Source organism: Lepidochelys kempii, chromosome 2 (genome assembly GCF_965140285.1).
Source record: "Lepidochelys kempii isolate rLepKem1 chromosome 2, rLepKem1.hap1, whole genome shotgun sequence".
Taxonomy (NCBI): Eukaryota; Metazoa; Chordata; order Testudines; family Cheloniidae; genus Lepidochelys; species Lepidochelys kempii.
This window is the reverse complement of record NC_136381.1, coordinates 221498132-221570220: the sequence shown is the minus strand read 5'-3', so window position 1 is coordinate 221570220 and position 72089 is coordinate 221498132. Positions and strand designations below refer to the sequence as shown.

General features: G+C 44.1%; 2 protein-coding genes and 1 long non-coding RNA gene across 3 annotated transcripts; 1 reads left to right on the top strand and 2 right to left on the bottom strand.

The window, feature by feature from the left end:
* Window positions 1-18256: 18256 nt before the first annotated feature.
* Window positions 18257-49382, bottom strand: LOC140906060 (uncharacterized). Its single transcript, XR_012157031.1, has 2 exons — window positions 49178-49382; window positions 18257-18807 (listed from the first exon to the last, which is right to left on the bottom strand). It is a non-coding gene; the product is annotated as an uncharacterized LOC140906060 (long non-coding RNA).
* Window positions 43841-48466, top strand: DLX6 (distal-less homeobox 6). The gene is made up of 3 exons (XM_073329562.2): window positions 43841-44265; window positions 45438-45631; window positions 47393-48466. The coding sequence occupies exons 1-3, from the start codon at window positions 43899-43901 to the stop codon at window positions 47642-47644; spliced, it is 813 nt and encodes a 270-aa protein (XP_073185663.2). The 5' UTR covers window positions 43841-43898; the 3' UTR covers window positions 47645-48466.
* Window positions 49383-56989: 7607 nt separating the features above from the next.
* On the bottom strand, window positions 56990-61261 carry DLX5 (distal-less homeobox 5). The gene is made up of 3 exons (XM_073329561.1): window positions 60774-61261; window positions 58858-59042; window positions 56990-57762 (listed from the first exon to the last, which is right to left on the bottom strand). Exons 1-3 carry the CDS (start codon window positions 61126-61128, stop codon window positions 57436-57438), a joined length of 867 nt encoding a protein of 288 aa, XP_073185662.1. The 5' UTR covers window positions 61129-61261; the 3' UTR covers window positions 56990-57435.
* Window positions 61262-72089: the final 10828 nt, after the last annotated feature.

The window sequence follows — 72089 nt, the reverse complement described above, 5'->3', positions numbered from 1 at the left end:
CAAAACAGCATGGCACTCTCATAGTAACTCTCTCTCTCTCTCTAATTTATGCCTTGTTCACTGCAAGGTCAAGTATGGTTTCTAATCTCCCAGTGTATGATCTCTGGACCCAAATGGGAAAAGTACAAATCAGAACAACATGGATTCTGGAAGTTCTATAGTGCTATCCAGTCCTACTTTACTTTAACCAATGGCTTGAAGCTGGTTCTTGATGATGGTGGAAACTGCTTGTGCTGCATGATGAGGGTCATAACACATAATCCTGGTCCTTTCCTAGGTGATCCAGATTATGCCTTCATGGTATTGCAGCTACGAGCCCAGCATCTTGGTGGCCAGGAATTTCTAAGCTCAGAAAAAAATTCTATGGTCAGCAGTCCAAACACTCCAAGGGAACACCCTGTAGAATAAAATATAGTAGAACAATTAGAAAGGTAAATCTGTGATTTACTGTCACAAAGCCTTTGCCACATCCTGGCAAGGACAGACTCCACTGTCAAAAGAAGCAGTACATCACATTTCTGTGCTACCCACACTTCTGCCTGCCTGGTGAACTCCCTAGGCATGTTCATAGATTCATAGATATTTAGGTCAGAAGGGACCATTATGATCATCTAGTCTGACCTCCTGCACAACGCAGGCCACAGAATTTCACCCACCACTCCTGCAAAAAACCTCACACCTATATCTGTGCTATTGAATGAAGGCACTGCTTGCCTAACACCCACCACTCCTGCAAAAAACCTCACACCTATATCTGTGCTATTGAATGAAGGCACTGCTTGCCTAAGGTGGAGGAAGGAGGTCATAGAGACTCTGGAGCAGCTGCAGATGCTCTGGCATGGTATTCTGCCCCTCCATCCCTACTCTCCATGTACCTTGATGAAGGCAGACAAGTGAGCTGAAGCTTTGCAATAAGCAATAAGCACAAAGCCCTGTGGACCGAACGGCCGCTGAAGACTCTCCTAAGGAACTTGGAGTGCTGAGTTGCCTCCCAGGAGTCAGGGCCACTGTTAGTACCAACAGCTACATCCCACAAGTGTCTCTGAGCAGCACTCTTGCAGACCAAGAAACACTGAGGATTAGTAGCCCATGAAAGTGCTGGCAGCACCTATCAAATTGTGTGAGGGGCTCCAGGGGTGACCAAAGAAAGTATCGGACAAGCAGTGGAACCCAGGGCCAGGAGCAAAAGGCATGGTGCCTTAAGACTTCCATAAAGTTAGACCAGCCAATGGAAAGACCATCTTAGTCCTTTTCCATAATGAATGCCAGTCAGAGGCAAGCTGGCCACTTCTTCAGTCCACAATGGTCCTGAGACGCAGCAGGGGAAAACAGAGGCAGCCATTGCCATATGCAAGCTTGGCTCAGATGGTGGGCCAGTTGTATTCAGATTTCTGGCAGTGACCCATCATGTTACCATACTCAGTGATTAGCTTTATTTAGGGCCTTGAAGTTGCACGAGATGAAGCAGACTTTAATTCCTTAAGTCTTATGCATTTGTTTGTGTTGTTAATTATGTATTGTAAATAGTAGACTCAGTATTGTTTTCTGGAAGTACACAGAAGAAAAAAGCCAAATGCCTGATTTTGCTCCGCATGACACCATACAGTGAACACAACTTTTAATGTTTGTAACTCCCCTCTAGATAAAAGAAAATACACTGAGATTCCACATTGCATAATCTCTAAAACAGGTGATTTACAAAGTATTGCGGGCCAGATCCTTGGCAGGTGTTCGTCGGCAGAGCTCCAGTGACCTCAGTGGATCAATGCCAACTGAGAACAGCTGAAGAGCTGGCCCTGTGACTTTATTTTTAACACATCTGACTTTGTTAAAGTTGCTGACAGAATGAAAGAAGACGGCAGACTCATTAGAAGAAATGTAGCCCAAGCGAAGTTTACTTCTCACGTTATTTGGAAGTCATTCCACATGAACCATCTTAATGATTGGTTTTCCTGGACAGAGACACTTATTAGTAGCAGTTAATGTTAACAGATTGGAAGAATGCCTGAAAATGATGGATGTGCTTTCTGAGAATATAGTTTCTGGTCATTTTCCATGGCAGCTGTAAACATTAAAATAATGTCCAGTTAATCAACGAGTAAAGAACAGAATTTTCAAATCTGATACATCTGCTGACTTGTTCATTAATCATTTGCACTGAATATCCTTGTTTGCTGTGGTAAATTGAGTCACGGTGGATCTGACAGCAATCTCCCCACTTATTCTAAAATCTGCATCATGTCAACACCCTCTGGAAGAGGTGTGTTTTGGCACAGAATGAAGATGTTTATCAAATGCTAAAATTCCTCCCATGCTACAGTACCATATTTCCCAGCAGACTTTGACCTAAAGTAAAACATTGAGGAAATAATGTATTTATCTAAGCCTTTTCCTCAGAAGGATAGCCAATAAGTCACTGTTTGGCCATGAATTTAAAAACCAGCAAATTAAATCAGATTTAAATGACACAGTCTTGCACTCAGAAATATCCTGGGGATTTCTGATATTCTCTGGAGAATTTGGAATTCATGGGCCAGATCCTCTGCTTGTATAAATTGACATAGCTCCATTGAAGTCAATGGAACTATACTGATTTATCCCCTTGAAAGATCTGGCTAATACTGTGTGCTTCATAAGTTATTTCAGTCTTTGAGGTCTATGTAAATCTTGATTCTACTGTCCCCGTTTTCTGTAACCTAACTTGTCAGATCGCAGTATGTGTGAGAATGTCCCACAATGGAAACTACTTATAGAAAATGTTGCAATAAAGCCATGTCATGCGTACTGTGTGGCTGAAGTATACTTTAGGTTTTAAAAAAGACACAATTAGGATATTGCCAATTTTTAGAACAAAATTTTCATATCTTGGTTTTGCATTTCTTGGTTATATATTTTTGGCTCCTTCTTCTGATAAAATTTTTGGATAATTTCCCAATACAGATACATTAATTACATAGTAGTTACACAATGTAATTGCAACATAATTAATTTGTGCATGTTATTACCATTAATTTACATAACCAGATTAACTATGTGACTGAATTACTTATCATTTCTGTTTAGTCTGATATTTAATGTATTTTTAAAATCTAAGTAAAAAGTACCTTCAAAGTAATACTTATCGATACATGTATCTACTCCAAAATCAGCAGGTTTACTTCAGGGCTGAATGACTTGTGTGTATTCCCAGAGTTTGGCATGCAATACTTTTTTTTTTTTAATCTTGGTATTTTTTACATACCAAAGACACAATTTAATGGAAGTCAATTTCCCTGGAGTTATGTTAGATTTATTGTGGTAATATATGTTTCATTCAGTTATGTAACTTGAAGCATACCAACAACATAGATCTCTTGGTGTTCGGTCTATGTCATTTTAGCATGTACAATGCATCAGCTTTTAGCATGAGATATTCAGATCCCCCAGGCAGCTTTGAAAATCTAAGCCTTAATCTATAATGTAATAGGGGCTTTGTTTCTGAATATAATTAATGTTTTTTTCTTTTGTTTTGTTTTTTTACATTTTGCTGGTTATATTAACACATGTTTTTGCTTAAACATCTGTGACAGAATTTAATTCATAATTCATGTTATGCAATTATTTATTTAGATTTATAAGTACCTCTGTGGGTACCAGCCTTATGCTCTGGAAGCCCATATAAATTAATATGCACAACACAAAACACAGCTTAACAGGCTGCTCATTGTTTTGACCTGGAAAAGGGAGAAGTGCCAGAGACTGCATCAAGTCCACTGTGGACTTTGCTCTTGCTATTGATTTTATGCTTAGATAGTTCTAGTGATGGGCAACATCTACCCTAAGGTAGATAGATCCACTTGGCCACATAAAATTATAGAAAATATACCAGTTGAAAGTCAAACTCATACAGCTTCTCTCTGGCATTAAGGCTGCTTAGAATTACTTTGATTCAAAGCTTCCTAAATCCACTGTGCCTGGCTGCAGGAGAATCATACCAACATAGCAGGACTTCAAGGAAGGAGAAGAGCATATTTGAACACAAACTGTCTAACCTAGTGAGGAGGGCTTTAAACTAGGGTTGATGGGGGCAGGTGACAAAAGCCCACTACAACGGAGACCTGGAAGAAGAGTCAGAATCAGGGGGGAGCATGGTCTGTTATAGCAGGTATAAGGGAGGGAAGAGAGAACATAGGGAGGAAATCAAATCAGTATCTTTGATGTCTGTATACTAATGTGAGAAGTATGGGGAATAAGCAGGATGAATTTGAATTCCTAGTTAATAAACACCACTATGACATAGTTGGCATCACAGAGATTTGGTGGGATAATATGCATGACTAGAATATTGGAATAGAAGGGTACAGCTTGCTCGGGAAGGGCAGGCAGGGAAAAAAGGGAGGAGGTGTTGCCCTATATATTAAAAATGTATATACTTGGATGGAGGTTAAGATGGAAATAGGAGACATGCTTGTTGAAAGTCTCTGGATAAGGATAAAAGGTTTAAAAAAACCAAGGAGATGTCATGGAAGGGGGTTTCCTACAGACCACCTAACCAGGAAAAAGAGTGGATGAGGCTTTTTTTAAACAACTAACAAAATCACCCAAAGCACAGAACTTGGTGGTGATGGGGGACTTCTACTACCCAGACATCTGTTAGGAAAATAACACAGCAGGGCACAGATTATCCAACAAGTTCTTGGAATGTATTGGAGACAATGTTTTAGTTCAGAAGTGTTGCGGTTCAAATACAAGACAGAACAAGGCTTTAAGCAAGCAAGCAGGCTGGTCTGCCGACAGGCTGCTCTGCCTGTCAGCTTTCCACCCTCTCTTTTATTTCTCTCCCTCCTCCTGCGCATTACATACTCCAACAGATAAAAGGAATACACTGGCTTTGTTTAATATTCTTATTTACCAATTTCTATCTACCGCATTCCTTGCTCTCGGGCCTTGAGCCCAGTCCTGGGAGGCTTCCCACGGTTCATGTCATCTGGGCGAGTTCCAAGGTTCATGCCCTTGAGAGGAGCCATGTGTGCACTGCTCCTACACAACACTCCAGGTGTGCCCTGAATGTTGCCAAGTGCATGAACCCTGTATGAATCCTACACAGAAGGTGACAAAAGCTACTGGGGGAGGCTTTTCTAGATTTGATTTTGACAAATAGGGAGGAACTGGTTGAGAATTTGAAAGTGGAAGGCAGCTTGGGTGAAAGTGATCATGAAATGGTGGATTTCATGATTCTAAGGAATGGTAGGAGGAAAATGGTACAATAAAGATAATGGATTTCAAGAAGGCAGACTTTAGCAAACTCAGGGAGCTGGTAGGTAAGATCCCATGGGAAGCAAGTTTAAGAGGAAAAACAATTTAAGAGAGTTGGCAGTTTTTCAAAGAGACATTATTAAGAGCACAAGCGCAAACTAGGCCACTGTGTAGGAAAGATAGGAAGTATGGCAAGAGACAATCCTGGGTTAACCAGGAGATCTTTAATTATCTGAAACTCAAAAAAGAGTCCTACAAAAAGTAGAAACTAGGTCAAATTACAAAGGATGAATATAAACAAATAACACAAATGTGTGGGGACAAAATTAGAAAGACCAAGGCACAAAACAAGATTAGACTAGCTAAAGACATAAAAAAGTAACAAGAAAACATTCTACAACTGCATTAGAAGCAAGAGAAAGACCAAGGACAGAGTAGGCCCATTACTCAATGAGGGAAGAAAGACAATAACAGAAAATGTGGAAATGGCCGAAGTATTAAATGACTTTTTTGTTTCAGTTTTCACCAAAAAGGTTAGTAGTGATTGGACAGCTAACATAATGAATACCAGTGAAAATGAGATAGGATCAGAGGCTAAAATACGGAAAGAACAAGTTAAAAATTACTTAGACATGTTAGATGTTGTCAAGTCCCCAGGGTCTGAAGAAATGCATCCTAAAATACTCAAGGAGCTGACTGAGGATATCTGAGCCATTAGCGATTATCTTTGAAAAGTCATGGAAGAAGGGAGAGATTCCAGAGGACTGGAAAGGGGCAAATATAGTGCCAAATCTATGAAAAGGGAAATAAGGACAACCCAGGGAATTACAGACCAGTCAGCTTAACTTCAGTACCCAGAAAGATAATGGAGCAAATAATTAAACAATCAATTTGCAAACACCTAAAAGATAATAAGGTGATAAGTAAAAGTCAGCATGGATTTGTCGAGAACAAATCATGTCAAACTAACCTAATAGCTTTCTTTGACAGGGTAACAAGCCTTGTGGATAGGAAGGAAGTGTAGATGTGGTATATCTTGACTTTAGTAAGGCTTTTTGATACTGTCTCGCATGACCTTCTCAAAACAAACTAGGGAGATACAATCTAGGTGGCGCTACTATAAGGTGGGTGCATAACTGTCTGGAAACTGTTCCCAGAGAGTAGTTATCAGTGATTCACAGTCAAGCTGGAAGAGCATCTCAAGTGGGGTCCCCCAGGGATCAGTTCTTGGTCCAGTTCTGTTCAATATTTTCATCAAAGATTTAGATAATGGCATTGAGAGTACACTTATAAAATTTGCAGATGATACCAAGCTGGAAGGAGTTGCAAGTGCTTTGGAGGATAGGATTAAAATGCAAAATGATCTGGACCAACTGGAGAAATGGTCAGAAGTAAATAGGATGAAATTCAATAAGAATAAATGCAAAGTACTCCACTTAGAAAGGAACAATCAGTTGCACACCTACAAAATGGGAAATGACTGCCTAGGAAGGAGTACTGTGGAAAAGGATCCGGCAGTCATACTGGATCACAAGCTAAATATAGTGTAACACTGTTGCAAAAAAAGCAAACATCATTCTGGGATGTATTAGGAGGAGTGTTGTAAGAAAGACACAAGAAGTAAGTCTTCCGCTCTTCTATGCACTGATTAGGTTTCAGCTGGAATATTGTGTCCAGTTCTGGGTGCCACATTTCAGGAAAGATGTGGACAAATTGGAGAAAGTCCAAAGAAGAGCAACGAAAATTATTAAAGGTCTGGAAAATATGACCTATGAGGGAAGATTGAAAAAATTGGGTTTGGATTGATAGATCATTTTGATCATCTCAGAACAGAAGGTTAGATTAATACAACCTGCAAGCATTACCATGAAAATTTACCATGTTTGACAAAATCTACTAACCTCCTACTATACTGTGATTAATGATAATGAAAAAAAAGTCAATATTTTACTCATCTGTCAAAAAAATTACATGTGGGGCAAGTGAGCAAGTAGAATTTTGCAAGGCTGGATCAAATGTGGACTTCACTTTTTATTTTTTTCTACACTATTATTTGTTAAGAACTGTCTTCCAAGGACGTGGATTATTACTGTATGATCCCACCTGAAGGGTTGTTATAAAGCAAGAAGTTTATCAGAAGTTTAAATAGTGTAACAAAGCATAGGTGACAATTTGTCTTGCAACTCTGCAGACTGTAAGATAGATATCAGCTGCTGTGTCTTTGTTATATATAATCCTGAGGTGAGATTCAGTCAAGGAAGAGAACTAATCTTAATTTAGAAAAATCTATCATGAAAATATTGCCAGCATATATTTATTGAATTACACAGTGGTATAAAAAATATGCCTCAATACTAAATTTAGAAAACAGTTTGTACCACAGTAATACCTTCAGACATGTCCTGCTTCTGTCAGAAATGACAATTACATAATTAAGCACCAGCACCCTTCACAACTCCTACTTTGAAAAATATTATGTTTTGTCTGCTGCAAACTTGATGAGCCAGATTCTCATCTCAGTCATGCTGTCATAAATCTGGAGTAAATCTATTCGCTCCAGATTTATACCAGTGTAACTAAAAGCAGGATCTGGTTATTTGCTTTATATCGCTAGAATGAACAATCTGCCACCAGATTTAGAACTAAATAGCATCTTTCAGTTAGTTCTGAAACTTCTGAAACAATTCTGTCACTGGATTTAGAATTAAATAGCATCTTTCCGTGAGTTCTGAAACTTTTGGCAAAGTCATATTACAATGTCACTGTGACATCGGATGATCTGTTGCACCTATGTAGAATTACCGTGATGCCTGACCAGTGAACACTGTAGCTTTTGTGTAGGTACTAAGGAGGTCACTAATGTACGGCACAAGGAGCACTGGCCTGAAGATGGGGCTTTGAAGAGCAAACGCAGTTAAAGATTGCACCGAAGACATTAGACATTATGTGGTTGACAGCTACTTACAATAGCAATTAAAATGATGTGATTCCAACAATATGACAGTTTAATACAGTAGATCCTCAGTCAAACAATCTATCACTTTGATTAATGGTAGCAGCAGCCTTTTTTGAATTTTATAGATATACATCTTTACTATTGTCTAGGAAATCAACGAAGACTAAGGCCCTGCAACAAGATCTACTAGTATAGACCTGATTACAGAATCAGGGCCTACATATGGTCTCTGTGTTTTTTAATTGTGTTCAATATACTAATTACAAATATTTATTTTAGCATGCAATATGTTTTCGTAGATGTTTCTTCCACCTGAATATTTCTAGCTGCAAATATCTTAGCTGGTGCTTAAGCCAATGATTTTAGTGAAGACCCTAGAAGGTGTCTTCTGATGAATCAAAATGATTCACCCCAAAGTCTATATTTTGGAAATACTGGCCCAGGCCACACTAGGGCTCCTATAAAATGCCGAGCACCCTGAACTACTGCTGAAGTCAATGTGTCCATGGGAATAGAGGCCATAACCAGAGTATAAGGAAGAAGCCAAGGAACTCCCATTCCTAGTAGCATTATCCCACTTCATTGCAATGCTAACCAGTGTAAAAAAAAAGGACTGAGCTAATGATTTTTTAAATTAGCACTACCATCCTGCTACGGGAGGATTCCCAAAGAACAGTGTATATCCAGTGGTAGCTCAGCCAGTAGGCACTTATATTGCCAGTGCTGCCAGGAGAAACCTGCAAAGAGCATTGAACAAGAAACCATCCACATGTCTGGCCAGGGATTCAAGGGTTTCCCATGGGTTGCCAGCCTCCACTTATTTCTTGGCCCTGCTTCTTGTTACCTTGTCCCCTAGACCCACCTCAGGGTGCAGCCCTAAAAGCTGAACTGTAAAAGCTGTATAAGAGATTCCTTCTGTATATTTTGAAGAAAGAAGGCAGCAAAGCGGCCTGGTTTTCCACTATGTAAAGAAATAATGCTATGCATTTGCTGGAAGGATTATTTCTGCTACTGTAGTTATTAAAAGCAAATCAAAACAAAAACCACACTTTTCTGCTCAGGCATCTTCACCGAGATCACAACCTCTGAGCTGGAAGACTTCTGTGCATGACTGTAGTGAATATAGTTCTGCTCCCATTGTAGGCACAGCCATTTTGTAGGAATGCAATGAAAAGTGCAGTTAAAATTAAGCTAATGGAAAGGTTTTGTCAATGGTATCTGCCATCTGCAACAGTCCATTCTTCTGTATTTGTTATTTAGATTGCTTTCACTGTCCAAGAGACTATGCAGTGTTGTTGTAGCTGTGTTGGTCCCAGAGTATTGGAAAGACAGTGTGGGTGAGGTAATATCTTTCATTGGACCAACTTCTTTTGATGAGAGAGAGAAGTTTTCAAGCTTACACAGAGCTGTTCTTCAGGTCTGGGAAACTTACTCAGAGTGTCACAGCTAAATACAAGGTGGAAAGTAATACAAAGTAGTGAAAACATATCTCAAGGGACATTCATGGTGAAGTGGCCCATTAACAACCCTCCAGTCATAGGGAGGAAAGGAAGGGAAGGGGGGGAGCTGCTGGGGAGGGCAGCTATGCCATCTTTCTCAGGATGTTGGTGTATACGGAGGTGACATCCATGGTGACAAGGAAGGTGCTCTGAGAGAGGTTGTTAGTGCTGCGGAGTTTGTGGAAGAAGTTGGTTGTGTCCTGGAAGAAGCTGGCCCAGTGTGTGGTGAGTGGTTTGAGGATGGTTTTTTTGAGTCCCAATATATAGCTGTCTGCCTCAAATATTTACAAGACAATGGACAATCCTCAGATACCCACCCCAAACACATAGCCAAACTCATCCATGTCATCCTCACCCTTAATAATTTTATATTCAACAACAAAACTTTATCCAAAACATGGGAACAGCCATTGTTATTAGGATGGCTCTTCAATATGCCAACCTCTTCATGGACTATCTTGAAGAAGAATTTCTGGACAAATGCACTGTGAAACCAATGATATACCTGAGATACATCAATGATATTTTCATCCTCTGGACAGACAGCTTAAACTCCCTCATAGAGTTCCACCACAACTTCAACAACCACCACCCATCCATTAAACTGTCTCTGGAACACATCCACACCAGCATCAACTTTCTGGACACCACAATCAGCTTCAGCAATGGAACCCTACAGACAGCTACATACAAGAAACCCATGATCAGCACCCCTATATTCATAGATCCAGTAACCATCCCAAACACACCAAGAAATCTGTTATCTACACCCAAGCATTCAGATACCATGGAATATGCTCTTAGGAGAAAGTCTGGGATATATACCATAACACACTCAAAACCTCCTTCACCAAACAAGGACACTCCATCAGAGAAGTAGATCACACCCTGAAACAGACCACCCAAATACCCTGAGAGAACCTACTTCAATACAGAAATAAAACCCCCTCCCACCACACACCTCCAGTTGTCATCTATCACCCCCCCACTGGAACCTATATGGGGTATCATTAAACAGCTACAACCCATACTTGTTGGGGACTACATCCAGAAAAAAATCTTTCCTGAACCCCCTCTTTTGGCCCTCAACAACCCCCAACCTCTCCGAGCTCATCATCAGATGTAAGATTCCCAAAGACCAGGACACACCAACTCAAAGCAGCACCAGATCCTGCCAAAACAACAGCTGCAAAACCTGCAGACATATCTCTAATGCTACAGTGATCAACACCCCTCACAACATATCTTTCAAGATGTGTGGGTCCTGCACATGCCTATCACAACATGTGGTGTACCACATCCAGTGCACTAAATGCCCCAATAGCAACTATGGGTGAAACCAGACAATCGCTACGCTCTCGAATGAACTCCCACAGGAAAATGATAAAAGACAAAAACACCGCATTACCTATGGGTGAACACTTTTCACAAAGTGATCACTCAATATCTGACCCATCAGTCCTCATCCTCAAAGGAAATCTGTACAACACTTTCAAAAGAGGAGCCTGGGAGCTTAAATTCATAACTTTGCTAGACACTAAAAATCATTAACTGAATAGAGACACTGGTTTTATGTCTTATCAGAACATCTGATAATCCACTAACATAATCCACTAACAACTCACTCCCTTGCCCCAGCTGCTTTCCCCCCTTCTTTCCTCCCTGTGACTGGAGGGGTGTGAATGGGCCAGTTCACCAGCTAGCCATAGTATCCGCTAAGTTGCCCCTCCATCCCCCCAGGTTAACACTTCTACTATATAAACAACGATGTAAATAACCTTTACTGTAAGTTGTGGTCATTTGTTTGCACAATAGATGTTATGTTATAAATGAAATACATTCACATTTTAATTTTCTAAAAAGAAGTCTGCAGGCTTGCTGGCAAATTTTTTGGGGGGTGGGGGGGGGAACTTGCATATCATTAGACCTATACACGCCTCACTGCAGAAAAAATGTACGTCAGCTGTGTTGATTCACAGGAGCCTACCTGGCAATCAGACATCTCAAGTTGCACCACAACATACTGCATTTCCCAGAAGACCACCTGAGCATCCAGAACAGGGATTATAATCAGCAAGAGAGAGTGAAAGGTCCCCCAAATCCATACAACCAGCCCCCTATGTTTTCAGCACTGGTGGCTTAACCTCTTCTGTTGCTCTGGGCTAATTAAAATGGTTATTCTCTCAGCCTCTTAAGCACAGAAAATAAAAGCTTGCCAACAACAACCAACCTGTGTTGGTTTCCTAGACCTTAAATTGAGCAACAGACAGAACCACAATTGAGTGCAAGAATGTAGTGGACAAAGTGTCCAAGTGATAAGAGAGCCATCCAGTGGACCATAAAGAAATACTCAAACAAGTCAAATCTGAACAAAAATGGAAAATGTTTATGAAAATGCCATCTCTGTGTTTCTCTGTTGACTGCTGGGTATTGCCTCTCAGCTACTGTTGCCCGACTCCATGGCCCGCAAGTTAATAGAGCAGGTGTTGTAGAGTTGTCCTGAGGACAGATCCATAGCCCCAGTGTCTTTGGTAATATCACTATCCACACCACGAGTGCACATACTAAGTGACAGCACCCCGCTGTAGATTCAAGGAAACAAATCACACAGCTCCTCACAAGGCAAGAGATAACGACAGCCAATAGACTCTGAGAGCAGACAGAGCATTTGTGAGAGCTGCTGGAGTATAGGCAACAGATTGCAGATTAGTGCTGCCTGACGCATGTGCGGACATTGCATTCTCTGTTGATTCCAGGAACTACGTTATTACAGTAAAATAAACAAACTGGAGAGTCTGCAGATCTTAGCAACGAAAATTACCAATAGCCATGAAATACTGACATGATGAAATATTAAAACAACAAAATGTGTTTACTACCGCTTGGTGATGGCTAAAGGCAGCACATATTTTAAGAGGAGAAATTGTTTAGTGTGGCACATGGCAACATATCTTGGAGTAGTGGGATGAAATTAAGAAAGGGGAATTTAGGCTGAATAGAAGGAGAAGCTTCCTGACAGTGAGATGCATTAGGCTTTGACATAGTCTCCAAAGGGAAGTGGTGGAAGCCCAATTGCTTGGGCTTTTAAAATTAGAATGGACAAAGAACTAGAAAATGTGCTGTGGGGAACAATTTGGCAGGGAGATGGGCTGGCTGAGCTAACAGATCTTTTCCATTTCCAACTTACAGTGTGATGCAGTTGGATGGTATTTAGCAAGTAAAATGCAGGTTCTTACCATGGGCTTCATTGTGCCTTTGTGACAGAGCTCCATATTGGAAGTGGTGTGAAGTCTTATCACCCCAGCAGGAGCTCTGGGCACTACTCTGCCACTAGAAGGCAGGGCGTGGCCTGGAACAACTCTGCACCCAGGCAGAATGTGCCCACTATATATCCCTGTAGGGGCTGCAGCACACTCCCTCCTGCATGGCCAGTCAGCTGGACATTACACATGGGCTCAAGACCATTGACTTGCCTCCTCTCATCTCCTCCCCATTCATTTGGAGAGTGTCATGTCCCAGAGCAAGGAGTCCCTGCCCTCTGGGGAACACAAGGACTGTACTTGTATCCCACCGATACATAGCTATGCAACAGGGTGCTCCTTGTGCCTTCCTTACCCTGTGTACATATTGAGCAGCAGAAAATTAGCTGTCCCCATGTCAACTGAGCACACTTACAGCTTCTGATTAGCTTTGGGGCAGGGGCCATCTTTTGCTCTATACAGTCTCTAGCGCAAAGGCACCCTGATCCTGAGTGGGGTCTCCAGGTTCTCCCATAATACAAATGCTAAATAATAACAGGGACAGTTAGTTATGCCAATCCTTGCCCATGTATCCATTATAAACACATAAATATGCAGTTATCTAGTGTAAGTGCACAGGTCAGCACTCTTTAGCCATATTACCCTCCTCCACAGACAAAAGAAGGCAAGAAAATTATGGAACTATATTTACTGGTTGTTTAATAGTATCTTTTCAAATGAACATGACAGGGATTTTAGGAGTCTGGTTCCTAATATATATTTATGTATTTATCTAATTTCTGAGGATAACTTTAGCAACATTGTTTGAGATGTTTAGGTATCTGTCATTTATTTGGTGAGAATATACAAAATGCTTGAGATTTTCAAAGCAGTATAGAGGATTTCACCACACATCTCCCATGTCTGAGAGCTTGTCTACACAGTGGGGAAATGAGCACTACAGGAGTGGGATTTCTAAAGCCGCTAACGTGGTGTGAACTGATTGGTCCATTACGATCCTGCTACTGCACACCAATGGTTCCCTATTGTGCTTTAGCATAGTATTGTCTCAAACAGCCCAGAGTCCTTTGCATGGCTTCAGAAGTGTCAGCCAGTGTTCTCACAGCACCTGTATGTCACAAATCATTTGAGGGCCTCATTCCATGGTTAGATTCACATTGTGGATGCCTTGTTTTGGTATAAAGAAAGCAGGTGTGCAATTACTATTCATTTGTGATAGTTCCCACAGAGTGTTAGGTCCTTTCCAAACATACACGAAAGGATGGTCCCTGCCCCAAAAAGCTTACAGTCTAAGTAAGGATAGACAGGCAGACAAAGGCAGGGAAGTGAAACAATAGAGGGGTTTTTCTACACAAATCAGTGAGATTCATTATAGGCATCATGAGAAGGAAATTAGGCAGTAATTTAAAGTCTAGAAGATTGGCGTTAAACTCACACGTAGTGCTGCACTAGGAATTATTTTGGGGACATTCATTCTATGGCCTGTGTTATACAGGAGGTCAGACTAGAAGTTCACATTGGTCCCTTCTAGCCTTGAAATCTATGGATCTAAGACACAGAGAAATCATCCAGCTCTTGTTATCTTCAGATCAGAAGGAAGTATGCTGACCTCCACAATTCATGAAAAGCTGCGATCTAACTGGTGTACATATCTGTGGAGGTGGCATGCCAGAAAGCACTGGGTGATATTTTTTCAAAAACGATAAAAATTATCAAAATTCTGAAGCTCTTCAAGGGCTAACCTCTTTTTCCCACTGGATCCCTCCCCCCCTATTTTGGCTGTCTGAAGCACAAGTGACCTCTAATGGAACCACATGTGCATTTGGGCTTCTTCAAAGTTGTAACCAGTTGGGAGCTGCTTCCCTACATGCGGGATGAAAGTCTCCTTGCTTGGTAATGCACTTGGGCTGGCATCTGAAATGACATTTGAAATCTGCCCATGCCTCTTCAACCTTGGTTGGGGGTTGTTGTTTTTGCGGGGGGGTTCCCCCTCCTTGTTGTCAGACAGATCATGATGACTCATATCTCCAGCTTGATCATAATGGTTACTCTGAAATGTCAGCTGTTGCTCTTTTCACACTCACATGGTTTCAGATTTAGGTTGAGGTTTCCCTAATGCATAAACAATTACTAAAATTGTGGTTTTTGACAGTCTAGGTACTGCAAAGATGCTATTCCATTGTAAAAACTTATATTTTCAAAGTTGTGATGAAAGGCTGGATCAAACTGACCTATATGTTTCTTTGTAGTTCACCCAAAAGGAAGTCCGTATATGTCTGTCAAATGTGTTTTGGCCATCAGATGTTATCTGACAGGAGAAATAGCTAACAGTGTTATCATGTAGTCCCTTACTAACTGTAAAGAGCATTATTTGAAGAATATGACTTGAATATTCCTAAAGATTATTGCTTGATTAAGAAACGTGGTCATAATTTATATGATCTTCCATATGTGATATAGTTCCCTTGTGATTCTTGTACAGACCTCTCTGCTCCAGTGATGCCCTTTAAAGTCAGCTTTTGGAGCCTTGTGGTTTCAGCAGAATAAGGATTGGTTCTCTGCCAATGGTCTTACTAAACTGGTCCGTGTTATTGCAGGTAATGAAATGATTCTTCACTCATTTACATGAGTGTGTGAATCAGGAGCCAGTAGAATAACACAAGTGGAAGCCAGCGTGAATGAGAGGAGAATGAGGCCCTAGGAATCTCATTTGTTACCTTAAAGCCAAAATAAAGAACACTTGAGAAGCAAAATATATGTAAATAGAAAACCTTGCTGGGACCAATGAAGGGGGTGAACAGGATCATGTTATTATAGATAGATAGAAATGCACTAAAAGAGTAATGCCACTCAAAGCCTGATCTGCCAGTGCAGAAAACTAAGGACTGAATACCATATAATGTATAGAATGTGCCTATCCCATTTTCTAGCCACAATAAATCCTGCAACCACACACTAAACTAAAACACTGCAAAACTGACATAAGTCAATTGACCAGAACTCAACCAACCCTCCAGTAAAAGAAATTCAGCCCTACCTCTCCACAGGGATAAACCACCCCTCAGCATACTCCTGAGTGACTAGATAAGGCTTGCCGTGAAAAACAACATGCTCAGGCCCTGTGAGATCAATGAGAGAAGCAAATTCTGGATTTGTGTGTCCTCCAGTGAGAAGACCCTGCCTCCAGATCCAACATATGAAAATCTAGGGATTATCTGTGAGAGCATCTCCTGATCTCATCTGTTGGGATAAAATAACAAGGAGAGGTGAGTGCTAGGATAACCCTGATAATAACCTACATTCTGTATCCTTGTGGCATACAGTTATCAATACTGCTAGCTTGGTCATCATTAAGAAATGAACCTGGACCTCCACTGTTAAGAGCATATTAAGCCTCTACAGCTTGAGCTAAAGGGTTACATGGCTTTTGCTGGTAGCTATAACAAACCCAGATCCTCTCCGGATCAGTCACAAAGGGAAATATGTAACACACTGAACAGTGGGTTACACAATCACAGATGATTTTTTTATTTTTTAGAAAAGGATAAGCTTTTCACCAGGATCATCTTTCTTTGTCCCAAGGTACTTCCTTTGGATGACCTTTCTCTTCCCCATTTTCTGCTTTACATTTGCCCCCTTTTGTGTTACTGCTGAGTGAAGGGTTTGGCATCCCCTCCCCTGAACACTGCTTTTAGGTTCTCATACCACACTTAATACAGCTCTTGTCTGATCCTGTGTGTTTAACAAGACCCCACAAAAGGGTGCACCACCTGAGATATAACAGGCTTTGAGAAGGACACCCCAAACCAGGACTCAATAAACGTGCCACTTGGAAAGGAATCCGGTGAGCAGAGCTGAATCGGCTTGTTCCTATGAACAAGTGCTGCTTGTCGTTCTGTGTACTCAAAAGACGTGAAATGTCACAAAATGAAATTCTGCTTCTCACTGCTCTCTAATGTTGTGGTCACTGTTATGAACACATCGCGGATGGCCATGCAGTATATCATAAGCTCCCAATCTGTACAGGACTAAGAATTGTCTGACCTGCTGTGTGCCAGGGAAAGAAACAACACAGATTACTTTTGGCATTCACAGAGCAGCTAAACATGGTGCACCATTGCTTTTGGGCTCAGGAAACAAGCACAGAGTGGTGGGATTGCATCATTATGTAAGTCTGGGATGATGAGCAGTGGCTGCAGAATTTTCTGATGTGGAAAGCCACCTTCCTGGAACTGTGGGTGGAGCTCACTCCAGCCCTGTGGCACAAGGACACCAAAACAAGAGCTGCCCTCTCAGTGAACAAGTGTGCGGCAATCACTGTGTGGAAGCTGGCAAGACTACAATTCTACTGGTCGGTCGCAAATCAGTTTGGAGTTGGGAAGTTGGTACTGCATTAATGCAAGTGTGCAGGGCCATTAATTGCTTCCTGCTACAAAGGACAGTGATTCTGGGCAATGTGTGGGAAATAGTGGATGGCTTTGTGGCAATGTGATTCCCTAACTGTGGCGGGGCAATAGATAGTACACATATCTCAATTTTAGCCCAGACCATCTTGCATGGGAGTATATTAATAGAAAGTGGTACTTCTCTATAGTATGCAGGCACTTGTGGTTCACCATGGGCATTTCATTGATATCAACACAGGGTGATCAGGGAAGGTGCATGATGCATGCATCTTCAGGAACACTGGCCTGTACAAAAAGCTGCAAGCAGGGACTTTCTTTTCAGACCAGAAGATTCCAGTGGGGGATGTTGAAATGATCATAGTGATTCTGGGAGACCAAGCCATGGCTGATGAAGCCTTACACAGGAAACCTGGACAACAGCAAGGAGTACTTCAACAATAGGCTGCGCAAGTACAGAATGACTGTGGAATGCACCTTTGACAGATTAAAAGTGCACTGGCGCTGCCTTTATGGCAGGTTAGACCTAAATGAGGAAAATATTCCCATGGTCATAGCAGCCTGCTGTGCACTACATAATAGTTGTGATGCTAAAGGTGAAACGTTTTCCCGGAGGTAAAATGTGGACGCTGATCACCTGGCAGCTGATATTGAGCAGCCAGATACCAGGGCTATTAGAGGGGCATAATGGGGGGCTATTCGAATCAGGAAGGCTTTGAGGCACCATTTGGACAATGAGTTCCAGTAAGGTGTCTTTCTATACAGCACTCTGCCATGCTTTGTTAACTTGCAGGAAAATGTTGATGATTCCTGACCATGATTTGTACTCAGCAAATGATCAGATTGCTGCTGTGTATTAATTCCAGCAGCAACCACCATGTGTAGGACACAAATAAAGATTGATTATCTTTCAGAGAGTTTGTTTTTATTAAATACTAATTAACAACACACACAAAAGGCTTGGTGGGAAGGGAGATAACAATGAACATCAATGTAGGCTCTTATAGCTGTGTGTATGTCCAGCTATCATTTTGAAGCTGTCAGAAGGGATGGAATAAATGGGGTACCTAGACAGGCCAGGAAGTTGCAAGGAATATATGGGAGGAGTTTCAGGGGGGCATGGAAAGCAGTTCTGTATCGGCTGTGGTGGCGGGGAAGCATCATGAATGTCGCATGCAGCATGATTAGGGACTTCAACATCTCCATTTGCTCTTCCATCACTTTTATAATCTGCTCCTGAACCACTAAAATTCACTCTTGACTCTCCTTTCTGTCCTGCCTGTATATTTTATAATTTTCTTTTAAAGTCTCTCTCCATGCCCTGCATTCTTGTTTTTTGGCCTCTGAGGATTGGAGCATCTCTTGACTCATGTCCTCCTTACTCTTCCTTGGTTGCTTCCTTATCTGGTGGAGGCACTCTGCTGTTGTGTAGGAGGTTCTCCTGAAGGCCACATCTGTAGAAGAACGAGAATCAATAAAAAGAAGCATGATTTTTAGTTCGTGCACAACATCAAATCATTATAGTAAAATGCATTTCTTTTTAAATACAAATCAGTTTCTCATTGTCCCTTGACAATCTGGGTGAACAGGGTGAGTTTGGCCCCGGGGAGGGGGATGACCCTGCGTACTCCACATTGTCCTCCTGCTCAAACTCCTCATCCATGACTTTGTCCTTGGGGTTAATTCTGCTGTCTGCTGTGTCCAGCCCCACCAAAGTATCCATGGGTCTCTTGGTGATGGAGGTGAGGTCGCCACCAACGAGGGCATCTAGCTCCTTATAGAAGCAGCAGGTCTTCAGCACAGCACCAGAGTGATGGTTTGATTCCCTTGCTTTCTGGTATGTCTGCCTCAGCACCTTTGTCTTTGCACAGCAAAACATGTTCCATTTGTATCCCTTATCCAACATGCCATGAGAAATCTGCCCATAGGTATCGAAGATCCTACGGTTGGAGAGGATCTGGGACTGCACAGTCTCCTCTCCCCACAGTGCCAGCAGATCCAACAACTCATGTGTGCTCCAAGTGGGACAGCGTTTGCTGCATGGAGCCACCATGGTCAGATGGGAAGATGCAATGTGAGCTCTCCATGCCAAGCAAACAGGAAGTAGAATTTCAAAAATTCCCAGGCCTTTAAATGGGGAGGGGTGGATACCTGTATACCTAGGTACTGGGCAATGGAGTTCGAACTGCTGACCAGAGCAGTCAGGATGAGCATTGCAGGAGACCTCCTGGAGGCCATTTACAGTGACATAACCAAGCGCAGTGTCTACACTGACACTTTGCCGCAAAAAACTCTATGCCTCTCATCAAGGTGGTTTTATTTTGTCAGCAAAGCAGGAGATTTTTATCATTGGAAGGAGCACTGTAGTCTGTACGCTTCCACCATTTTGTCAATGAAAGCTGACTTTTGTTGACAAAACTCTGTGGTGTAGACAAGGCCTCTGTTTCTCCAAGCGGACAGCCAATCAGATACATTTCATAACCTCAGAAACAAGACAATTTAACTATTCTGCCTTTTAGAATGAAACAAGGACTAGAAAAGTATCATATCCACTATGATGTGACTATGTTGGACAACATATTTAAACTTGGAGAGTGGTCAGTTTGGATGAGCTATTACCAGCAGGAGAGTGAGTTTGTGTGTGTATGGGGGTGGGGGTGTGTGAGAAAACCTGGATTTGTGCTGGAAATGGCCCACCTTGATTATCATGCACATTGTAGGGAGAATGGTCACTTTGGATGAGCTATTACCAGCAGGATAGTGAGTTTGTGTGTGTGGTTTTTGGGAGGGGGGTGAGGGGGTGAGAGAACCTGGATTTGTGCAGGAAATGGCCCAACTTGATTATCATGCACATTGTGTAAAGAGTTGTCACTTTGGATGGGCTATCACCAGCAGGAGAGTGAATTTGTGTGGGGGGGTGGAGGGTGAGAAAACCTGGATTTGTGCTGGAAATGGCCCAACTTGATGATCACTTTAGATAAGCTATTACCAGCAGGACAGTGGGGTGGGAGGTGGTATTGTTTCATATTCTCTGTGTGTATATAAAGTCTGCTGCAGTTTCCACGGTATGCATCCGATGAAGTGAGCTGTAGCTCACGAAAGCTCATGCTCAAATAAATTGGTTAGTCTCTAAGGTGCCACAAGTACTCCTTTTCTTTTTGTGAACATATTTCATATGTAACAGACATCAGTTATGGAGGGCAAAAGCATTTTTCCCAAGAGAAGCATGTTAAATTCAATATGTTTCCTTACATTGAATGGCTGAAATTTTGGTGCGACGTGTACTGGTCTGGCAAGGAGGCAGGAACTAGGGTGGGACATGTAAAAATGAAATAGTGGAGCAAAGAGATCTAACTTTGGAGAAAAACTACTTTTCACAAGTTGGGTAACCTTAATTAAAAGCCAAAGGGCTCTGTTCTCCTCTTCCCATGCTTAACTCCATGAACCAAAGTCAATGGAAAGACTCCCAATGACTTTAATGGGCATTAGACCAGCCCTTATAGAGGGAGAGGAGAATAGCTGATTATTTTCCCTTTTTCAACAAACCCCTATATAGTAGTTAAAACTGCTTCCATTGGGCAGTTCAGCAGTATAATGGTTTGTCTCTTACATGCGGGAAATTGTTCTAAATATGCTGATCTGAAAAATATTTTTCAGACAGTGTAAGCATTTAGAGGCAGATCCTCAGCACAACTTCATTGACTTCAATGGACTGGTGCTGATTCGCACCAGCTGAGGATCTGGCCCAACCCATTAGTCATTCTCAGCCAAAATTACTATTTGATTTCAATGGACAATTTTATCTGAGAATTGCATGTAGGATCAGGCCTACAAAGCAATAAAAAAGAAGCCTTGTTAGGTATGATTATGATTAATCACTGACTTGGCTTTTCCTTTCTCTGAATCCAGGCTCACATAGACAGATTCCTGCCACATGTGCCCCATCCCTCCTGGGGATTTAACAGACAGAAGCTGAAAGAATTAGATGGAAATATCCTATCTGAGCACCTCATAATCTTTAGAGTGGTAGCCATGTTAGTCTGTATCAGCAAAAACAACAAGGAGTCCTTGTGGCACCTTAGAGACTAACAAATTTATTTGGGCATAAGCTTTCGTGGGCTAAAACCCATTTCATCAGATGCTGATGAAAGCTTATGCCCAAATACATCTGTTAATCTCTAAGGTGCCACAAGGACTCCTCATTGTTTTTTCATAATCTTTAGTGTGCTTACCTGCATAACAGCCCTGTAAGGTAAGGGAATGTTGTTAGTCACATTTTAAAGATGGGGAGCTGGTACAGAGAGACTAAGTGACCTACACAACATCACATAAGAAGGCTGTGGCAGAATGGAGAGTTAAACCCAGGTCTTCCAAATCCGAAATTAACACCCTACCCACTGGTCCATCCTTCTGCTCCTTTCTTATCACTTATTCATCCTTACAACCTCTGCTATATAAATAAATCCTGAATAAGATCTTTCTTTCTCTTTTTAAAAAAAGAAAAGGAGTACTTGTGGCACCTTAGAGACTAACCAATTTATTTGAGCATGCTCAAATAAATTGGTTAGTCTCTAAGGTGCCACAAGTACTCCTTTTCTTTTTGCAAATACAGACTAACACAGCTGTTACTCTGAAACCTTTCTCTTTTTGTCTCTCCTGATTAGATATTCCAGTTGGTGGGTCTACCATCATCTAGGCCATGGTATCTCAACCTAAAAGTCACAAACATGTTTCAGGGGATCATGACCACCCTGCCTTTCCATATGGTTGGCTAAATGGGAAGTGGGTCCTGAAATATTTTCTGTTGTAACTTGGGATCATGATATAGAAAAGTTTGAGAATCACTGATCTAGTAGAATTTCACATTTTGTATGTTGTTTTTTTTTTTTTTTTTTTTTTGTATGTTTACTCTGAAGGCTTAAGTACAATTTTTTGCAATGTTTGGATAAACTTTGTCAAACAGTGTTTTGAGTTTCAGATCATTACAAAATTGCTCTGCCTTGAAATGTTAACATGTGTGTAACATTTCTTTGTATCCCTCTAGCTAAAAAATGGTTTGTGACTACTCCAGATTTTCCACATGGTTAAATCTCCTTAAAAACATGTGCAGACTGTATTAGAAGAAGAAAATAGGTTGTAATTATTACAGTTATTAATAATTGTATCTAATTATAATGGTTGTAGTGCGTGTATAAGTAGTTTGCCTTCTGGTGGTTGGTAGATGAGTGGTGGTTTTGTGAATACCAGCGGGGGCCTAAATGTTGGACTTATGCACCTAAAGTGGCAACCCCCTTGTGAATGGATCCCCTTGTACTTTGTGGAGTTCATGACATCTGCAGGGCAGTGGAGTCTGGTGGTAACCAGGAGCCTTGCAGAGCTCATGGGATCTGTGTTATAGAGACCCTGTGGACCTCTTACACCCTATATTAGTCCTACATAGTTATTAAAAAAAACTTAACTCCGTTAAGGTTGCTGCTACAGGATGTAGTAGTCTAAGGAATGCTACTGTTAATAAAACCTAAGCATTTTGAGGTATCAGTAATGAAGAGCTAAGGAAAGATAGATAAATATTCACCTCCTAAACACTCAGATATGTGATCTCTTAAATAGTGGTAGCTGAGGAGGTGATGTTTTGATTCACATGTAGATCCAGTTTAGGCCAGGTTCCAAGCTGTGTTCAAATTCATAACAATGAGATTTCATGAGCTATTGCCATAAGACTTTGGCTACATTTGAACCAGAGTCACAAAACAGGATTTAGGCCAGACCCAGACACAAAACTGTAGGAACAGATCTGTTCTTGATACTCAAATCCAACGCATCAACAAACTCAGATTCAAAGGGATTTACAGACAAGGTTCCAGACATATTCATTTGGGTTCAATTTATATAGAGATTACACACACACAAATGACATTAAAATAATGCTAAAGTTGCAAAGTCAAGCATCCAAAAGTTAGGAAATTCCAGAATTAGGGCTGTTGATTAATTGCAGTTAACTCATGAGATTAACTCAAAAAAATTAATTGAGATTTAAAAAATGAATCACAATTAATCATAGTTTTAATCACACTGTTAAACAATAGAATACCAATTGAAATGTATTAAATATTTTGGATGCTTTTCTACATTTTCAAATATATTGATTTCAATTACAACACAGAATACACAGTGTACAGTGCTCGCTTTATATTATTATTATTATTGATTACAAATATTTGCACTGTAAAAATTATAAATAAAAAATAGTATTTTTCAATTCACCTCATACAAGTAGAGTAGTGCAATCTCTTTATGTGAACATGCAATTTACAAAAGTAGATTTTTTTGTTACATAACTGCACTCAAAAACAAAACAATGTAAAACTTTAGCACCTATAAGTCCACTCAGTCCTACTTCTTGTTCAGCCAATTGCTTACATTTATGGGAGATAATACTGCCTGCTTCTTATTTACAATGTCACCTGAAAGTGAGAACAAGCATTCACATGGCATTTTTATAACCAGCATTACAAGGTATTTATGTGCCAGATATGCTAAACATTCGTATACCCCTTCATGCTTTGGCCACTGTTTCAGAGGACATGCTTCCATGCTGATGACACTCATTAAAAAAATACTGTCTTAATTCAATTTGTGACTCAATTGCTTGGGGGTGAATCGTATTTCTCCTGCTCTGTTTTACCCACATTCTGCCATATATTTCATATTATAGCAGTCTCAGATGATGACCCAGCCCATGTTGTTCAATTTAAGAACACTTTCACTGCAGATTTGACAAAACAGAAAAAAGGTACAATATGAGATTTCTAAAGATAGTTGCAACACTTGACCCACAGTTTAAGAATCTGAAGTGCCTTTCAAAATCTGAGAGGGACAAGGTGTGGAGCATGCTTTCAGAAGTCTTCAAAGAGCAACACTCCAATGTGGAAAATACAGAACCCAAACCACCAAAGAAGAAAATCAATCTTTTGTTGGTGGTATCTGACTCAGGCCTTGTCTACACTACCCGCGTAAGTTGACCTAAGTTATGCTACTCCAACTGCATGAATAACGTAGCTGGAATCAACGTAGGTTAGGTCAATTTACAGCGGTGTCTACACCATGCTGTGTCGATGGGAGATGCTTTCCCATTGACTTACCTTACTCCTCTCATTCCTGTGGAGCATCAGAGTCAACCAGAGAGTGCTCTGCAGTCAATTTATCGGGTCTTCACTCGACCCACTAAATTGACCCCTGCTGTATTGATTGCAACAGCGTCGATCCCCAGTAAGTGTAGACATGGCCTCAGATGATGAAAATGAATATGCATCGGTCCACACTGCTTTGGATCGTTATTGAGCAGAACCCATCATCACCATGGACATGTCCTCTGGAATGGTGGTTGAAGCACGAATGGATATATAAATCTTTAATGCATCTAGCATGTAAATAGCTTGCAACACCAGCTACAATAGTGCCACATTAAGGCATGTTCTCACTTGCAGGTGATACTGTGAACAAGAAGTGGGCAGAATTATCTCCTGCAAATGTAAACTTGTTTGTCTGAGTGATTGGCAGAACAAGAAGTAGGACTGAGTGGACTTGTAGGCTCTAAAGTTTTACATTGTTTTCTTTTTGAATGCAGGTTTTTTGTACATAATTCTACATTTGTAAATTCAACTTTCATAGAAAAGAGATTGCACTACACTAGTTGTATGAGGTGAATTTGAAAAATACTATTTCTTTTGTGTTTTACAGTGAAAATATTTGTAATCGAAAATAAATATAAAGTGAGCACTGTACATTGTGTATTCTGTATTGTAATTGAAATAAATATATTTGAAAATGTAGCAAACATCCAAAAATATTTAAATAAATGGTATTCTATTATTGTTTAACAGTGTGATTAATCACTATTAATTTTTTTAACATCATGATTAATTGCAATTAATTTTTAAATGCTTGACAGCCCTAGCCAGAATTAAGGTTGCCTGTGTAACCTTAATTCATTTCCCTTGTGTGAATGGATTATGATATAGACTTTAATTATATGATCACATTCTATTTTTTTCCACTGGACACGAAAATATTCAGCGTGAATGGTTAAAGTTTGTCACTGTAAAAAACTGAAAACAGGATTTTACAATGGGAAGTGTCAGGCAACCTTAATTATAGGCAACACTACCAGCTCCGATAGATAGATAGATAGATAGATAGATAGATAGATAGATAGATAGATAGATAGATAGATAGATAGATAGATAGATAGATAGATAGATAGATAGATAGAGTGGACTGGGCATGGTAGTGTGCACGATATCAAATACCAAGGAAGAAATGTGCAAGACAACGAGTGCATGTCTGCATAAATGTTTCTCCTTCGTTTATAACACATTTCCTTTTTCATATGATAAATTCAGTATTGACAATGTTTTGACAATGGCAATGGCTATGTTTTGTTGTTGTTTGAAGACTCGGTACACCACTTCTGAAAGGTTGCCGGTCCCTGTTGTAGACTCTATTTGCAGGCAGTTTTCCTGACTTTTGTCACCTCTTCTTTCAATATTTCGTAGTCAAAAATTCAGTCTGGTCTTTTGAAACTTACCCAGGTCTTCTCATCTTTGTCTTGGTAGTTCTCTCAACAGATTGGGTGCTATTGCACACACACGGTGCTCTATGACCCTGTCTAGCCTAGCGGAAAAGGAGCTTTAAAAAAAGTTAGTTAATTTATTTTAATTAATTGATGTTAGCACCAAGGCTGTCCTCCTTTACAAATAAGTAAACTGTTCATAATCAACCCTAGACTCTCACCCCAGCCCCTCCTCCAAAACCAAAGTGAGGTTTAACCATTGATGCTGTTACTTTCCAGGCCATTAAGCTTGCATGCATCATCTTATATTTTCTAAAGTCCAACAAGTTAATACCTTTCGGATGGCTAGGGGTGGGAAGCACAGACACCGGGCTGTGAATCTACTGGATAATAGCAAGTGCTTGGATTGAAGTAGCTTCAATCTCTACCCGCAAATCGCAATTTGTTCCTTTATATTGACACGTCTGCGGTTTGCCACCTGGCAATGGAAGCCCTGAAGCCAAGGGAGATATCCTGCAAAAAGCTCATTTCCACAGCGGTGCCTGTCTCTGTGATGACCTGATTTCTGCTGTGATCATCCTTTAGACTAGAGATCAAAGCGGGATTAATGTAATTCTTTACACTTTGCATCGCACATCACCCAACTCTGGCGAGGGGGTGGCAAATAAGGACGAAGGCAGCCTAGAGATGCTGGGGGAAATGGAACTTGGCGAGTTTTGAATTAAAGGACACCAGTAAATGCTGACAGGCATTTCCCCATCGAGTAGTTTTTAAATCCGTGCCCATGTAGAGTCCTTTCCGTTTCTTATGCATCATGCTAATACCATCCTGACATGGGGCTGATCCAAACCTCACTGAACTCAGTGGGAGTCTTGCCATGACCTCAATGGACTTTGGATCTGGCCCTTCATGTGTAAATATCCCAGGGGGCTGAGAGTAGGTGGGGCTGGCGCAGTTCGGGCCAGGCGGTAGGTTCCAGGTTCCATCAGAACTAAGTGTGTGTGTGTTTGTGTGTGGGAGAGAAAACATTATTAACATGATCGTTCCGATAATGACTTTCTTCTGACACATACACACACAGCTGCTGTTGCTGCCGCTGTTCAGCGACGCAAGGGCAAGGGAACTCGCGGCGGGTTTTCACACTAAAGCGTTTTAGCGGAAATCTGACTCCCCACGCCCCCCAAATCCTGTTAAAGATTCACAGTGTTTCGCTTTTACATTCGCTCTGGGTGTCACATTCTGGGGCGCCGCGAACCCCGAATGGGCTTGTGCGACTCCAGCTTTTTTAAGCCAACCCCGAGAATCAACGCCACGCACGTTGTCTAGAAATTGCGGGACGGTGATCAAACCCGCCCCCGTTACTAGTGCATACTGCACACCCCACCGGGGACGGGAAAGCGGTCCCTCCTCCAAAGCTTTAGTATTTTAACTCCAGTACCTATCGGAGAGCCACCCCGGTGCAGCGGACCCGCAGCATCGGAGATGATACAGGCGAGTGTTGATGGTTCCGATACACAGAACTGGGTCCCCTACACTCACACACAGAGTCAAGTAGCTAAACTCTCGCTTTAAATGGGTAGGCAATTGTGTACAATTGTACCGGCTGATGGTTCTTTGCACACAAAAAAAAGTATCTAAAGAGCTCATTTATACTGAAAACTGAAGCGATTTCTCTTCCTCTAAGTGTTTCAGTCACTTTCCTGACTTTAGCAGCCCCGATGGGTCGCTGGCTGTGTTTACGATAAGGCTAATGTAATAACACTGCAAAAATGTGTGTCTAGGGAACAGTCAATTAATCCTGGTCTCTAAACTATTGCATACAGACCGGGAGACAGTTAATTTCAATGTCTCCAGAGAGAAACTTTTATGCAAGTGTAGATTCAGGGCTCCATCCTGCTAATCCTTATCAGGGGACTAGCCCGTTGACTTCCTTGTGATTCCTCTTGAGAGCAAGATCTAGTCGCTTGAGCAAGAGTTGTAAGATCAGCGACCCCTTAGCTTTATGGACGCAGTTCAACATTTGCAAAGAAAGCATTTTGCTTCCCACGGGGCAGACCGTCCATTCCCCCACAACAGCAAATCAAACTATCTACGCTCATTCTTTCATTGGAAGGCCAAACTGGCCAGGACGTATCCTGTCAGCGTAGGGAAACGACCACAGCCCATGAGAGGAAAAGAGTCTCGCAATGTGTAAACACAATTTAATGCTCCATAGTCTAAGATAGGCTGGGAAATGCATACACTGTTCATGTACTGCACTTTGGGGATACAAAGGTCATTCCACAGTGGCAACTTGTTAGTTGTGATTCTCCTCTGCAATTAAAGAAAATCTGAAGAAAAAGAACAAGGAGGGAGGGAGGAGATTTATTGGCCTTCCCCAATAGCTTTTCCATGAGTGTCCAATCCAGGAGAAAGTGTGTATATATGCATATACTTTTCATTAAAATATCCCCAGAGACCATATTAAATTAGAGTGCAAGCTTGAGCCAGCTAGGTGTATGCTGAGCCATATAGATGGCGGTTTGGTTTTTTTTTGTTTGTTTTGTTAGGATGTCCCATTTGCAAGCGCTAAAAGTCTTGGACCACAATAACAAACGCTTCGTAGAGTGCAAACAATTAATATGTAATTATTATATATGTACAATGTATATATTGTACATGAATATATCCAAAATTGCCTGTTGGGCAGATAGTTGATGTGTATGCTCAGGCACAAAGGCATATCCCCAACAGGTAAGTCTGCAAGAAACATCACCTTAATCATTTAGAAAAATGAACACTCTTGAGCCCTTGGATTTGTGTATTTAGTATAATCTAATAGCAGCAGTGATTATATTTCATTGTTATCTGCAGTGTGATACTTTCAGCTGAAGAGAGATTTAAAAATCAATAATGAAGTCTTGTGCTTGGCTGGATTGGACACGCAGGGAGAAGCTATTGGTGAAGGCCAATATATCAATGTCTCTCACTCATAGTTCTTTCTTCTTCTTCTTCAGGTTTTCTTCAATGCAGACGGGAACCACATCTAACAAGGTGCCACTTTGGAATACATTATACTTGAAGCCAACATGCTAATTATAGATTAATAGGAGGCAAAACTCGGTTGAAATGACATAGTGAAAAAATCCCAGCGGATCAAATTTAGTATGTCACCATATACATTATGGTCACTTAAAATTCTGTGTTTAAGAGGACGCTGCATAATCTGCAAAACCCCATGACTCACTGGCACCAGACTTTGCACAGACCAGTGCAGTTAGAATTCTTTAAAAGTTATTTCGTGGTAAAAGGGCACTTTGGGAGCTTTTACAGCTTCAGCCAAGGTATGGCCAACGTTTCTAGCCTGATACAGCAGCAGCCTGTAAAAGAAACAAGAGATTCAAATTGTTTAAAAAACCTCTCCTCCGGTTTCATGAATTTGTTTTTAAACTATTCAGCTGATCTGAAAGTTGGATAAACATCAAGGAAGAACAGAATTATTTATCATTTTAATAAAAGTGGTTTACAAATATGAGGCCCAACTTATTTTTGCCTTTTCTAGCTTTTAATGTAGGTAAACAAACCTCCCTGGGCTAAATATTGAACGTTAGTCATGTGCACTAGTACATAGCTGTTTGGCAATCAGAAAAGATCTAAAACATAACTAGTGTATTACATAAAGTGAAAATAGAGGATCAAAAATAAGCAAGTGGATAAGAAGTGTAAATACTCCGATTTAAATACTTCTGTTTTAATAGTCTTAGAATGGCATATGTTTCCATAATAGTCAACACTTAAAAGCCTTGGTAGATAATCATACTTATTGAAAGACTGTTGAAAGATCATTTTTGCAGTTCTCTCTCTCTCTCTCTCTCTCTCTCTGCGTGTGTAGCTATAGACATACAGATAAAAACTGTTGGGTGGGTGTGTATACACACACATATACATACGTTTCTTTAAAATGTTTACATGTTCAGTAGCGTTAGCAGCTCCAGAATAAATGTCCCTTGATTTACAACACTTCACAGGTATTCCAACTACTGATTAACAAAAAATGTGATGTAAGAAATGAAAAGCTTCCCCATCCCCTCAAAAAAAGAGGGAGGAAAAGAAAGAAAAGGGGAACTCCATTTATTCTCATTTGTTTATTTCTAGATTCCCCCCCCCCTTTCTACACATTCATTTGAATAGCTTTCAAGCTGCAAAATGGAAATGTGGCTCCTGCCCTCTATTTCAGCAGCAGCGTCCTGGCAACAGAGCAATTTTCTATCATCAAGGATAAATGGCATCGAACAGAACATTCTGATAAAAAAGAAAAAAAGCTTTAGCCCAAGAAGCCCATGATTGCTGCCCTTCCTGTCTGTCATCCCTTTACAAAATCCTCTCCTCCAAACCTGAGCTGCATGCTGTCAGAGCTAATAATGTCTTCTAAAGAAAAGAGGAAGAAACAGCATTCATGCACAATGTTCCCATTTATTACATAGAGGGCTTATCTAAAAAATTGCAAATATCTCTATTTGGTTCCCTGCAAATTAAAACCAAGATGTAGGAAGTTACATGATGCAACAATTATTAATGTCACATCAGAGCATCAAAACCCCATATCTTACTTTCTACTGGTTAATACTTTTTTTTAATGTAGGAAAAGTCCCTTGTTATGAAAATACAGCCACACTAACCTTTCAGGTTTGTTCGTGTTACTTAAATCCAAAATAAATGATTATTGAAATAAAGTAAGTGGTATATAAAGACTTTGCATATTACCACTTACATTTATGTAGAGGCGCATGGCCCCCAGCTGATCAAAAAAAACCCAACAACCCTTTAAGGAAAGTATAGCTTCAAGGAATTGTAATGCTGGAGCTCAGGTGGCATAGGGATTTTATAGTAAACCAGTAATATCGCGTGTCAGAAATCTAGGGGCCGATTCTGCGTCCTTAAGCAAAACTCCCCATAATGGGGTCCTTGGTTCCTGGTGCTGAATTATAAATAGATGGCGGCAGTTCGGGGCTGCTACTTCGTAGGCTGGGGTTACCACAAGTGGAGCTGCAGTAAGGCGAGTGAATCTTTCCCAATTAAGTGGCCGATGTGACTGCCATGCACGACAGCTGTTTGCAGAACAGGCTTTCAAAACGTTCACGGTGTTAAGTGAAAGGAGCATCTTCGTTTGACAATGGCCATGGAGATTAAGGCACGAGCCCAAGCCTCAGGCAACTCCCTTATGCCGAAACATTGCAGTAATCGGGGAAATTTCATCCCCTACAACAAGCCGTGGCCTTGAGCTTGGGGCGCCCGCTTCTTGAACCGGGGAAGGTTTAAAGCTAGTTTGCGGAATGGAGAGAAAGCGCGGCGCTCACGCCTGCTAGGTTGGAGAAGAGTGTGGGGGCATTTAGACAGCTCCTTAAACACGTGCTTTAATTCGTGAATGGCAATAACTGAAATGAGGGGGCCAACAACAAGAGCCTGACGGTCTCACATGATGGTCTACCTTCTCGCCTCTCTCTGTAGAGAACAAGATGTTATTTGTCAGCTGAGATGCTGCAGGCCATTAGCCCAACTGAAGGCGGGGAGCGGGGGTGGGGGGGAGGAGAGAAATGTCCTAGATTATACGAAAAATCGGTTACTGAGCATGCTCGGTCACTTTCTTTCGACAAACCCGGGGCAAGGCTGTTTCTCGCTGGGCCTCAGCGCGCATGCCCAGTAGCTGAGTTCACACGAGGGACTGCCGCGGCTCTGAGAGTTCAGGGGCGGCGGGGCTGTCGCAAGGCCTAGGCGAGGCCTATCCATAATCCCCGGTGGCGGCCGCACTCCCTGAGGGGCCGCGGTGGCCGGGCAGTGGGCAGGCGGCGGTTCTGAGGGGGCCGCTCAGGAAAGTGGGGCTTTGTCGCCTGTCGGTCGGTCAATAAACCACGTGTAGGTGGGCGGGGGGGGGGGGGGAGGGGAGAGAGATGGGAAATGCAGGGGCGCGCGGGCAATGCTCCCCGCCCGTGGAGGGGCAAGTGGCTGTTTGGCAAGTCCCCAGAAAGCAGGCTTCAGCAGGCTCCCTGTGCAGCGCCGGCTGCTGCGGGGCCTGGGGCTCACGCCCGCTCCTCGCTCGCCCTCCCCGGTCCGCCCGGGAGTTCTGCTGGCCCGTCTTCGGGCGCGCTGCTTTCACCGCGGCTGGCAGAAAAGGGAAGGGCCGCCACCGGGAGCGGGGAGCTAGGCGGCCTGCGCACTCCCGGCTCAGGCTAACTGAGCCGGTTTGACGGGAGGCCCGGGAGCTGGGCTCAGCCTGGGGGGCAGGCTGGGGGAAGCAGCCTGGTCCCCTGCACTGGCTGGGCAATGGAAGAGCCGCGATTTCAAGGACGGGTGGCCGGGTCGGCTCTGCCTTCTTCTTCAGGTTTCCGTCGGTGAATTAAAGGAGAGTCTAACTGCACCGCGCAGCAAGGCCCCTCCCTGTATCCGGTCAGACGTGACGTTTTCGCAGATCTCCCCTCTCCTGGGCTCTTATCTCCGACGCTTCGAGGGGCAGAGATCAGCGGATCTGCCCGAACGTGCTTTTGCGTTTGGCAAACTTGGTTCGGCCGTTGCAGAAGTTTCCTCGCCAGTCCACTCCGGGCCCGATACTGCGCTCTCTTAATGAGCCCCACGAAGCTCGCCAGTGGCTTCCCTGGGCATGTAAGAAGTGCAGAATCGGGTTCCATATTATGGGGCGGATTTTCCTCCTCTTCCACGCAGTCACCAGTGTAACTCCATTCATTGCAGCGGGTGACTCCAGGTAAGGGGAGAATCAGGCCCAGTGATCAATGCCTTGACAACTTGTGAAGAGCTGTTTGCGGGCTAGTTTAACAGGACCTTCCTGAAATCAGGGATGAGGAGGGGCAAGGCCCTTAGGACACACCAGTAAGAGCTGAAGTGACACGTCTCTGCCTCCCTTGCTGATAGCAACATTAATGAGGGCTTTCAGAGTAGCAGCCCTGTTAGTCTGTATTCCCAAAAAGGAAAGGAGGACTTGTGTCACCTTAGAGACTAACAAATTTATTTGAGCATAAGTTTTCCTGAGCTACAGCTCACTTCAGCGGATGCATTCAGTGGGCTGTAGCTCACCAAAGCTTATGCTCAAATAAATTTGTTAGTCTCTAAGGTGCCACAAGTCCTTTTCTTTTTATTAATGAGAGCTGTGGCTTTCGGGGGAGGAGGGGGTTAACTTTAGTCCTCTAAAACTGCACTTAGGTCATTTAAAACGCTTTCACCGACTTTTGCTTAGTGCCACATAAAAGTGATTTTTTTTTTTTAAGTAATGGAAACGATTTTTTTTTAAATCATTTCTTCGGTCTTGGGAAACACTTACTAAACAAATTGCCCCTTTGAGCGTCCTATCAGCCCAGCTTCCACTACTGCATGTTAATGACTGGAGGATTAATGATGCTTTTTTACCAACACTTGTCTTCTTCAGCAGTCGACACAGCCAATTAATATTTTTAATTACCGCTACATGGAGACTAACCAGAGCCTTTCTGATTTGATTTGACCGCTGAATTTTATCTCCTGTGAAATGAAACAGTCACATCCGTGAGGTAGGACTGCTGCTGTTTTCTTTTCACGCCTTTATAATGTCTTGATACCACCTTAAAGGGAAAAAAAACTAGCTAAAATATCTTAATTACACGTTATTGGGGCACAGACAGTCATTTTTAAGGCTATCAAACCGTACTAAGAGCACCAGTTACAAAAGCACACACAGAAAGGAGAAAGATCTAGCAGCCTGTGAGACAAAATTTGCTGGAGACAGAATTATTACCTGGGGCCCGATCCTATTCCCACACATTCCCTGGAGTTTTTCTATTCACTTGGACAGAAGAAAGATGGGGGAGGGGGAGAAGGGGCTTTATAATTAATTTATAATTAAATATCCTTGCCTGTGTAAGTATTATACACGATAACCAACAAGCAAACCTTGCAGTAAGGCTACTGTTTCCATTTGGAATTTAGGAGATGATCTTGTCCTTTTACTTTAAAAAAGACTAATGATGAATACTCCTTTCTGAGCAGAGCAGCCTTGGTGTTCTGCTGAGAGTTCTTTACCAAATGCATACGTTTTGGAATGTGGGTATTTCTCCCCTTTCTTTTGGGGCTAAACCAGTATTATGACACCGGATTAGTCAAAATCCTGAGAGGGGAGGAGGAAAAAACTTCCATAAGAAATTTATCAGCGGGGCAAAACTCTTCTGGGAATAAAAGCTTATAGATCCCATGAAGGTACTGGTGTTGCTGGCTCTTTTCATACACACACTGATCAGCCGTGTGTAATACAACCATTTCCAGAAGTCTGACGTTTAAATGAGCAGACAGGCTATTTGGAGTTTTGTGTCTGGTTTTCTAAGAACTCGGTCCCTAGCCGCTTGTGCACATGCACAGAAAGAACATTGGGCTAGGGGCAGGTACTAGATGTTGAAAAAAACTAGTGCATTCCTGCCCTTTTTTCGTATGAACTGCAGGAAGTTTCAGAAACGGCCCAAGAGCAACCCGCTTCCCCCTGAAATGTGCCATATATTCTAGACCCGATGGTGTATGTGTTCCAAAACAGTCTTAAGAAGACATCAGCGCCGCAGAGTGAAGTGATAACATCATACAACTGTCCCAGAGATTTAAACTGACCTCCATCCTATACCAACCGTTATCTTATTTGTATTCCTCTAAATTATTTTGCTCGGAAATTCTGAATCATGAACCAGAGAGCAGTGGTATTTAGGCAAAATAAAGGAACCCCATTTATTAGCGCTTCAAGTACTATCGTTTTTCCTGACGTCCTTTGCGTTATTTCTGGTGTTTCCAGGCCTCGGAGAAGGCGATATACTACAGTAAAACAATGTGAATTCTGTCCTGAATCCTGAATGTGAATGAGGTTATGTGGTGATATGACTTCGCTTTTAACTGTACTTCTCGGAGTATGGCTTTAATTAAATGTCTTCCGGCTCTGAGAGATTACATGTTATGCAAAATATATCCTAGCATGAAATTTACTTCCACGATATGAAATTAGGTTACTTATGTTTTCGTTAAAAAAAAAAAAAAACCAAAAAACCCCAAACGTTTCTACTTCTTCTGAGCTTTTTTGTTTTATTTCACAGAGAGTGGAAATATTCTAATGTGAGAGAAAGGAAGGGAGCGGATCTTTAAGGAGGGAGAGGGGGATCCAACATTTTTAAAGGCGCTTTGTAACAAAACCTGCCAGGGGCAGAGTGGAGGAGGCCTGGTTTCTCAAATGCAGACAATTCACAAAGCAGGCATGTTAACCCAGATCTGATACGTTTCAGATCCATCTGTCAGAATCCTTGGATACCTCCCTCCTTTCGTGCTACAGATACCTGGCCTATCCCTACCCCCTTCCCTCCGTCCCTTTCTTATTGCATTTGTTCAGTGCACGATGCTCTTTGTCGTGGGGTGATGATTCAGGGGGCCATCCAGGTTGGGAAAGGTGACGATCTCCACTCACAGAAAATTAAATCTCAGTGTTGTATGTGAGAGCAATTAATCAGGCAGGCGAACTCAATACTCCAGTGAAAGTGAATTAGTGACGTTGTCAGGATCTTTTTTGCTCCAGATGATCAGACCATGAGGAATTTGGGGGAGACGGTTGCTAAAGAGGGTTCTACCTTTTTTTAAGTCCCAGTCACAGGTTTCTGTTTAGGTTTCTCTCCAGAGAGTTTTTAGATAATGAATCCCTCTGGGATACCTATTCCAGTTTTATTTTAAGCTTTGTTTTTACTCTCTACCGAGATCCTGAAAAAGAAACAACAATATTGAAAGGAAAAATAGGAACAGCTCATTGCAATCTCTTCCAGATAATGAGGACGGCCTGAAGAAAAAGTAAAACCACGATGTTTACCTCCCTTAATATTAAATAAACCTCAATAACGGGATTGACTTTTTTCAGTGTTTACTACATTGCCAGTCAGTGGGTAAATGCATCCCTAAAGGTAGAGTAAATAATTGCACTGATCCCAACAAGGGAAATGTGTAGGCATTTGAAGCGCACTAAAAATAAACTGGGGCGAAACAGAATGAAAAGAGGACCTCGCGATAATTTGCTGCAATTAAAGCGTCTGCTTTCACTTGCCAAGGAGCTGGCGATTTTGCAAACGGTGCTGAAGTGACATACTAATCGTGAATGCTACTAGAAGCCCTATGTTTTTAAGAGACACGTTCCGCTGAGCGTCTAAAACATTGACGAAAGAGCTGCAACTCGATCAGAGGAAGGTATAAGAATTCTTGAAACCCTGAGCCCTGAGTTTGGTTTGGGGGTAGACTGGCTGGTACCGCAGAAGAAATTGTAGCCTGTGGCTGACTTAAAAGGGCCTAGAGTTTATATTAGGTTCTGAGCTTTTCCAAGTCGGGCATTTCGGAGTTTGAAAGTTTGAAGTGTGTTTTTCAGAAGGGTTTTTTCTTTCTTTCTATATAATAAAACATTTATTTCAGCACCACCAGAGCACTAGGGGGGCGTGCCAAATAAAAAAGCTTTGGAGACATCTTGACAGAGATCTTGAAATATTACTCTTAATTTTTGGAAGGTTTTCAAAAAAAAAAAGAAAGGAGGGGAGAGGAGCAGGGTAGGGAAAAAAAGAACCACAAGTTTCTCTTGTCTGTCACCCAGCTGCTAATAGAGAGAGGGCACCGATCATTTACACTCGGGGGAGCATTCAATCTGAAATTGTTTCGAGATAGACTGGGGAATTTTCCCTCATGAATCTGGGGACAGACGTACTTGTCTGTGTGTGTCTGAGAGAGAGAAAACTGAACACGATCAGTCGTGTTGGTGTGTTTTGCTCAATCCTCGTATCCTGGCTGTTTGCATGGCAGGTATATATTTACCCCTCACTGCCAAAGCCACCATGCTTAGCTCCCTGCCCAAAGCATTCTATGGGTCCCGCACCGATCATGTTCCCCAGCCAAGTCGACCCCTGGATCTGGTACCTTGGGAGAAGACAGAATGTGCTAGGCAATAACATTATCTCCCATCCCCTGACAAATGCGAAGAGCCTCGCAGAAATAGTCCTTAAACCTAATTCAATTGTAAAGCGGATTTTGACTATTAAAAGAAAACCCGCTGCAGAGCAACACATTGAATTAATCTGGCTGTAAGGTTTTAATTACAGCGCAGGCTTCGCTACAAATCTGTACAAGAGACAGTGGCTGGCTCTCTGCGGATCTTTCCCTTCTGAGTTCTATTATTTTGACCCACGTTACAATACAGAAAGCTGCGTGTGTGATCCATCTGCAGGCTCAGAGGGTTTTTTTCCCCCCTTGCCACTTCCTTCACACTAGCGGTATGGAAAGCCATCGACGCCTGCCTGTCTGTTATGATGCTAGTGGGTTGAAATCCAGAAAACCTCCACGCCGCTCTTACTCTTGGACTGGCAGCGTTTAACTCCCCAGCTTCTCCTTAAAATAGCTTGCTTTCATATTGAGGAGGTGACCTCTTTTTGTGGGATCCTTTGCTTCCCACTCAGTTGCTATTAAGGCGATGGCAATATGACATCCTGGCAGAAGAGACCAGTAATGTGTTTTGGGGTAAACAGGCGTATGAGCCTGAAAAGAGAAATGTGATCAGCAGATGTAGGGAGAGAGATTTTGTTTAGCCTTTCTCTGCTCTCTGGGAGCAGTAAATAATGAAGGCAGAGTGGTGCTGCCAAGGAAGGACGGTTTTAATCAGGCATATTTTTGCTTATTTGTTGTGGAATCGTCATTCCCGGGCAGTTAACGCTTGTGAACAATGTCAAAAGTAAAGTATGTAGGAAACATGCCTCCCATGTGAACCAGTCGCCTTCAGACCGGGCTGTAAATTTAGAATTTATGCACATGCATAGTCCGTGTATTTAGTTAGTCAAGAATTTTTTACTGTCAATAAAGGCAATACACAATTAACGATATATAGATAGATAGATAGATAGATAGATAGATAGATAGATAGATAGATAGAGCAGGGTGTATTTTAATATATCTTTACCAGGTTATCGCCAGGAGCAATATTTTCCTCCCTCTCTCTCTCTCTCTCTCTCACACACACACACATGCTTTTTCCACGGCTTAAAATAAATAACCTCCCTTTTTAAGCTCTTTTCACTACATCACCGACAGCTCCATAAAGAAATCATACAACATTACCGGCCTTTTTCCCCTCAGAAACTAAGTAACTAGATGCATTGTTCTGATAACTAGAAAATACACATGATAATAGCTCTATAAAATTAGTTCCTATCTGACTTTTCCAGCAATTCTTGGGTAAATAATTCCCTAGCTCAAAATGTGTCCATGTTTGTATGTGTTGATGAGGGTTTACCATCTCGGGTGTTGGCCTACGGGGGGGTGCGCCGATGTCCAAAATGCATAGAAAACTGCTTTGAGCCCTTTTTACAATAAGACGGTCTAAAATGGTCATTGAGCTAGCGCCTGTTTTTACATGCTTAGGAGTTTAAACTAATTAAAGACTCCATTTCAAAACAATAAACAAACAAACAAACAAAAAGCTTCTGGATTTTAGGTCCCTGATACAGCAGAGAATAAATCTCAGAAATCCATCCCTATATTGTCAGAATAAGCCTTAGTGCAAAGAAAAAGAATAAGAAATACAAATGTGGTGTTTTGTTTTGCTTTGGTGTTGTTGAATGAATGAATGAATGAACCAGAAGATGCTTGGAGGCATTTAGGAAGACTCTGGCTGATTATATAACTCCATATTATACCCTAAAAATAGATTCCTGTTTCCTGTTGTTGTCAATTCCTTCAACCGGTTGTGTCCGTTGTGTTACATGTAGCTTTTGTGGGCAAAGAAACATGACTTAAAATAACGTAAAAATAAAATAAAATAGGAGAGAGAGAAGTGGCTTTGTTAGTATTGCATGCTTTACATTTTCGTTTAAAAAACTATAAACAGATGTATACACGGTATGTTCATACCTGCATATGCAGATGAGGATAGTGTGTGTAAGAATGAATGTACATCATCCATTTCTCTCCAATTAATTATTTTCTGTTTCTTAAGGCCTAAATTCCATGGTGGACTTTTCTAGATAGCATTGAGTTATTTTTCCATCTAGCTGCCAGTACCGCTCTGAAAACAACAACAACACATCTCTCTTTAAAATGCCAACTTGCCAGGCATTTAACTTAATGTTTCAAATACAGTGGCATCACACAGGCCTAATGCATTTTATTTCTATTATATGAAAGTCATTGTGTTTCGGTAAAGCTGCAATGAAATCAGCGTTGGCCTACTATTGACTAAAGGCCGGTTAAACCTTTGAAATGGTTGTAGTTTGGGGTTTGTGGCCGTGAATAAACATTTTCTGGAACTGGTCTTTCTACCTTGCTTCGGGAGCTCGAATTTGGCAGTCAAAAGAAATGTACACAAACCAGACAATTAGAAGAAAGATCATTAATGATTAACTGCTGCTTTTCATTTTTGGGAAATATTTGTTAACGGGTGATGATATTTAAAAGTGGCTCTTTAGCTTTTGTCTAAATCCCAGAGAACCCAGTTGATGTCTACTGAAAAAAAAAAGTCGAAATCTTGAACAGTTCCACAAGGGACTGAAATGTACGAAGAGCTTTTCTAGTGAGGCTAGACCCTCTCACAACCCATCAAAACTAACTTTGCACACCTCAGTCCGGAGAGTATCTGGAAAGGAGAGCAAACTTGTCTTTGCTTCAGGTTTGGGAGCAAGGGATTTCTTTCTCTGTGCGGATTCACGATTTGCTTATTGATTTTTGATATATTTTCAAACACTTGAAGTCCATACTAGAAAGAAATGAAGGCTTTTCCCATAGCATCTGGTTCTTTAGTGACCAGGTAAATTAATACCAAGTTATTTCTGTGAATTCAAAGGCTATTTATACAGGTCTAATTTCTTTAGAACCAACCTGTTAACTGAGCCCAACTTGGCAACCAACCACTTCTCTGCTTTACTAGAGAGAGCTTCGTACAACACATTGAAGGGCACACACACATCTCAATGATAAAGAGATAGATTCTCGGTTCAAGACTCTTGTTTGAGACAGAAATTAGTGTGAGAGCCCTTTTCAGAAATCTTTCTTTCTTTCTTTCTTTCTTTCTTTCTTTCTTTCTTTCTTTCTTTCTTTCTTTCTTTCTTTCTTTCTTTCTTTCTTTCTCTTTCCCACCCCCCAAAAAGCTTAGGCCTCAAATCCTGCCTTTCCGTATGAGAAGAAATATCATCTACACCTGCCTCCTCTCCTCTCCCGTCCTCCCCTCCCCCCCCGAAAGGCTTCGGCATCCAATCTTCTCCAAATTGCCTTCCCCCCCCCCTTTAGAATAATAGAGGTCCCTTCCCGGGCAGGCATCGCCCTCCCTTCTCTGCGGGGGAGAGGACACCCTGAAGCAGTGGGGGCCGCAGGGACAATGGGGCGAGAGAGGCGCAGCCTAGCTCCTGCCGGCGATGAAACCAGAGTTCAGGAAAGAAAAGACACACACACACCCCTTTTGTGCGGCATTACAACAACCCCCTCCCAGCACTCTCCACTCCCTAAAGGTGTGGTCCCCCCGAACTCGAGGACAAAAAGAAAACAATCAATATTTACAACCACAATCGCTCCTTTTAGTCAAGAGTTATTAACATCAGCCAATCAACCCTGAAAAGCGCCCGCTCCATACTGACACATTTGCCTAATTGAATTGGGGGAAATTACCAGTATACGGCTTGATGTATTCAACCCTCCTATAGAAAATGCCAGTCCTTACTCTGTAAATTGCTCAAGGGACATCGTAATCTATATCTAGACATACACCTTGAGAATGTGTGTGTGTGTACACACCGTGAGCAATAATAAATCACTAATAAATAAAAAGTATATCTATACTTTATACTTTTATTGTTATTTATACTCCTGTATTCTTTTATTATTCTAACGTGAAAGTTTACACACACACACTCCCCTCTGTGTTCTACGTACAGGTGCACACCCGTCACTTAGCCCAAGCTTTGAGATGAAACACAGCTATCTATACCCCTAGGTTGCCTATCGATGAAGCAGTTACTTTAGGCTATTCCTGTCTCTTGTTTGTTTGTTTGTTTTGCTTATTTGTTTCAGGACTAGGATGTCTAGTTCCTTCTTAAGCGTGGCATGTAGATTTTACTAAAAAAAAAAAATATGTGAAGCATTCCACCTGTCGCAGGCTCTAATCCAGAGCTATACAGCATGCAGCCAGAGTCCTTCCAAACAAGGTGCTGAAGAATGCATTCTTAGCCCGTTGTCTGACATCTTTTGTCATGCATGCTCTTGCTGTTGCCGAAAAGCGTGGAGAAAATGGTAGTATGCGCACCTGCAGAAAAACGCCTTCTTGATGTTAACAACAGGCTGGAGGGTATAAAGCAATAAAACTGCCAAATGTACCTGTTCCTATTGAGTACGTTACCTACACCCTATGAATCAAGAGTCCCAATAGGAACTGGAGGCTGGAGCACGAATGTTATAGTCCGCTCTTTCCCTTGTCTTCCTCTCTCTCTGTATTACTATGAGCATTTTTATTCATTGTAGACTTGTAAACGCGTGGATCGGATTACCCTTTCGCGTGTTAACGTGGAACTCCTGTTAAAAGAGGAGAGCAAAAGCGAGACACTTACAACTGCATTCAGAGTTACTGAACCGACTCCAGAGGCTCAAGAAGTTGAACACCGATGTGGTGGGGGGGGGGGAATAAAACATCCCAGCCTCCCTAAAAAAAAAAAGACACCCCCCTCAATTCCCCCAAATGATCAGATTGCACTATAAACGTCGAGAGATTAGGGGCTATGCACCGGGGGGGGGGGGAGAAAAATATCTTAAACCCATCGACTGCATGTACGGTACAATATGCAAATGGTGAGATCACGTTCTACCACTTCCACCTCTTTCCTAGGGCTAATAACCGTGCTGAGAAGCAAAGCAACGGTTTGTTTGTTTTTTAAATCCCTCTTGATGTTTCCAAAAGCGATGCGTTTTTAAATATTCTGCAAAGGTTCGAAACAAATCCCCTGGAAATGTCGCTCTCAGAGATAGTGTCAGGACATGTACTTCGTTTTGGATACGTTTCTGGGCTTAATCCTGAAAGTTGTTTTGCAAATTGCGGCTGGTGGTGGTTTTCAAAGCCCGAAGATTGATCCCATTTCCCAATCTACAGAACTTTCAGCTTTCTCTAGGTTTAACCAGTTGCACGTCTCCTTTCTTTCTCTACCTGGGTCCTCTTCGGTAGGGTCTGGCTCTGGAGTTCATGCTTTCTCTAGCTGGACGCGAGGAGATTTAAACAGGGGAAGCAAAAAAAAAAAAAAAAAAGATAGATCCACAACAGTGCTGGTTAAAACTAAATGTCTTTCCCCAGTCCATCTTTGGAAGAGAAGTGGTAATACCACCTGGATGTTCAGATATAAATCCCCTAGCAAATAATAAATGGATTAATAATAACAAGGTATGAAGTTCTTTTTATAGAAAAAAAAGGAGAGAATTGAAACTAAATGCGGCAGTTAGACAACCATTTTGATAAGAGGATAATTGAGGCGACACTGGTGTATAATTAGAGGATAATTTATGCTATATCCACTTTTATTCCACCTCCCAAAATAAATCCAGTCCATAATCATTACAGGCAAATTGTTCTGAATTTTATAGCAGCAATTTGAACAAAGTACTGCAGTTAATCATGGGAGATTTTTGTGTATTCCTGATTAGACGTCTAATTGCCTCCTTCCAGAAAGTAAAAATAACCGTAAAACGTCTCTATTTTTATCATTAACAATGTTGACAATAAAATAAAATCAACTGGAATTGTAATCTAAAGACAAATTTAGGAGGAAGGCACATTTTCTTGGGTAGTTTATATTGTAATCAAGATTTGCCAAACCACTAACCGCATGTATCATTTGCATATATTTGAAAGCATTACAGTAGCTTCTGTTTTCAATAGGAAAAAATGCACAACTGTCAGATCTCCAACGATTCGCTGCTGCAGTGAGCAGGCTGCTGCTCTTCCTAAAATATTGAAAATATTGTCTTGATCAATAAGGAGCGAGTCCCAGGAGGAACAAGGCGCGGGAGCATGCACTTGGGTTCTGTTTTTTCACTTTTAAATTTTCCTTGTCACTCGTGTTTACTGCGTGTTTTCAAGTACAGGAAAGGGAAACCTAAGGTGCATTTCAACTCTGGGCTGTATAGATGGACTGAAATACCTTTAGTAGGTTAGTAGCTGCGTTACACTTGGCTGTCTGCTACATTGGCTCGACAATGCACACGACACGAGCAAAAAATGCCCGCCGTGACAGCAGCATACACGCCTTTTGTCTCATCGGTGGCTCGGAGGAAGCGAGCGGCGAGGAAGCCTGCGTTTGCAGAGGCTGGGGGGCTGCTGGCTGGCGGGGAGCGGCAGAGCTCCGCGGCAGGGGAAGGCAGGCAGGCGCGCGCGCGCACACGCCGCCTCGCCGCGCTCGAGCCGGGCTTTGGAGCTGCCGAAAGCGGGCTCCGCTCAAGCTCGCACAGACGCCAGTCGCAGCCTCCGGGATGGTGACGTCAGGGGTTGACTGACCAATGGGGAGGCACTGCCCTTTGGAGACCAACCATTCGACTTGTGGCGTCTCTGCCTCAAGTCTAAAAGCAGAAGCTCAACTTTACCAGCATCCACCTTCGAAAATCTCCGCTTTAAACTCCGCCAGCCAAAAAACAAAAACAACAGCCCCCCCCCCAAAAACAACAACAACCCCCCCCAGCCACCACCAAGGGGGGAATGGAGGGGAAGAGGAGAGGGAAAAAATCACAGGACTAGCCCCCCCTTATACACCCCTCCCCTCACCCCTCCCTCCGGGAACAAGGCCCCTCTCACTCCTGCTCTCCCCCCCCCCGCTCCAAAAAAAAAAAAAAAAAAGCCACCTCACTAATTCCCAGCGCAGGATAATAGGCTCTAAGGTGGCTGGGGAGAGAGCGAGCGCGCGGGGGGCGAGCCGGAGGGATCCGCTCTCTCACTCCCAAACTTTGATGATGACCATGACTACGATGGCTGACGGGCTGGAAGCGCAGGACTCCTCCAAATCCGCCTTCATGGAGTTCGGGCAGCAGCAGCCGCCGCCGCCGCCGCCGCCGCCGCCGCCGCAGCCCCACTCCCAGCAGAGCTCGCCGGCCATGGCGGGCGCCCACTACCCGCTGCACTGCCTGCACTCGGCGGCCGGCTCGCACCCGCACCACCAGCACCACCACCACGGCGCGCCCTACCCGGCCAGCGGCAACTCCTACAACCCCCGCTCGCTGGCCGCCTATCCCTACATGAGCCACTCGCAGCACAGCCCTTACCTCCAGCCCTACCACAACAGCGGCGCGGCCAGCCAGACGCGGGCGGACGATGCAGGTGAGCGCGGCCGCTTTCTTCTCGCGTTCGGCTCCTTCCTCCGGCCGGGCGCCGCGGCCGCCGCCGCCGCCGCCAGCCTGCGGGGGCCGGCTCCGGCGCTGGCCCCGGAGCAGCCGGGGCTCGCGTGTTTGCACAATGCGGTGCTTTCCCTTCGCTTCGCCCTGGGAGGGGGGGGGGTGCAGCGGTGTGCATGGCATGCAAATGCAGGAGCCGGCTATGCATTGCAGACGGTCCCTATAGCTATGCGTGTCTATGCGGACATCCCGGTCTGGGTGGCCTTCAGGGGGGCACATCTCTTCGTGGGGCTATAAAGCCCGGGGCGTCTATTTCCCAGGGCGATGTCAACAGCCCTTCCTTGCTTTGCTGCGATCTCTCCATCCCGAGAGCGCTCTTTGGCGGTGGGTTTGGACTGTTGAGGTGTGGGTGTGTTTGTTTGTTTGTTTGTGTTGCCCATTAATACACTCCGAGCGCTGGCCTACTGCTCAGCTAAATTTAACGTGAAACTGGCCATTTGCATTTCACCAAGCGCCCTGCTTCTGCAGCCGCCTCTTTACGGCTGGGGAGCAATGCTGTAGATTGCGGTGATCCCAGCCTCAGCTAAGGGGTACGAGACAATGTTTGTTGCTCCTTTGTGACACTCGGCAAGGGGATCGGCATTAGGCAAATGACTGTAAACACCTGAAGAGTGAAAGTTTCAAGATGAGTTTGTTGTGATTCCCTCCCCCCGAAGTTAGCAGATTATTTTTATGTACTGATCTGAGGGGGGGGCGGGGGGAAAGCATTGTTAAAACTGCGACTGGTGATTCACTGACCACCAAACTGGCGACATGAAGTCAATTAGCAGTGTAAATGGCCAGGCAGCTAGCAATCCATTCATTAAACAAATACTGTGCTTTTGCAAGTAAAACAAGCCATCCAGCACACAGGCACGGCTTCTTTATGTCCGCTGATTCGCACTATTCTAATAAGAGGTATTCCGGTGTGATGCCTTTAGGCACTCAGACCGTGTGCATACTATGCCAGTGGGACTGAAACAGCAATGGGATTATTGCATGCGGGCTGTTCTGGGGGGGGGGGGGGGAAGAGCAACAAAATGCCCAAGTTAAACAGTCAAGGAGGGTTCTCTGCATTCTCTGCGGTGGTGACATTTCAAATGTGTTGCTTGCTTGCAGATCAGCAAAAAACAACAGTGATTGAAAACGGTGAAATCAGATTCAATGGAAAAGGAAAGAAGATACGGAAGCCTCGAACCATTTATTCGAGTTTACAACTTCAGGCTTTAAATCATCGCTTTCAGCAAACTCAGTACCTGGCACTTCCAGAGAGAGCTGAACTGGCAGCTTCCTTAGGACTTACTCAGACACAGGTAAATTATGGGAAACCCAAATCATTGCAATCCTGGTCAGACAATACAAGGCCAACCAAAGAGAGATCTTCACTCGCACGTACATGATAGTAGAAAAGGTAACCCACATGTTACTACTATGCCAAATGTGATGTGAGTTATCTTATTACACAGTACAAAGTAACTGGCTTACTACTGAAATAACTGACTGATAATCTGCACTTTCCCCTGCCGACTAGTTATCAAATTTTACCCTTTGATGGCACAAATAGAAAAAATAAATGGCTCAAAATAATTACTGCACCAACATGAAATTGTTCAGTTGTGACAAGAGCACAAAACAAAGGCAAGAAAACCTTAGGCCTGAGGCAGAGGTAAAAATAAAAAGCCAGATCGTGGCAACCTATAGAGACAGAGAAAGCAAGAGCGCATTAGAAAATACCTGTAAAATCAATAGTTAATTCGTCCTGGATGACTAACTCAAATGCAGTGATTACCCTTGGGCGAAATGTACAAAAGGTGATAATAGATCTGAAGATCAAAGACAACCGTGTACAAAATTATAGCATGTTAAGCCATAGTTAATAGTGGCTGGTGGAGCTGTCCTAGCTTGGCTAATTTAAGCTTGAAAGACACATGGTGGCATTACAGACTTCACAAGCAGGGGTTAGTAGAAAAGCAAATGGATAAATACTATCAATTCATTTAAAATATATTTATGTGCATTTATGACTTTAATAAATAATGTATATATTTTATAATTGCAATTGGCAACAATAGCTTACCTGGGCAATTGAGCGGATATGAGCGGATATGAATTTTGAGCGGATATGAATTTTGAAAATATGTTTGCTTATTGTACAAATGGCATTTGTTCTGACACACACAAGATGTGGGCTTGATCCTGAAAATCTACAGACAAACGAGTAGTCCCACTGAGATAGTAGCCTTGCATAAAGACTAGGGTTGCAGGATCAAGAGTTTGAATCTCTAAATTACACCCATATACCTTTTGAACATGGAGGGCCCGATCCTGCAGACGCCATGCAGGGAAAACTCAATTTAGGGGAGTTTTACTTGTCTAGAGAGGGCAGGATGCGACCCAAGATGATTTATATCAGTTGCTCGTTCTGAAAAGGCAATTTCCATGCAAAATTGGTTTTAAAATGAAGATAAAGCACTTGCTCTAGTCAGCCCCTTCCCCAAGGATATAAACAAGGACAGCTTGGTGGTACAAATTGTCTGATTCAGGTTTTACTTTTAAGATGCCCTTTGACTATTAGTGGGTCTCCTAGCATAGGATGATACCCTTCCCTCTGTTTAACCACAGTTTCTCCAACTGATCAAACGACCTCCAAAATACGGAATGAGGAATATGACACGTGTGTGTACATGTGTGTATTTGTATCTGTGTGTATATATATATATATATGTCTGTGCATGTAAGTAATTAAATGTACACACATAGGTAGGTGAGAGAGTGAGAAATTAAAACAGAATAAATTCTACTGTGCTCTACTTGTGGTCTGGACAAGAAAATGACACTCAATTTTAAAACCTACATCTCGATTCCCAGCGTCACTATTCCTGTTATTAACAATAGGCTAGTTCCAATGCTGGCGTGTTTAACCCCCTAAAAATGCCAGCTTGACCCCACATCTCCATCCCTACCATTTGGAAACTCAGGACCCTCTATATTTCAAAAATAACCCCCTTCGGGTGCTTCCTGCTGTCAGCTAGGTGCTCCTCAGCGGCCTAATCTCTTCTGCCTTTTGATTACAGGTGAAGATCTGGTTTCAGAACAAACGCTCCAAGTTTAAGAAGCTGCTAAAGCAGGGCAGCAATCCTCATGAGAGCGACCCTCTGCCAGGCTCCGCGGCCCTGTCCCCGCGGTCTCCAGCTCTGCCTCCAGTCTGGGACGTTTCAGCTTCTGCCAAGGGAGTCAGTATGCCTCCCAACAGCTACATGCCTGGTTATTCTCACTGGTATTCTTCTCCACATCAAGACACAATGCAGAGACCACAGATGATGTGAATTGTCCAAGAGAAATAATCTATCAAGAAGCCCTAGTCTCGACATGGCAAGCAGTCCGCTGTCTTGCCAACGGTGCCAATTTAACAGGCTCTGTGTGAACTTGTATGTGTGGCAAGGAGACAAGGTGGGGCTTTCGTTTTGTTTTGTTTTGGTTTTTTTCTTTTAGTAACCTCAGTGATTGATCTTGAACAGAAAGAGACTTTTTTCCCCCATGCTGGCACACATAAGACACTTCTCTTTAGGATATTTTAATTTGGACTCGAAGGAACCAGCCTCGTCGCTTTGGAGTATACTGTCAAAGCAAACTTTTTACAGACTTTTTCCCACCAGAAGAACCTGAGTATACCCGGCAACGTTTTTACTTGTTTAATGAGCTAAAGATATTACATGATGAAAGGGAGGCTATTCAAGCTCCTGCATTTGTATTCACCAAACCCAGAGTGGAGGGGAGGGGGCGCGAAAGTGCTTGAAAAGGAAAATATACTGTACGATTAAAACATTACCACGAAGCAAAAACTGCATGCTTTATCAAAATGGAATGGACAGCAACCAAGAAGAAACCACTGTCTCTCCCTCAGATCTCTCCCCCCAACTTCCCCCTCCCGAAGTCCCCTGAAATCTAAGAGGGAAAAGGCAAAGGAGGAACCCACCAAAACAACCATCCTATGGCTTTGAAAGGTTCAGTACTTGATTGGTGGCATTCTCACCAATTCACTAAGCTATAGAGACGTTTATATCGAGCAACCTTTTCTGTATATATTGCTGAATTTTAGTTGTAAATATACTTTGTATGTTTTTGTCTTCTTTCATATATAGAGTAAAAGCCACAAAACGTTCCTGTGTCCTGTATTTCTCTCTATATTATAAAGAACACCCGCTTAAATAGCTAGCTAGATATTCAAACATTTTGTGACATAGAGAGCAATATATCTAACAACAAACCCTTGAAAAGATTTTTCTTAAAAAGAATAAACCTGAGACAGTATATACGTAAGTATTGCAAAGAGAATCGTGGATGTTTCTAATCGCCCGGTCATTTCTTAGCCTACGTTACTTCGGTAATTCCAATATTTGAAAAAACATTATGGTGTCATTTAATCTGAGGTTTATCTCAAAGTAAAATTCAGTACTTTGCATTACTTCCTACACAAGTAGGGCGGGGGGAGGGTAGAGAGAAAGAGCTGCCCTCCTTTTGATTTTGATCAACAGACAGACAATTAAAGCTGTGCAATATTTTGCAAAGCTTGAACGGTGCATAGGTATACAATGCACTGACCAGGGCGAATTATATCTTTATTATATTGTATAAAGCACAGAAATAATGAAAATGAAAGTCCTTTCGTCACACAAGCCCCATACTGCGAGAATTAATGGCTAGAGACCTGGGCATCCTTCAAATTATGAACCTTGAAACCACTGAGCCATTTATCAGAAGTCAATAGAGATGCTCAGAGTGCTCCATATAATGACAGCTACATACAGTCGTGCAAAAGGACAGTCACTATAATTAGACACAAAGCAAAGACTACTTACCAATATACGAGTTCCTTTTTTTTGTTGAGCAACTTCCACGCTCAGTCAGTCTTCAGAATGGTATAAAACCGATCAGTCTTGTCATTTTCTACCACTCGCATTGTTACATTAAGAAAAATGTTTTCTTTTCTTTTCCCCCCCTTCCTACTGTGAAACTTTGGGTTCAGAGCTCCCCAGGATCAATTCTGAACAAAGCCTCCAGCTGCAGTGCCATCCAATTTGAAGCAGACATTGGGGACAATTTAAGGTTTTTATCCACAAGAAGGTTTTTTTCCATTCTCTTAAATGCAGCCATAATTAGAGTAATTTTTCATGTAGCCCGCTGATTACAGCGTTTTTACCGTCAAAGATAATTACCTGTAATTTTCTTCCACTTTTAATACTAAAAAGCCATCTTTATTTAGATTCAGGAACAGGAAAGACGAAACAAAAGAGGAAAATTATTCTGTTATTCATACACAAATTGCAGAGACGTAGGACCTAAAATTGAAAATTAACCAAAATTATAATGCTGAAAAGAATGGAAGAGGCTTCAGAAGTACAGCTGGTAGTGGGTCTCACTGAATTATTCAAATTACGTGAGAGAGAAAGCTACCATACATTTAAACAACCGTATTTTTTCTTTTTTAGACAATCCAGTGCATATCTACCTAGTCTCTATTTATGCAGGTTAATCCTAAACCAGTTGAAACGTTGCAAATGTATGTTAGATCTATCTATCTATCTATCTATCTATCTATCTATCTATCTATCTATCTATCTATCTATCTATCTATCTATCTATCTATCTATCTATCTATCTCTTCACTCACACATACTATATCCCAAGAGGACCATTTCTATCAGAATCCAAAGATACAGCAGTTGTCCCTTAACTGCCTGGGCTAATACTTAACCCTTTCCTAGCCACTGACTTAATCGGTGTGAGTGATCCATAAATATGATGAATCAGAAGAGCTTTACTGGTGTATTTTGGAGTAGATGTTGCTGCTGTAGTGTAAAATACATGTGCACGCTTTGTCAATAGCCATTGCGTTGTGGAGTACTGCATAGAAAAATGTGATACAATTTTTCTTGTACTTTATGAATATTTCAAGGATAGACTTTTTTTTTTTTTTAAAAGCAATGAACCCAATACAGACATGTACGATGACACAAGCAGGCCTTTCCAAGAGTAATATGGTGAGCAAATGATAGCAAAGACAGTGTCATCTAACATTATATAGCTGCCACCAAAAGAGAGTTGCATGAAACAGCGTCCTCTATAGATAGAATTGGAACAAGTCTCTCTGTATTCTTTCCTTATGGCTTCCTACAATTTTGGTTTCACGGAACGGTTGTTCAGCAGCACGTTTGTATAATATTCGGTAAGCAATACATTTTTCTTCTAAAACTTTGGGGTGCATTAAAGTTTGGACCTCAAGAAATAAAATGATGGCTCCTTTCAAAGCCCACCCCTTCTCAGATAAAAGGGGAGAGCTTTGAACCAAACCTTTGGCAAAGGGTAGTTTACATGTGCCTCTTTGCAGATGGAACGGTGCTTGCCTGATCAGAAACTCTACCGCCTTTGCAATAACAGTAAGCAAATCTTCGGAGTTAAAATGCAAGGTTAAAACGACAGCCTGCCTCTCAAAATGTACGGTGTATTTATGACAATGAATACGAGGTACACGAGTACAAAATACATGGCATCAGGGAAAGATCTGAATGACTATATCGTGCGCTCTTTGACTAGCAGTTCAAAAAAATGGACTCACGATTTACACTCAGAGTTATTGCGGTATAGCGATCAGCCTTCTTCCAACGCATCTAAATAGAAACCAAGTCCACTCTGAACGTCTATCCAGCCGACTAGCAAACCTACCTAGAGAAAGAGAATTTCCTATAGGTCCCCAGCTTCTGGAGCGAAAGCCATTGTCACAGAACTTGAACCAACCCAAATCCTATCGACTATGTAGAAATACTAATAAAAAGGACAGATTTCTGAATCTATGAAACAGCGGTCTAATAGGATGACAGAAATTACAAAAACCGCAAAAGTAACCACGAAAGTGTGAAAAGATAAAGATGAACTGTGCGTTGAAGTATACAAAAAATAAAAACTTACCCCCAGTGAAAATCTGTTAAGCAATGATCAGGGTCTAGAAATCTATACTGAACAGAAGCAGTCTCAGGGCAGAAGCTCTTTCTCTATATTCTTGGTTGAGTGAGCACATCCAGGTGTGAAATTGTTTGCACACCCCAGCACCTCTTATATTGCCAGCAAAATTAGCTGTTATTACTGTCACTGTTTAGTGATGGTTAGCTTGATAAAAAAAAAAAAAACTGCTGTAATCAAGACCTGGCGCATCTTTGCAAATTACAGATAATTGTAAACGTCCAGATTATGATAATAGCATCCTAATCCAGGCTGCAATATAATTATTACAGAGTGTTACATCTGAAACTGTCCAGTAGGGCTAATTCAGCCATTATTTAGACCCTATTTTTGCACTGCAAATGGGTTGCTGAGTTGAAAATGTAGGATTGTAATTTCACGGGGCACTCAATGAGTAATGGTATAGGAAGAGAAAAATACAAAAGTGAAATGTGAACAGTAGCGATCAAATCAAACTCTGAAGGACAAAAGACTGTTTGATTCATAGGGAATAGGAAGAGCGGGAATTAAGAAAATAGCAAATCAGTGGTCTGCAGTGTTACGTGTCCAAATCTCAGATAGTGTGAGTCTCTTGTGCATTCAGGGGCTGATACTTCTGCTAGCTGCTGTCTGAAATCATTCTTTTTCTCAGCTCATCTCGTCCCAGGCAGTATTTCCCTAGGTTTTTTTTAAACACTCCTATGGTCCCTCCCATCCCCAAAAGAAAGCAAATTTGTCAGTGGAGTGATTGCTTTCTCTCAGATGATTTAACCATCTGCACGTCTTGCTAGGAACAGAACCATTTTCTTCCTAATAATATAATAATAATTAATAATAATAATAAATAATAAAAGATCCATATTGAATTTACATCCTATCTGGCCATCGTGGAAAAAGCACAAGAGTATCGAGCCCATAGGCCTAATTCCCTTTCTCGTTCACTCAGTGGAGAAGTCATCAGGAGTTCTACAGGAAATTAGCAGAGAATGCCTTAATGGTAATTAATTAAACAAAGGAACCTGACTATCACGGCTGCCTAACAGCTAGTCAGGTTGACTCCATGGGCTATTGGCTCTAGTCTCACGATTAGTTTATATTAACCCCGAATGTGAAGCAAACCATCCTGCTTCGTTTTTAATGGGCCAAATCATCGAAGTGCTTTTGTTTGTTTGCTTGTTTTTAATAACCACTGTATTAATGTTAAGCCTTTTAAAACAAGTCGATCCAGGAAATAGATGTTGGGTTAATCACTGTAGGTTTATGGTAGCAAACGGGGTATTTTCTTGCCTATAGTGTTGGTCCCACTCAGTATTAAACCTGGAAAGGAGTTCGAACTGTTCTATAGGTAAATTCCTATAGTTCCTGCAGAGTCCATTGTCCTGGGCTCCTTATAGGGCGGAATTGATTAATGCAGTGTGGATTTATGACCTTTAAGGACTAAATTCGTTCTTGGGAATGTTAATAATGTTACTGTTAGTGAATATTAATAATATGCGATTTGTATGCGCCTGTTCCTCATGGAAATCAATAAGAATACCCTGTAGAAAGGAAAAGGGAGGATCAGGGATAATACAAGTCGAAGCCTACCCAACACATTATATGGTACATGTAAAGGGGACCGTAAGGATTTCCTGGAATCTGACGTTTAGCGCCAGATCCTCAGCAACCATGAAGTCAATGATACTACCTCGATTTACACTAGCTGAGGATTTGGCCCTTCAAGTGAATTTGTATTAGAAAGGCTTCCTTATCGCTATTGCAAACGCATCGACTGAAGTCTTATGCACATAACAGGCTTTTCTGAACGGCAGAAAACAATGAAATCCTACGATGTGCAGCCCATATTTCAGGTTGCAGTTCCCTGTGCTCAGAATTTCATCTGGTGGCTGGCCGTGCACAGCTGAACCTAAACTGAGCTTCCTCATCCGAATGAAATGAAAACTCTGTGGTGTCTTGAGGAGGTATTTTTCTTTGGTTAAAGGTAGTAAAGTGTGGTATTTTACGGGTTTGTATATTTCTTGCCTGAGGATGTGGATCAGGCCCAATAAGGTATGTATGTTTGGCAGATAAAATACTGCTTATCCCCATAAATCACATGTAAACAGAGGCACCGCAGAACAAAGAACAGAAATATCTAATTGCTGTGGCAAAGGATCTCCCTTACCAAAAAGGAGGCTCCATGTAAATTACCCAATTTCTATCTCCAAGGTTCTCGTCCGACCTAAAAACCAGGTTATTGCGTTACTGCAGACATCGCTCCGATGACTAAAAGCAAGGAGGGGTGAGTGTGTGTGTGTGTGTGTGTTTAATTTAACTGAAGCAATATATATATGTTCTGTAATCCACAACTGAACACCCTAAAGACTGTCAGTCGCAAAATTGCGTGGTAGAAATATGTAATAAATAACACATGTGCGAAGCCCCTTTCTGATATATTCCCACATCCGTGCTGCCAGAGCTGAAATGTGTAACGTCTGGAGGCCCGAATGCCTGTACAAAGGAATAGTTGCAGCTCGGGATCATTTACTGGGGAGCCCTAGAGAAGTGAAAGCGAGAAAAATGCCTGCCTGCGCTGGCTGGGGTTTGTGTGGTGACAGGTTGGCGTGTGTATATGTGCCCGGAAGGAAACTTGGACATTTCTCAGGGGTGAAGGGCTCTCCATCCGCAGAAAGGGCCCGGGAGATATTCCGGCGCGTGACCCGGAGTCAGGAGGGGATGGGTTGTCTGTAATAAGGGAGCCCAGCAGGGACCCAGGGTTAGGGGAGCCCGGCAGAGAGAGGCTCCTGGGCGATTTATCCGCCATCTGTTACTGTGATATCCGGAGCGATCGGGTGCCAAGGAGGACGCTGCAGGGCAGAGGCGAAGCGGGGACTTTGTGGGTGTCGCGGCGGCAGGGGTGTGTGTGTGGGTGGGTGTGCGCACTTTCCAGGGGCGAGCATGGTGGGGCTGCGTGGGGGTGAACGCCTGTGTGGGTGTGAGGCCCTGCGGCTCAGCCCTGGAGCCGCTCGGCACCCACAGGAATGCGGCTCCTCTCGGCTCCCCGGGTTGCCCCAACTCCGCATGGCCGCCAGGGAAAAAAAGAAAAAGGCAGCAAGTCGCCGAGCACAGACTGAACGTCAGACAAAGGCCAGTTCATCTGGTCTCTTACCCGGAGAGGGCTGGAGAGAGCCCAGAGCTGGGCGGGGACCGGGGGTTGTGATGGAGAGGGGCACGCAGGGATGGGGAGAAGTGTCCTAACATCTATCCGGTCCCATGCGGGTCCAAGCAGCGTTAGCTAGATATTGATGTGCGCGCATCTGATCGGATGATGGCTTTCACACAGCAACTCCGGCAAGGGTGTGTACACAGCCACCTATTTCAGTGATGGGCATATACACTAGTATACACTGGGGGATTTATACCTAGCCTCTCTCCAGGCCTAGTCTTCTTGACATACCTGGCTTGAGAGCTCCGGGGCACTACACCATCGCAGATCTGCCCAGCACTAGGGGCAGCGTATTTGTGGGGGGAGGTTATGGGAGTGGGGCATAATCAGAAGCAATTAAATCCTGGAGTGGGATTGACGCTGAATCCAAATATCTACGGGCAGAGCTGGTTGTTTTCGGGCAGAACTGGGAGCCGTTGCTTTTAATAACAGGCTAAACAATCCCAGACCCAAAGCTTCAAGGTCAAGGCTGACTATGAAATGCCCCCCTCTTTCTTCCTCTCCCCCACCCACCAAAGTGGCTGAGATCAAACATAAGAAAGAAAGAAAGAAAGAAAGAAAGAAAGAAAGAAAGAAAGAAAGAAAGAAAGAAAGAAAGAAAGAAAGAAAGAAAGAAAGAAAGAAAGAAAGAAAGAAAGAAAGAAGCGGGGAAACTCTGGAAAATATATTTCCACTTTTTATGTCCTAACCTTGAAAACAAAAGGGCAGAGAATCACAAAAAGGGGGGAACGTCCATAGCAGGTTCAAAAGCTGTTTTGAGAATAACGCTTGCCTAGAGCAGCGCCAGGACGAGCACAGAACAAGAAAGAAATGGAGAGGAAGTTAGCAGGAGTTAAAAGTTGCGTTTTTTCAGCAGCTTCAGAGTAATGGAGATTCCCTAAACCCTTACAGTTACAATCAGCAGACAATACTCAACAAGCAACCAAGGCCCACCGGAACAATGCGTAAAATGGAGCAGGCTGCCCCGTAAGCAGCGAGTTAAAAAAAATGAATGAATGAAAGAAAAAGAGTAAATGTTTACAGATAACCAACCCCCCTCCCCAGCTAAGGAACACGTATGAAGTCATTGCATGCTGCATGTGTCTGTGGGTCCCCGTGTTTCTGCACAAACCTCCCTGCCACACACACACACACCCCTTCCCAACGTCCAAGAAGAAGTTCTAAAGAACAGACTAATCCATTGTACTAAAAGTCAATTCCTCTCTCCCCCCCCCGCACGCCCACCCCCAACCTGATGCAAAACAGCAAGCCTTGGCGTCTTTCTTTGGAAGGAGGGAAAAAAAAGGACGGCGGTCAAGAATGGAGGGAGAAAAGAAGGAGGGGGCCGGGGAAGAAGGGACTAGAGACAGGTAACTGTGCCCGAGGGTACAAAGCGTGTCTTTTCAGGTCTTGTCTCCGAGCCCTGGAACAGCTCTTACTGAGCTCCTCAGCTGACAGGATGCCATTTTTAATGTTCTTACCCACGGGGGAGGGGACCCCTTGTCACATTGATCGCTGCAGTTTTCCCGCATTGCAATCAATTTCGCGTACATTTTCTTATTTCTAGCCCAGGTTTTAATAGCGATGGCTCAGTTCTGCCCCAGAGCTGGCCAACTCCGCTAAAGGCCCATGCAGGGACTGGCCCTGCAGGACACGGTGCAGCCCTGGGAAAGCAGCTGTTCTGTTTGCACAGGGGACGCCTGCCTGTCCGCTATTTTATTTTGCGGGGGGAATTCTTCCAGGAGAAAATAAATAGTAATAAAGGGTGTTGAGATGGTTTTATTCTGCAGAAGAGGAGGCCGACAGCAAAGCACACATTTTGAAGTCACGTCCCGCTCACACAATACAATCACTGATGCCCCCGACTGGAATCAGTCCGGTGTATTGTGGGAAAGCCATTTCTCCTGCCCCATTATCAGCTCTCCAGCCTCTTATCTGAAAATGGTCCCCGTTAATTGCAGTAAGACTTTAAATATGAAGAAGATAACGATCGCTTGGAGGTCTGGGCTTTTCCATGAACAGAGTTAAAAAGGTTCCTCCAACATCCCTTATTCACAGGGTACCGCTGGCCTCTACCCGACGCACGCTTTTTAATAGGCACAAGGGGAGTTTTGCCCTCATTTTATCCTTTTGTCGCATTTAGAAGCCAATCCTTTGAAGGAAATGTAATTTGTATAATTACCCTAGCGCACACAGCGACTGAAGAGTGCGGAGCTCTCAAGGCTAATTGCTCTCTGCCCAGGATTCAGAGGGGCTTTACTGGGAGATTTCTCTTTCCCAGTGTTAAAATTTGTACGTTTCTTTTAATGGTAAATAATGTTGGGTAAAGTGCAAATTGTCTTTGAAAAGCCCATTCTCCAGATGAAAGCTGCCCTAGCGGGCAGCTCTAGATTTACAAGGGGGTGGGGGGGGGGCTACACGGGCCAGAGCCTGTAAACTTTTACAGTCCATAGTGCTTCCAATGAGGCTGCGCCTTTGAGCAAGGAGTCGTTATCTGCACAAGGATCGGGCCCTAAAAATCTATCTGGCCACCAAACAAGAAAAGCAAAGGACGCTGTTCTTTTTTCTCCTTGCAATGGAAGAAGGGGTATTTTGGAAACGTCTCTCGTGGTCGAAATAATTTTATTTATTCAGAATATACAGTTTAATCCCTCTATCTACACTTATTTACAGGGTTAAAATAACATTGGGAAAAAAAGTCTCTGGAAAAGTTGAGGTCATAGATTTCAAGGCACCATTGATAGTGTCCACAGCTGAGCAAAAATTGTCCGTCTGTAAAAAAAGGGTCTCCTTTGAAATGCAATAAGTTACATGCACAAGCGTTACACATTTAATCTTTTTTGTTTTGTTTTGTTTCCCTTTAAAACTCCCCCACAGGCATTCCTTTCGTTATGATTCCTTAACAGTAAAACACAGGAGTCCAGGGAAAAAAATAGTCTAATAAATTGTCCCAGAGGCCAGCGCTAACGGGTGTTGTAGGGAGCCGTGGGGCTGGAGGTGGGAATTGAGGGAGTTAGCACTGGAATACCAGGAAGTGGAGGTTTCTAAGTAGCTGGATGCAGGGGATGGGTTGGAGTTTGGAGCATGAGGATGAGGATGATGGCTGAGGGATCTGGAAGAGCCCTGAGGTTCCCAAACCGCAGGTGACTGTGGAGAGTTGCACGCCATGGGGTCGCTGGAGCTGGGACTGTGCTCCGGAGGCATCTCCCCGTTTTTCATAATCTTCTTGATCTTGGATCTTTTATTCTGAAACCAAATTTTCACCTGAGAGGAGGGGAAATCAAGACGATTAATACCAGCGTAATGTGAAAGATCTGAGGCAACAGGCTAAGATTAGGGTCTGTCTTCAGTCAAGGAGGGGAGAGAAGCGAGTTAAATCTTTCCGAACACCAGCTGGTCAGTTACCCAGAGCAATCTACTACCGAGTGTGGCATTTACAATGACCGGGTCGGGCCCGATCCTGCGGGCCAACTTAAGGCTCCAGGCTCGAGGGATGCAAGATCGGGTCCGGTCGGGAGGTACTCTGCCCCTGCGCTACCCCTCCCTTGTCTGCGGACGGCAGTGCCTTGCCGCAATTACCTTGCGAAAGCCACCGCCGTCTCTTTCTGAAGTATTTTGTTTATGGGAGGGTAATAAAAGCCCACAAAAACATTTCAAAGGAAGGGGGTGGGGGTGGGGTGGGAGGGGAGTGAAGGCAAGCGAGAGAACCGCGTCTGATTCAGATTCGTCTGTTGCAGTCTTTGCGCTCTCTGGCAAACTGAGCCGGCTCTGCACAGCCACCAGGATTATTTTTTTTTCCAGTGCCTTTCCGGAGACAGATTGTAAACACCACCAACCACCGCGCCAGTCTCGCCCCAGAGAAGCAGGCCGGGTGGGCGGCTGGCCAGCGCATCGATCTATCGCTTTCTGTGCCATGAATTCAACCCGGAAGGTAACAGTGAGAGGTTATGTTTGTAATGGGCAACGTTGGAGATAGGTGCCCAGGGAGTTGTTCTCTGCATATGGATCTGAAAGCCTTCAAGCAGAGAAGTGCGAGTGACCCCATCGCATCCCCCCACTCCCCTTTTTACGCAGACCCCGGCTCCTGCGTGTGAACGCCAGAGAGCTCGCTCCTAAGCCTTTGACTATAGAGCTGTATGTAACACACAGGTAGGAATCAAAAATCAACCATCACAACAAGGAACCAAAACCCACCCGGCCCGTTTCAAGAACAGCAGGCCTCTCTCGCGCGTCTTAATGCATTGGATCCGGCTACTGTTTCTACCCCTCACCAGTGGTGTCGGCTCTCCTCTCTGGTGGGTGAGAAAGACCGTCTTAATACCGACAAGGAAAACGCAATAGGTCCCAAGGCTGCATTACCTGTGTCTGTGTCAGTCCCAAAGAAGCAGCCAGTTCAGCTCTTTCTGGCAGGGCTAGGTACTGAGTTTTCTGAAACCTCCTCTGTAAGGCAGCCAGCTGGAAGCTAGAGTAAATAGTCCTGGGTTTGCGCACTTTCTTTGGTTTGCCATTCACCATTCGCACCTCGGGCTCTGCCACCTCTTTTTCTAAACAATCCAAAATAGACCAGGTTAGAGTTTCCCGGAAAAATCAAGTCCCCAGTGGAGAAAAAGAGCAAAGATCCAGCCCACTCGCCCAGCCACTGCCGCCGCCAGCTCTGCAAACACAACCCGCGCGGGGTAAGGGCTATTTAAAACCACTGGTGGAATAGAGGTGAAGAAATGAGCAGGGGTAAATGGAGTAATCTCCCACCTAACCACTTTCCGTTCACTCTTTGTGAAATGTATTGGGGGAGGCAGATCAGTTCCTTCCAGCCTACAAGTCGTTCAGGGTTGTTGTTGTTTTTAAACCTCTGAAGTCCCATTGTGAAGGAGCCCAGTTATGGGGGGTGTGCACGGGGCAGTACATTTCATCCCTCCATTCCCCCCTCGGGCGAGTGACAGCCACCGCATTGCAGGCTGCGCTGTCTCGAACTCCAGCCCGCAGAGCCCAGGCGGCCAGGCTGGGAAGACGCGATACTGAGGTCTACACAGTTCAAAGGCCCACAAGAAAACTGGCCTCCTTCAGCTCGACAGAAAGTGGCCGGCTCCGGCTCAGACAGAGGGCCGATTATAGTTATAATCATCTCGCCGCTGATCTGCAAAGGGCGCGCAGATGCGTCTGGTTTCTTTTACAAATAGCCTTAATACGCCAGTGGCCTTTATTTTCCCTTTGAGTTGATGAGCAAGAGCAAACGACAGGGACAAAACGTGAAAGCGAATAGCTGTGTATATAATGACGTAAGAGGTTGGCGGGAGAGAATTGCAGAGGCTGCAATCCATTGGGACTGCTACTGGAAAAGTCTGGTGTGCGATCCAATCTGTTTCACAAAGGGGTGGGGGCAGGGGAAAGATAAGGTACCCCAGTAAATCCGTCTGCCCCTGAGTGTGCATCTTGACCAGTGTGAGAAGAGCCCCAGAGAAGCAGATTCGCTCGGGGGCGGGTGGTTTTCATTCCGCACACGAACGGGATGCTAAATACGAGCAGGATTAAACATGAACTTCTGGGACCAGATCAGATCGGACCAGAAACCTTTCCAAAAGCTAGATCTCTCCCCTCCACACCCGAGCCTGCCCTCCCCCAGCCATTGGCCGAGCCGTGAACACCACAATGTCCTCACGACATTCATCGCGAAGCAGGCTCCGATCGGCTAAAGCAGAACATTGCAAACGGCACAAGCAGTCAGACATTTCAATGTTTTGGGGGTAGAATTCCGGCCAGATCCTCACCCTTCCCTTCCTAGGGATTTTCCCAGCCGCGGGGGCCGGGAGGGGTGGGAGAAGCAAACTTCAGAGTTTCGCTTTCCACGGTTGCAAGAAGTCGGCGTTTGAGACAAGCTCCCGACATTCTTTCTCTTTCTTTACTTAGATTTCTCCGGAGGCAGCCCCAGAGGCCCTGGGCAATTTACAAGCATTTGCTTTGCTAATGGATGGCTGCTTCTGAGAGGAGTTTTCAGATCATGCAGATTAATTCGGTGGCTTTATTCCCACCCCATTTAAGGATCGCTAACTGCGCAAGATACATGTTAAAACGCCGTGAAGCCAGGCACCCAGAACTGTCCGAGGAAGGATCCATCCCAGCAACCCTCTCGGGGAATCATTCTGCTCTGAGGTTTTGGGTTCCCAGCAGCCACTACTCCCCCAAACTGTTTCTCATCGCGTCAATTTCCTCCCCCTCCGCACCAGCAAGATGTCCCCCCATTAATCCAGGCCACCTCCACCCCCCACCCCAGCTCTCACCTGGCTGGTTTGAAGAACTCTGAACCCGGTTGTAAGCCCCGCTGTACTGGTGGTAAGGACTGGCGTAGCCGTAGTCTGCATAGGCTTTGGCAGGATAGTTCCCAGCAGGTCCATTCATGCCGTGGTACTGATACTGGTACGGATTGAGCGCTTTGCCGTAGGAAGCCGAGGTAGGCGAGCAATAGCCGTGCGGGGCTCCCCCCGTTGGACTATAATAGTCAGAATCCGTAGCCGAGGACTCGGGTAAAGTTGGAGATTCCTGAGACGGATGGTGCATGGCTGCAGACGTCTGGAAAGGAGCCTGGAAATCGCTGGATCTGATATTGGGGACCCTTCTGTCAAATACTCCTGTCATAGCTTGGAGACGGCGGCTTGCTGGGGCTGGCTGCTGGGGCTGCTCAGGGCTAAGCAGACATGTCTGGGGGAGGAGACTGGGAGTCTTTGAGTCTCTGTGTCTGTCTCTGTCTCTGGCAGACTGCTGGCTGGGGCGCAGCATAGGCTTGGTTAAATCCTTAATTGCGCTCTTACGCACAGCAGGGTGGATCGGGTTCCATTGGCCAGAGCAATCAGGAGCAGCGACACCCTAACTCGTCCAACTAGTTTTGCACAACAAAGCTTTGCTGGGGGGGGGGGGGGGGAAAGTCCATTTCAAGCTCTTTTAAAGTGAATAACAACAGCAATGCACAAGGCATAACATCGGTATCAGAAGATTCTCTGCTCCCCAGTCAGCTGGAGAGAGAAGTGCAAATATTATAGACACCACGGTTGGTGAAAGATCGTCACCATTGCTGCTCTATACATACAAGGAGCTAAATTCATCCCTGGTGCAAGTCCACGCACTGCCGTGAATTCAGACCAGGGATACATTTGGCCCCATACCGCCGTACGGTAGATTGCTGCGAGATCAATAACGAAGGGAAGTCCAGAGAGAAAGGGGATTACACTGGAGTTCAATGTGTTGGCTTCTTCAGTATTTGTAACTAACGTAGCGGACATTTCTGATTTAAATTCTGAATTCTGATTTGGTGGGAAACAAATCAGTAACTTTCTCATCCGGGGGCTCTTCCTCCCCTCAGAGACATGCCGCAGAACTTCTGTTAAATACAACGAATGAATGTAAAATAGATCTAGTCCAATCACGGCATGCAATAAAGACCTCATCCCGGGGTATCAGTTTTCCAGCCGAACTCCCCATTGATATCAACAAGGTTTTGCAGGAGACTTGAGCACGGGACAGGGTCTAGTAAGTTACTCTGTTACGTGGGTTCCATGGCTGTGCAACGCTCGCCATTGGAATAAGTGTGTAACACAGCCCCACGCGACTGCCAGGTGCCTTTCACACAGGACCGAATCCCAACGGGCCGGATCCTTCTCGCCTTCCTCAAGCCCCATGGCTCGATAATGCTATTGCTCCACACGACCGTAGCTCTGGAGGTTTAAAACTGTCTCGTTGCAAATGACCCCGCTGTTGCTGTGACCAGAGAGAGAGGCTGGGGAAATCGATGGCACCTAAAGAAAGGACAGGGTGACACGTAGAAATGGGAGAAAGCGTGCTGTGCTTCTTAACTGAGGGTTTGCCCCAAGAGTTATTTCTGGAGCTACTTCCATAAAAAAAAATGGCTGGTGGGAAGATGTTTTGTAGTTAAATCAGTTACCATTCAGGTTTTATGCGGTCTCCTCTCCATCCCAGAACTTTCACTCATCCTTCTAAATTCTATGTACTAAGATACATATATAATGTCCTTTCCAGTCTGCTTGGGCTTTTTTAAATTTGGTATAAAATATTTCCCCCCTTAGAACATAACAATCCCACTGCCCCCAAAGACTGGTTTAACGAGGTCTGCTTTCAAGAGCCATTCTTTTATTTGCAGCAAAACCATACACAACCCCCCCTAACACTGGTCTCTCTATGATGATCAAAATATAGTCTTGAGTAAATGTAGCACTAGATCCACACCGCAGAGCAGTTAAATAAAAGCACACATACAACAAACCCCCGCCAAAGCAGCCCCAGGTCCCCTTAAAACAGAAATAGATCGGTGAGCGCCCGTCTCAAAGTATTTTACAATAGCACTGCAAAAATGTATCAGATTTTACTAGACATTAGGGAAAACAAATAAAAGGCTGTTTTCAGTGACCTGGGGACTTGTAGATTTTTCTGAAGCTGTTTACTCTCCAGATTTAGACTGTTTGCTCTCTGAAGATCTCCTAGCCAGCTGGGTAACACTTGTAACACAACCATGTATGTTGTACTTGAACTCATTGTTTGCTTTGGAAATGTCCGCAGCTCATATAAAATCACATTAAACAAATCCCTAACCATTTAATTATATGAATCACTTACTCAAATCAATTGCAAATACTTTTTTAAAAAAGGGGCGGAGAGGGCGGGGGATCTGTTTACCACTGGGGGGGGGGGGGAAAGCAAGTTTATTAAAATGTCCAATTTGCATCCATTTGGTAGGGACGGTGGAGATTTTAACCAGATGAAGCAGGGAGAGCGAGAGACGCTTTTGTACCATAAATTCCTGGGCAATGCACCTCAACACGCCCGGGCAAGATAGTAACGTTTGAAAGACGAAAATAAAGCGCAATATAGTGCGGACATCGCGCTACTCTGAGGCACGGTCCAAAACCGGAGTTGGATTTACCAGCCAAACCTTAATGACATGGTCATCTGCAGCTGCCTTTGTGCATCTGGGTTACAATCCTCCAGAACAGAACGCTGGTTCCTTTGTATTATTCACAGGCCCCTGGAGTTAGAAGTTTTAATATTAAAATAATAATAGGACCCCCCCCAGATAATCACACAACCAAACAGCTGATTTTTTGAAAAGGTACATCTCTTGTCCCTTAGTCCACCTGAGGGAGGATTACTGGCCCTCGCCAGTTTCTCTCTGGCTTTCCTGCCCCCATCTTTACCAGTCTGAACCCGATTTTCTTGACTTTCTTCTGTTTTTCTCAGTGGTTTTTATTTAACACATCCGGTAGGGAGAGAGCATTTTATAAGGAGCGGGAGTCTGTTTTCTATTTCACAATATGGTCATTGTTTATCAGCACATGGTTGGCTCAGTGGCTGAGGGAGACTCTGCCCAGGGCCCCTGCTTAGACGCCCCTGCAGCAGAAGGCTCAAATCGCTGCATTTTTTATTCCTGCAAGATTTAAAAAACAAACGACTTTTGCGGAGTTTGTGCGACTGACGAGGCGAGTCGCATCTCGGCCTGCAACCCGAGGGGGAGGCGCGGGAGCGGGGAGATCATGGGACAGACACTGAACTGCGCTCCCAGCTGTGACACGTAGGAAGAATGTGAGTTATTTCAGCATCCAAGGGTCCCGGCTCTGGCAGCTGCTCAAGCAGACGCTGATGCCTGTGCTAGGAGCGCCACACAGTGGCCTAGAGGCACACTGCTCCTGGCCCACCCCAGCACAGGTACCTGCCTGGCGACGGCCAGGCTCTCGGAGCAAGGGCAGCCTGCCCCTCCGCCTTTGCAGGCTGGGGCTCCTGCCTTGCTCAGCGCTTCCTGCACCCCCTGGCGGTGTTGCTCGGTAATGCCGGCCGGGAGCGCTGCATGGGCAGAGCAGAATCGCCCCAGCCGCTCTCCGCAAGGGGCTGCTGCTGTTGCGCACCCCTAACAGGCGGCTTGGCGTTCAGGCCCTACTGGGCTATGCAGCTGCAGGTGCCAGGAAGCCGGGGCGGGGGACTGAAGCGGGGAAACCAAGCAAGCAGCCGGCCTGAGCGCGGCAGCGTCACTGTGTGAGACAGGGAGGCCAAAGGCAAATGGGCTGAAGAGAGGCGGGCACCCCCTGCGGGCTAGCTAGGGGCCAAGGGATAAGGGCCTCGTGGGTTCTCCGCCTCTGACATCCTGTGGGATCTTTGCCAAAGTCATTTACCCGGTGTGCACCTGGAGCCCGACAGACCCAGGTCGGCAGCAGGTGGGATCGAACTGGAGACGTCTGGAGCTTGGTGCGTGAGCCTCTCCAGCACGCGCTAAAAGCCACCTGTCTGTTAGCTAACCTTGTAGAGCAGCCGCATTTAACTCTCTCTCTAAGGCTACTGCCACTAGAAACTTCAAAGCGCTGCTGTGGGAGTCTTCCCACCTCAGCGCTTTGAAGTGCGAGTGTGGTCACAGTTAAAGCTCTCCCAGCACTCCTGGTAATCCACCTCCACCAGGGGAATAGCTCCGAGCGCTGGGGGGGGGGGGGGGGGTGATTTTTCACACCCCTGAGCCAGCAAGTTAGAGCACTGTAAAATGTAAGTGTAGACAAGCCCGAAGTGGTCTCGGTGCCACTAGATGGGACACAACACCACACCCAGTAGGTGAGTGGGTTACACACCCAGCCAGATTCACTATGCTGGCAGAAGTACTAAACCCCAGGCTGACAGCAGGTGACAGGCCTGAGTCCTCTTGTCAGTCTACATAGGGCGGGTTGAAATTTTTCCACCCAAACTCTGTTTCAAGAGAAAATTGGGTTGTTGATGAAACTATATAGCGAACAGTGCCTGCTTTTCACAGGAAAACAATTGTTTTTTCATCCACATATTTCAGCTGAAGACCAAAAGATTTCAGATGACAGCTTTTGATGTCCAGACGAAATCTTTGTATCTTCAAGTTTTCAGGGAAAAACAAGTTTTGGCCTTGAGTTTTTGGTAAAAACTCAAAAATGTCCATGGAAATTTTCAATTAAAAAATAAACAGAAATCAGACTATCTTTAGTTCTACAGCATTGAAGGGCCGGGCTACAAAGGAGCCAGGAAACTGGGTGCTCCCCAGAACATATCCTGTACCACATCAAAGGGCCTTGTCTACGCTGGTGGCAGAGTGTCGTGTAGGTGCAGTTACACATAAGGCTCTGGCAGTGGGGAAGCTGTGGGAAACTACTCTGTTGAAAATAGCACTGCAGACATGGGCAGCACGGTTTGACCTTGTAGAGAGCAGTATAGCGTACATACCCAAAGGTTCGGGCATGTCTTTATTCTCCTAAGCAGTGCCTCACCATCTATGCTGCTATTTATATCCCAGCTAGGGGTGTGTGCAGTGTATATACTCTACACGCCGCAGAGACACAGACTTGTCTACACAGGAATGGATGGGGTTTTTTTTCTCTTGTGTATAACTTTGGGTTTTTTGACATAAACTGCCTGGCTTCCTCTCATCTCTCCCCCCAAAGTGGTTTTTTTTTTTTTTTTCCAATTTATCTGGTGTCTGATCCCACTTTAACTAATCCACTTTGGAAGCAACACATCTCTATTTCAGAATGACTTAAACGGCTATAAGCAAGTTTACTTACTTTACGACTTGAATCGTGGGACGATTGTCAATAATTGCACCAAGTTGCAGACAAGACATGGAAAACTGCGAAAAAGTAACAATGGACCTTTATTAATTGCAGTCATTTGGAAAAGCCAGAGAAGACTATTTGTTTGAGAAAAAGTATGCTTCAACAATATAAGCACTCAAGTATTATGTTATGCCTGCTAGATTTTTGACAACTAGACATTTTGCTGCAACTATATTAAAGTCATTAATGTGTAGGGCTGACAGTGGGAGCCCCGCCATGCATGGGGCTGACAGCCCAAGCCCCAGCTGCTATCACCTTGGATAAATGGGGTTCTACAGTACTAATGGGGGGAAAAAGTGTGTGTTGTAGATCTCAGAATGTATGCAAAATTATAGACTAGGCAAAGTAAGCTCATTAAAATCAAAATTGTGGTGGAAGCCTAATATTGTGGGATCTGCAATATTGCAAATTAAGTTGGGCCTTACCTATATGATTTGTGTGGCTGTATCCCTATTTCAAATTAACTATACCACTTCAGGCAGTCCTCCCACTCTGCATTGCTTCACATCTGGATGAGCCTGTCTGCTTACTTGTGTGCCTTCCACTGATCCAGGGCAAGGACGCCAGAACCAGAAGGATCAGGCGAGCCATGCCCCCCCACCCCCAACTATTAAAAGAGGGAGAGTCATGCCTGCCTACTTTTTAACATGGGTGTAGTTTGGGGGGCTGGGAGCCACGTTGACCTCCCCCCCAAACTGCAAGCCTTGGGCAGGGCCTGTGTTTCATGGTAGGGGTGATCAGCTGATAAGGTGATCAGCTCCCCTTCCGTAAAGTGCAACCCCTGCCAATGGTGCCAGCCATTTCCAAGTAGGTGGGCTGAGGTGGGCCTTAGCCCCCGCCCTTGCCATGAGGCTTGGTCCCTCTCAGTGGCTCCTCCTCTTTCCTCCGAAGACCCATCCCCCTGGCCAGGCTGGAAGCCAGAGCTGGGCTGTGATAAGAGGTGCCCAGGGAGCCTGGGCCACTGTGGGCACCCCAGACTCTCCACTTGCCCTGGGCTGTGCACCACTGTGGGAGGGGCATGCACTGGGGGCTGCTCTTGGGACCCCCAGAGCCCTGCTCAGGGCAAGTGGAGAGTCCGGGGCTCCCCACAGTGGCCTGGGCTCCCTGGGTGGCTCTTACCACCGCCAAGCTCTGGCTTCCAGCCTAGCTAGGGGTGGGGCCTCAGGGGAGAGAGGAGGAGCTGAGGGTGGGGCCACATAAAGTTACTGCCTGACCCCACTTCTACCAAGGTTCCGGCGCTTCTGCTCCAGGGTTGTCACCCCAGGACATCACCTCCCTATTTAAATCCGAGCACACACCCACGCATGCCCCTTGGCGATTCCAGCTTGGGGCAAGTTCATTACAGTGGCCATGCCCTCTCAGGGACCCAGCTGCGGCAGGGTCAGCTTCCTGGCAACGCACTGGACAGAGCTGATCTCAGCAGGGCTCAACTGATCTCAACTGTTGAGATCAGTTGATCTCAACTGCACTTCCTGACTGGTGGCGGGGTGGAGCTAGCTACTACTTCATCCAGCAACAGCCAGAGCTCACTGGCTGCTCAGCCCATTTGCCTGTCCTGCTTCCTGCGTCTGCCTATGCACCTTCCCCGTCTGCTTCAGCCTGTGTCCTTCACATCTTTGACACCCAGGCTCTGACCAGGGGTGGTGCTATGGGGAGCTTGTGGGGGCTTTTGAGACCCCAACATTTTCCTCAGCCTCCCCATAGCCACCCCATAGCAGCCACTGCTTTCCCTCCACCCAGCTCTGACGGCAGAGTGGAGAAAGCGGCCGCTGCTGGCCGGCTGCCCCGCTCTGAAGGCAGTGCCACCACCAGCAGGAGTAAGCCTGAGTGGGAGGCTGGGGGGCCCTGGGAGAAGACCCTGACCCATGGCCCTGCCCACTGTGGCACGCCGCCCAGGGCAGGTGGAGGGTTCAGGGCTCCCCACAGTGGCCCAGTGTGACTTGCTCCGACCCTGCCCCTGCACTTGCTGCTGCCCGAGGGCTCTGCTGGCCCTGGAGCCAGGTCCCCCTGCCGGGGCGGCTGTTACTGGCTGCGAACAGTTGAAGGGCAGTGGGGAGCTGAGAAGCCCTGGGGCCACGGGCACCAGCAGCAGCAGGAGGAGGAGGAGATGAGGGAGTGCTGTGACTGCCTGCACCATGGCACTAGCTAGTCGCAGCAGCCACTCCTGATTGCCTGGCTCCAGCTTCAAGGCTCCGATCTGGCAAGGGGACAGGGCCGGGGTGGGGGGAAAGAAGAGGAGGAGGTGGGGCCAGCACTTTCCTGAGGAGCAGCAGGGGGCGGGGCCATTGAGAGGGGGATGCAGACCCCCCAATTTTCTGTCTAGACTATCTCAGCCCATCCCGTCCCCCCACTGGGAAGAGGCTGGTGCTGACCCTGCCGCTGACCCTGGCTCAGCTTCCCGACCATGTTTCTGGCTCACCCATTGGCTTTGGCATTCGGCTTCTGATCCCTGGCTTTGACCCTTGTCTCTGTGTTTGAGTGCACCCAGAGGTATGCCGTGGTCCTGATTTTTGACTCTGCTCTAACCTCCAGGCCTGGCTTCCCCCATGGCTCCCACCATTAAGCCCCACTGCCCATGTCTTGGTCCCAGACATGCCCCGTGCTTACATGGGATCCTGTCTGGAGATCCTGGACTCCCTTGCCCTCTGAGGAAAGCAGCATGTCCAGTTCCATCTTACCAAGAGTCACCAGAATCTGAAGCCAACCCCGCTCACTTTGGCCTTATTGACACTAGAACAATTTGAGGCGCTAACTACCATGCTCCATGCCTGTAACACTCCTCCCACAGAAGTGCTCTCAATGGTACACGGGTGGATCGATCACCATTTGGATTTGACTTGGTGTAGAGCCTTCCCTGCGCTAATCCCAACCAGCACAATACCACTGTCATTGAAAACCACTGGCATCCCAGTGATGCTCATAGTCTTCCCACTGCCATCCCACACTACACTGATCACTGCTTGGGTGGACTGTCTGGACTACTTTCTGCACACCCTTGCACAGGGGACATGCTGGACAAAGCCACTTACCTATACAAATAGCTCTGCACACTACTCTGCATAATGGAGCAATTGCACACTGTTTTCACAGAGAACACCTTCTTCTATTTCTCTACAGTACTCTGATTCTATCAATATGTCACACAGAAAGCCAGTTTACAAGCGTGGTGCCAGCTGGCCTGAGGCTACTGCTCAGACAATAGTGTTCACTTTGGGGGAGGAGATCCATGTCCAGCTGAACTTGGTCATATTCAATATTTTAGGGTGTCTGAGTGACTGGGTGTCACTCTGAGCAGCAAGCAATGCCATGAGAAGATAAAGAGATGGAAAGTCCTATATAATAAATGGAGGCAAAAAAGTTGGGTCTGGCTCAGGGTGGAAATTTTATGATGAGCTGAATGGAATTCTCTGGTGATTCTGGCAAGTATGTCATGTCATGCATTGATGGGATGAGGAAAATGCAGAGATAAATTCTGAGTTCATGAACAGGGCAGACCAATGGGGCAGGGAGCCCAACCAGAAGATCCTGGAAACTTTGCTAGGATCTCAGAACCTTTCTGTGGGTTTTCTGGATCCAGAGATGGCAGCTTACCTGGTTCAGAAGAAAAAGAAGGGACTTTTTTCTACCCATGATAAAATGTGCTGATGTGGTCTGATTTTGCAGGCCCAGGGGCTGGTGGAACAGATTCCTGTGTTCTTACGAACGCCACCGTGACGTTGTCTGATTAATATATGACAGTAGAATATAGATCATTGTTGCAACCACTTATATATTTGCAGCAAACCTTGTACAAAGGTTGTCAAGTGAGGTGTCTATGAAAAGGTTATGATTTGCTGGTTATGATTATGCTATCTATATGCATGCATCATTTCTGTATTTGAAGTTATAAGTATTGGCTCTATACTTGGATTTCAAATGTTTGCTCCGGGGCACCGTCCACAAGGTAGCTAGCCAGCACATCTTGGAGGGACTATTCAAATTGAGTGGCCCAAGAAAAGGACACTTAACTCACAATGGACCATGGGAGATGCCCATCTACACTGAGTGGACTGTCCTGTAAACATGCTGGCTGGAATATAGGCAATGGCTTCCTGCAATGGCTGAGTGAAATTGGGTATGAACATGTGGTTTGCCCATGTGACTCCAAACACTATCTGGTCACCTGTGATTCTCCCTTAGCTGGACTGAGGTTTTTGTTTGAAACAAAACGTTTCCCTTCACATGGCAGAGGATATAAATGAGCCTGGAAACCCCTCCATTTTGCCTCTATCCTGTTCCAGCCCCTTTCTTGCCCAAGCCTCTGGACTATGGACTTATACTCATGGAGCATTCTAACCAAGGGACTGAGGTCCTTCCAATGTTTGGAAGCAATCAGAGACTTATTAAGCCAGCAGTTTATTCCATCACTGCTGCAAGCCTGAACCAAGAACTTTGCAATTACTGTATGTATTTGATTCCTTTAGCAAATTTGAACTATCACTTTTCTTTCTTTCTTTTTATGAATAAACCTTTGATTTTGGATACTAAAGGATTGACATCCACGTGATTTTTGGGTAAGATCTGAGTAAAATATTGACCTGGGTGTATGGCTGGACCTTTGAGATCAGGAGAACCTTTTATTTGATGAGACCAGTTGTAAAGAGTTAGGGTTTCCTTATTACATTTTAATCATTATTACTCAGTCTATGTACGTTATGCCAGAGAAAGAGAAGAAGAATATCCTAGATTGTCTCTTCATTCCCAATCAATATGGTCTCCTAATTCCAGCTTTGTGTTTTTCCCTCTGAGAGAGTGGAGAAAATAACATAATCAGAAGTCTTGATTTTCTGTGTCAGTATCACAGACACTGAGTTGACTCTTTCACCAGCCCCTTCCCATTCAACTTGGGGCTATTATTTTGAGATCAGCTTCAGCTGATCTCAACTGCAGCAGAGCAGGGTGATCTCCAAGGTAGCTAAGATCCAAGCCACTTTGGCTTTATAGGTCAAGCTATCATATTGGATGAAAACCAGAAACAAAATATAAGCTAGTGCACTTCATAGATCATGGGTGCAAATGTTGCCCGAAAGAAGCACCACAAAGCAAATGGGCTGCTCTGTGTGGCATGAGCTGAAATTTCAGAATGGTCTTCAGGTGGAGCGCCACATGGAGTGTATTTCAGGAATTTGGCCTGTAAGTGACAAAGGCATGGTGATATCTGCATCAGAAAGAAAATGTCACAATGCTTCACCAAGCACAGGTGGAAAAAAAAAAAACCCACCTGGGGCCACTGTTGTTGTCTGGAAATGTAGAAGTAGTTGTGGATCCAACAAGACCCACAATTTTTTGGCCTGTATCATGCAGGATGTCAGAGTAGATGATCAGAAGGTTTCCTTCTGGTCTTAAAATCTATGAATCTAGGTTGCTAACCTGAATAACAGTCTAATTCCTTCATTTGAGGGGGCTGATTGATCTGTGCTGATATAATTTCCTCTGCTTCTTTCCTCTAACCCAGGGGTTCTCAAACTGGGGGTTGTGACCCCTCAAGGGGTAATGAGGTTATTACTTGGGGGTTGCGAGATATCAGCCTCCCCTTCCCACCCCGCTTCACCTCCAGCATTTATAATAGTTTTAAATATAAAAAAAAAGTGTTTTTAATTTATAACGGGAGGTTACAGTCAGAGGCTTGCTGTGTGAAAGGGGTCACCAATACAAAAGTTTGAGAACTACTGCTCTAACCTGTGAATATTACTACAGTCTTACCTCATTTTTCTCCTCCAGTATTTCAGAAGGGAAGAGAGTTGCTTCTTCTCAAGTCCATGGGCTTCAATACATCAGGTAAGTCTTTGTCCAGACCTATATTGAGATTGCTCTTTATGACACATGCCAGATTATCACTCCTGTCTTCGTAAATCCATGTTAAAGGATAATTGGTCATAGTTTTTGAAACACAGCTTCTGAAGTTCAAGAGCTCTCTTAGCTGAGGAAGCCCGGCAT

Coding starts and splice junctions, on each gene's coding strand:
- DLX6 (XM_073329562.2), top strand. CDS start 43,899: ATGATGACCATGACTACGATGGCTGACGGGCTGGAAGCGCAGGACTCC. Junction 44,266..45,437: donor GACGCGGGCGGACGATGCAG/GTGAGCGCGGCC, acceptor GCTTGCTTGCAG/ATCAGCAAAAAACAACAGTG. Junction 45,632..47,392: donor TAGGACTTACTCAGACACAG/GTAAATTATGGG, acceptor TTTTGATTACAG/GTGAAGATCTGGTTTCAGAA.
- DLX5 (XM_073329561.1), bottom strand. CDS start 61,128: ATGACAGGAGTATTTGACAGAAGGGTCCCCAATATCAGATCCAGCGAT. Junction 59,043..60,773: donor GAGTTCTTCAAACCAGCCAG/GTGAGAGCTGGG, acceptor TGGATTGTTTAG/AAAAAGAGGTGGCAGAGCCC. Junction 57,763..58,857: donor TGGGACTGACACAGACACAG/GTAATGCAGCCT, acceptor CCCTCCTCTCAG/GTGAAAATTTGGTTTCAGAA.